Here is a 72,089-nt window from a genome sequence, read left to right as displayed (position 1 = left end):
AGTGAAATGGTGCCCTAATCTCTTCCTAAGGCTTAAACTTGAAGTAGGAATGCTTCTTGTGATCTTTAAGGCTTCAAAACACAAAATGTTCAAGAAACATGAGTTTACGGCCGTAAACTCATGGGTTTACGACCGTAAACTCAAGGAGTTATGGTCACAAAACCGTAAACTCCAAGGGAGTTTACCCTTGAACCCCAAACTCAATAGCAAGGTCCTACCACCCTTAGATGCAATCCTTATGACTTATAGCACTTAAATCAAGTGTTTTACATGTCTTAGGATGTCTTAAACTTGGTTAATTAGTTGTTTTATGACTAATTGGATACATATATGGGATTATATGTTAACTAGGATCATTGTGTGTGTACAAGTCTTCACTTGACACTTAGGATCCTACATCATTCAGTTCATCCACAACCACCCACTACAGGTGAGTTCATACCCCTTAATCAATCTTTTAAATAATTTTAAATGCTTTCATGGGGGGAATACAAGTAGAAAACATGAAGTTATAGAATCAATCACATGTGATTTATAACTGTGTTTTCAACCAACTGATTTCACATACTTCAAAATTTGATAAATACAATAGTTTTCGGCTGTTTTATACTTTGTTATCAAATGATTTACTTTTGAATCTTTTTATAAACTGACATCAAGTCATCCTTATTTATTGTTCAAAACTCTTAAATGTTTTACAAAACCTCTTTCAACTTATTGTTAAAAACCATATCTATACACTTATGTTTCATATACATATTTATTGATATGAGAGCTTTCATTCTTTCTTCAGTTCCAACACTCTTGTGTAGCAAGGGTGTATAAACCTACTTGGACATTCAATTTACATTCCAGTAAACTATTATAGGTATAGTTTAGGGGATACAAATTACTATTCCTGTTACAAGGAATTACACAAGAGTCAGTTCATTCATGAGTCTATACTAATACATTTCATGCTATATGAAGAGATACTATTACATGGATACCATTATATGGATACTTTTAGATAGATTCTGTTACATAGATACTATATGATGAGATACTATTACATATTATATGTGTAGATACTATTATATATGTACGGGACTAACCATTCTACACCCAGCTGTTAGCTACAGAGGGAAAATGCACATCGACGGATGTCTACGGTTAATACTATTCGGCAATTACTATGCCGTGTTTATCCTAGTACCAAAGGATAATACTTAAATGATTATATAATTTCCCTTTTACTTTTATTTTGTGACACATTCACATAAACGATGAGGTAGACTATATATTTATAATAATAGTCACACAGGGGAAAAACTTTCATTTATACAGAAATGCATCTTTCAAAGCATTTAGGTCTTGGTAGAAGACTACCTTTTATACTAGTAGGAAATATGGGATTTTCTAGGGTTTTCACACTTATACTAAATGTTTTATTAAACATTTACAAGTCTTTCATAACAGCTTTTCAAATCAATGACACCATAATACTTATGAATTCACCAGCTTTATGCTGATCTACACTTTCAAAATAACTTGTATTCTCAGGTCACCAGTAGACAGGTACGATGACTAGGTTTTGAGAAGACGGAGCACAGACAAGACTCGTCTTTTATTTTGATTACATATTTGGGTGTCTTATTACTATGAAAGAACACTCATGTATTAAAACTTTACTTTTAATGCAATGGATGATGTTGTTGCTTGTTTACTACTTTGCACTGTTATGATACTTTACATGACGTCGTCCACCCCTGGACGTTTCCGCCGTTCTTGGTTTTGGCGTGTGACATACATGCCACGTATGATTGTGTTTGTTATACTAGCTTATAAAATAGTTTTTAACTTTAAACTATGATAAGTTATATTTATGGTCTTGTCATACGTTTGAAGTACAAAAAAAATTCTTATAATTTTGTTCATTTTTATCAGATTGTCTAATAACTAAAGCATATCTAGAGTTAAGATCATTTCTAATCATAAACTTATCCGATAACTAAAATGTTATTATCAACTCATCATTCAATTAATTTTAATTTTTACTTAAATAACATCTTTAAATTTTAAATGGTTAACAATGTCTTAAACAAATTATGAATTTAACTAATTTATCTTAATTATCTATCTAATATGTTAAAAAAAAAATAAAACCCTTCTTTTAATTAGTCAGTTTGTTAAATACATACATTTTAATACATATGTTATAGCTCACAATGTTAAACATATGCTATAAGTGAAATTGATATATATATATATATATATATATATATATATATATATATATATATATATATATATATATATATAGAGAGAGAGAGAGAGAGAGAGAGAGAGAGAGAGAGGAATGATCATTTGAGAACCTATACTTTTCCGAAAACCCGATAACCAAACAAGGAATGTTAGATCAAAATAATAGAGGGTCAAGATGATTTGTGGCATTTTTGTAAAAACTTAGAAATAAAAAACACGTCGGTATCTTATTTCAATTAGTTGGAGGGCATTTTAGGGATAGTAACTTAGACCTGATCCCATCAAACTCTTTCTTTATATTATTTCTATCTCTGTTCTTCATCAAATCTCTCTCCCTCTCACTTTCTTCATTGACGATAAAAATGACTGCCTCCTCCATCATCCGTCGTCGATCGCCTCCCTCCTCCCTTCACCGGCCACTTCTACCTCTGTCGACCGCCACACTCCTTGATCTCATGTTCTTCATAGAAAAAACTTCACTGAAGATGTTTTGACTTTGAATCGGTTTATACGCCATTATTGCACATCCGTTCTCCCTTGTTTCTCTATCATCATTGGACTACTCCACTATGATCGAGATCTATCATCTTCCTCTGGCGTTGCGCCTTCATCACCAGATATGTTTCTCTTACACATCGATCTGATTTGGTAAACGCCTTTATATTTATATCGATTTCTGATTTTTTGATTCAATTATTTTGGCTTCGATCTGACCTACTACCTTTACTTTATGCGTATTGTACAACATTTAAACAAGTAACAAGCATGAAATATAGAAAGCAAGGGAATTCAAAGATCCGTGGAGGATTATATACATTGATTAGAAGGCAGCAACAAAATGCTACTGTTTTCTGATTCGAGGTATATTTGCTCGGAGCACCTGCAAGCCGCTCACAAAGGCACCATCAAAATGCTACGAAGATTTATAGGACAAGCTTCTATAGCACAACGATGTCGATACCTCATCAGCCGGCAGTCGGCATGTGACACTTTCCATTGATGCTCCTCTTCGGCGACGGCGTCGTCTCAAGCTCCGGTGGGAACTTCCAACGAACAACCGGCGGACGCTTAGTTTTCCAATGATTACACTTCTCAACCCGCCACGAGGATTTCCGTAGACCGGTCGGGATTGAGCAACCCTCCTGGTTCAATCTCTGTTTACTTCTTTATTGTCATACGCATATTGCTTGAGATTTGTAATAACTTACATGTCTTTGTTGCACAGCATTCTCATGAAACATCGGCAGATTCTGAGCTTGTTAAGTATCTTAAAAGCATAATCAAGGTTTTACTTTCGCCTCTTTTCTCTATTTATGTCACACCTCCAAACCAGAACAGCAGAAACGTTCGGGGGCGGAGGACGTCATGTACAGTATCCTAACAATGCAAAATAGTAGAACAAGCAACAACATCATCCATTGCATTAATAATGTAATTTAATACAAGTGTGTTTTGTGTAAAGTTTGAAAGACACCAAAATATGAATCAAAATAAAAGACGAGTCTTGAACATGCTCCGTCTTCTCAAAACCTGGTCATCAATACCTGTCTACTGGTGACCTGAGAATACAAGTTATTTTGAAAGAATAGATCAGCATTTAAGCTGGTGAGTTCATAAGTATTTTAGTGTCAAATGTTTGTATAAGTTTGATGAAAGTGTTTGTAAGTGTTTTATGTAAATGTTTGTATAACTCCTAGAAAATCCTATATTTTCTACTTATAATGAAATGTAGCCTTCTACCAAAACCCGACTGTTCTGTATGTTTGTTCTTTTGTAAAAGTGAGTGTTTTTCCCAAGTATGACTATCATTACCAGAAAATAGTTTACATTACCGTTTATGTGAGAAGATCACTATATGAATGTAATGGAAAAATGAAGATGTACAGTAGTATTGTATAAAGTAACTACCAATGTACTAACTACCTTAAACCAATTGTTTAATTAAGGTAAAATGTGATGAGATTATAACCATACTTGATTGACTAGTAAAACACGACGATCAAAGACGTCGAAGTGGTATGACATTCATCACTCGTAGACCTGCAGGTCCCACTGTAGCTAGCAGCAAGGTGTAGGATTGTCAATCCCGTATAGATCTATACACAAATTCTGGCTCTCCTTCTAGAAGACTCTGGTTACAAAACATGACACAGCAGTATATTGTCATATCATGAAGTAATGGCTTACATTAATGTTATCTTTGTTATTGTATTTGTATAGTATGTTCCTTCTGTTCTAGTGAATAGTATGTTCCTTCTGTTCTAGTGTATAGTATGTTCTTTCTATTCTTGTTATAGTATGTTCTTTCTGTTCTTGTTATAGTATGTTTGAACTGACTCTTGTATGTTTCAATGTTCTAGAAATAGTAAGTAGTAATCCTCTAAACTATACCTATTATAGTTTACTAGTACTGTTGTTTGAATGACTGATCATGTTTGTACACCTTTGCTACCCAAAGGTATTGAACTGATTGGAAGAACTTTTATATCTACATACATATACATAATATATAACTAAGATTTAAACGACACTCGGACAAACAACCGATACCCTAAGTCCACAACCAAACAAGGAACAGGAAATAAAACGAGTTATCAGTCCTAAACCCTTTCAACCTTATTTATATAACTATATCTATATAGACATGATTTTGACAATATATAAGTTTAAAAGAGTTTTGTAAAACGATAAAAAGTTTATTATATAAAAGAGTTTTAACCATTTGAATGGTAATTGATGACTTGATGTCGGTTTATAAAATGATTTGAAATAGTTTGCTTGATAACACAGTTTTGAAGTATAAGAATTCCTCTTGTTTGACAGTTATAAATCACATGTGATTGATACTATAATTATATTGTTTTCTACTTGTATTCCCCCCCCCCCATAAAAGCATTTAAAATCATTAAAAGATAAGTTTAGGGGTATGAACTCACTTGTAGTGAGTCATTCGAATGTAAGATCGATTAGGATGCTAAGTATGCCAAGTGAAGTCTTGAGCACAAACGGAACCTATTAAGCATATAATGACACATATATGTACATAATTAGTGTATATAACAACTAATCATGTAATGGTACAACCTTAGGTACTAGGAAACACTTGAAATGAAGTGTTACAATCACATATGATTGTATAAAGGGGAGTTTACGGCCACACATGAAGTGTTTACGGCCACATCAAGATCCTATAAAGGGTTTACGGCCATGGGTTGAAGGGTTCACGACCACCTCATGAACTAAGAAGGGTTTACGGCCACATGAAGGGTTTACGGCCATAAACTCTTGAAGTTCATGCATAAAATGGTTGATTCTTGGTTGGAAATCAAGAGCTTCTAATGAATAACAAGTATATGGAAGAGATACTTACATTTTGGAAGCTTATAGGGTGATTACGGCCCAAAGAACAAGTGTGTGTTCTTGGTGTTCTTGGTGATTTTGAAGATCTAAACCTAAAAGAGATGAATTCATGGATGCAATCATAGGGTTTCACTTGAATATGAAGGTTATCAAGAAAGAATGGAAGAATCACTTACAACTTTGAAGGGAAATGGAAGTGTTCTTGATGATACTTGAGAGAGAAATGAATTTTCAGCCTTGAAGATGTGAGAAATGAGGAAGAAATGAAGGAATGCTATACTAGTAGGAAGGGGTTTACGGCCAAGCTTGGGTTTACGGTCGTAAAACCACCTTGGGCCGTAAAAATCCCTTGATGGATGTTCTTGGCTCAATTTGAAATCCATAAATTCCTTACTCACAATACATAGCATTAAGTCCTATGTGCACAAGGCTTAGAACTCACAAACCGACCCTTAACAATGCCAAAAGATAGAAGAAACAAGTCTGACTTTTGATTGAATTGAATGGATTTACAAGATAGATATTTCGGGTTGTCATATCATCCACCTGTTAAAGGGAATTTAGTCCCGAAATTAGAGTTTAAGCAAATACAGATAACTAATGGAAAAGATGAGGATATTTCAGTTTCATTTGATCCTCGCGCTCCCAAGTGAATTCAGGTCCCCGGTTGGCATTCCAGCGAACCTTCACTATCGGGATACGGCTTTGCTTCGTTTGTTTTTTACCTCACGGTCCATGATCTCTAATGGTTCTTCCATGAAGTTGAGGCTCTCGTTAATCTAAATTTCATCGAGTGGGATAACAAGTGTCTCGTCGGATAGACACTTTTTCAGGTTCGAAACGTGGAGAGTAGGTTGTACGTTACTGAGTTCTTGAGGTAGTTTGAGTTTGTAAGCTATAGGGCCGATTCTAGAGAGAATCTCAAAAGGCCCTATGTATCTTGGATTTAGCTTCCCAAGCTTTCCAAAGCGTATCAAGCCCTTCCAAGGTGAGACCTTCAATAGAACAAGGTCACCAACCTGGAATTCCAAAGGTTTCCTTCTCTTGTGTGCGTAGCTTTTCTGTCGGCCTCTAAAGGTTTTCAATCGTTCACGAATCTGAACAATCTTCTCTGTCATTTCCCGAATAATTTCTGGACCTGTGAGAGTGCTGTCAGAAAATCGTCCTTTAGCTAACTGTGTATCACCCACTTCAGCCCAGCATATAGGGGATCTGCACTTCCGGCCATAAAGGGCTTCAAATGGAGCTGCCTTTATGCTTGTGTGATAACTGTTATTGTAGGAGAACTCGAAAAGGGGTAAATGAGTATCCAATGCCTTCCCAAAGTCTGTCACACAGGCTCGCAACATATCTTCCAAAGTTTGAATAGTCCTCTCACTTTGCCCATCGGTTTGCGGATGGTAGGATGTACTCATATCCAGCCTAGTTCCTAGGGAACTTTGTAGCGACTGCCAGAACCTTGAAGTGAATCTACTATCTCTATCAGAGATAATGGATAATGGAACACCATTCATTCGTACGATCTCCCTAATGTAGGTTCTTGTTAGTTTCTCCATCTTGTCAGTCTCTTTGATAGGCAGGAAGTGTGCAGACTTTGTTAACCTATCTACGATCACTCATATGGTATCGAGACCACCCGATGTCTTGGGGAACTTGGTTATAAAGTCCATCGTGATCCACTCCCACTTCCATTCCGGTATCTCCGGTTGTTGAAGTAAACCGGAGGATTTCTGGTATTCGACCTTAACCTTTGCGCAAGTAAGACACTTACTCAAGAAGGTAGCAATCTCTGCTTTCATGTTAGGCCACCAGTATAACTTCTTGAGATCCAGATACATCTTATCTGAACCTGGGTGGACAGAATATCGAGTGTTGTGAGCTTCGGTCATCACGAAGTCTCTGAAACCACCGTGCCTTGGTGTCCATATTCGATCCATGCATGAGATATAAGGCTCTGCCACCCTTGACTTCCAAGTTTTTATCCATCCCTGTTGAAACATAAAAGTGACCCTCTTAAACTTGAATATATCTGAAGCCATCATAAGACCCGCAGTCAAGTTCCACACCGCAATCAAGAACCGCATGCACAGTCGAAGTCATCAATCTTAGCTTTTAGTTTTATATGTTATTATGTCTTTACACTTCTTTGTCTAGTATGCCTTGCATGGAAACCTTAGACAGATTTAACTTTGTAATCTTTGAGACTCTCTAAATAGAGCTCTCTTATTCTGAATGAATACACATCTCGATCAATTATCTCTATCTTGAAATATCGCATTCTCTCTTACTCTGTCATCTTAAAAGATCTTCAGAGTCAAATCTGAAATATTAAGTTCGTTATCTCTTCGGAGCAAGTCAGCCTTGACTTAATCACTAAGTTTGATCTCATTTACTAACTTGGGTTGACTGCAATCCTTGTTAAGAATCAGCTTATAGTGTCTTCTTGATATAATACTTATTGTCATTTATATTTCCTTATATTTCCGCATCTAATCATCTAACTATCTAACTCTAACTTATTATTATTGTTGAGCTTTGTGATCCACTGAGTTAAACTTCTTTCCGCATTATTACTTGTTCTAATGTTTGTTCAAGTGTGTTACTCAAGTTTTTCTCTCAACAATTGGTATCAGAGCCAAAGTGGTTGCTTTTTAAACAAAAACTCTGATTTTAAAAGGCCTTCTATACCACTGGAGCTCATTTCTTAAAAAAACAAAAAAAATCAAAATCTTTTCAAAAATAAGGAAATATGGCACAAGCATTATCTCTCAATGTTTCAAACAGTGTTGGAGGTTCGAATAGAGCTCCAATACTGGTGGCAAACGAATATCATCACTGGTCTCAAAGAATGGAGAGGTATCTACGAAGACTTGGAAGAGATGTATGGAGATCTGTGGAAGAAGGACCTCACGTCCCTGTTCTTACTCTAGTTCAGAACGATGGCACTCAAGCTAGACTGGGAGGAGGTTAACCAGCCATGAATCGTCCCACCAAAGATAATCTTGATAAGATGGAAAACAATGTTATTGCCTTTTATGAGATATCTTGTGGAGTTGCTCCTGACAACTTCGACATCATCATAAATTGCAAGTTAGCCAAAGAAATCTGGGATGTTCTCAAGAATTTGTATGAAGGTACAGAACAAGCTCAAGATAAGAAGCTTACAACCGCACTCAATGAATTCAACAATTTCAAAGCTCATGCTAGTGAAAGTCTGGAAGACTCCTTCAAGAGGTTCAATTTAATTGTCACAAAGCTATCAAATGTTGGCACTATCCGACATAACCATGAGACAAATCTTCAGTTTCTCAATGGTTTGGGTAGACATTGGACTACGGCTAAGATGATAGTCCAAGGAGATAGAAAAATTCATTTTTTATCTCTTTACAAACTGTATGGTGAACTACAAGCATAAGAATCAACCGTACTCAAAGATTATGCTGACTTCGGAGGACCACTTGCTCTCGTAGCACAAGCACCTCACACTCAATCTTATTCACCCTCGTATGATAACCCTCAGCAGTCATACGAAGCAGACTCAGAATACGATGATGAAAAAGAATTCTAAAATGCTATTGCTCTAGTTAGTCAACAATTCAACAGACTACCACCCTCATTTTTTTCGCAGAAATCAGCAGTTTACTAAATCTCCCTTCAACCGCAAATTCAATCCTTAGAACGCTCACTCACGATATCCCAAAAATCCTCACCCAGCACAGCAATCTCAAAACACTCAACCCAAAGAGGCACCGCAGTCTGTCAAGACAACTGACTCTGGTACCTCAGCAGAAGAAAATTCTGATGTTGTAATTTGTCACAGGTGCAACAAGGAAAACCACTTTGCTAAAGATTGCAAAGCAAATGTAGTAAAATACAGAGCATTCTATCTCAGAATGGCTCAAGAAATGGAAGAGAAAGAGAAAGAAATGGCATACGTAGCCCAAGTCAAGAGAGACCATCAAGTGTGGTCATCCGGAGATGAGGATGAAGATATCAACAACATCAAGGGTAAAGGAAAAATATGCATGATGGCAACTGCGGACGAAGATGGGTCAACCAAACTGGAGAATAATTACTGCTACATGGCAAAAGATGGAACTCTAAGCATCGTTGATCAGGTAAAATTTATGATCCAAACTCTTAATTATATCATGCAGGATTGTCAACCATTTCTGGACAACCTTAATGACACATGTGTTGCTGTCCTTTCAGACTATAACAAAGCCTTAGATGAGAAGAACATTGTGTCCCAAGAAATGTTTCATGTTAGAGGACGTCTAGAAGACAAAACACTCAAAGTTTCCATGCTAGAAAAAGACTTAGGATTAGAAAAGGATGCGAAAATGTTATGTGAAACTCAATTAGGCATAGCATTAGATCAGATAGATTTAGCTCAAACTGAAATTGTACATTTAAATCTTTTAATAAAAAAACTGTTCAATGAAAGTGAAGCTATTGAAAATCTTGTGAACAATGGAACCACAGATAACACCTATAATTGGGGTTGGTCCAATGGGTACTCCACCAAGGACTCATCACCCCGATTTAACAAAGATCGTCCCTATGTCCCTCCGGACCGAGAGTTCCATTTCCCAGTCAATGACAAAACCTTTCCCGAGGACATCAAAACTTATTTTGGTCGACTTCATAATCTGAGTAATAATTGTGTTATTGAGGAAATTCTTCCTGAATTATCGGGTCACTCAAGTGATCAAATTCCTATCTCTGGCATAATTTATCCTAACTCTCAGACTTCATCAGTTGCTGATGAAGAAATTCTTATGGAATCTGAAGTTCTCATGAACTTCCTATCTCTGCCTTCTTACTGCAGTACCGCTCACTACAATTCTGAACCGCAGTCTGACCAATTGCTACTGATCAAATGTCCCACAAATAAACCAACTCAAACTTATGTTGCGGTAGTCCAATCTTCCTTACCGCAGACCACAGTTAAAAGTTCCATGACCATTCAGCGAATTCATCATGAGTTGCCTATAGAAAATTTCGAGTATGGTCAATGGTCCCAGAATCCTGAACTTTCTAGTTCAGATGAATCAAGTCCTCGTGCTCAAAAGCAATCTAATGGATCTAAGAAACTACAGTTGAATCTCAATGATTGCGGTTCTCCAAAAACTCAGGCAAAAATGGCTTTCAAAGAGTAACTTCAATCTCGTGGTAAAAAGCGGGAAATCTTTTCAAAAAACAAAAGACAAACCAAAATTTCAAAATCAAAGAGTCCAGAAAAACTTATTTTCTCAAATTACTTTTCTAAAAACTCTTCAGTCAAGAAAACAAACAAAAAGGAATGTACAGTTTCTAACACCTTTTCAAACCCCTCTGACACAATCCAAAAGAAAATAAACTCTTTTCGAAGCAATGGTTTTCAGATCTATTCCTTAGATGATCCAAAATGGAAGGGATTTTACCAACTCCAACACACTTAAAGTCACCTCAGACCTTTAAGAAATCACATCCTAGGAAATCTACACGTGCTCATACACGCTCAAATTGTACTTTTTCAAATTCCAAGAGCACCACTGTCAGATCTCACTCTTCTCGGACTGGTCACAAAACTATTACCACACCCTTCAGACCGCTGACCAAGCAGAATGTCAGGGTAAATGACAAAAATTCTTCATGTAAATGTCATTGTCAAAAAGGATCACCTCAAGTCAAATCTCGCACTTTTCAAAAATCTCGTAACTTTTCTAAACCTCACAAAGCTTCAAAAGTTCTCAAACATCCAGGATTAGGTCTCAAGATTGACATAAAACCTGTCCCTACAGCCTCGGTTCATGCATCTTTGAAAACCCCACCAGTCGCCTCGGGCTCCAAACTTGTTTGGGTGCCCAAACTAACCGTGTAGTTTTTAGGCAATGTGCAAGGAGGATCAAGAAGAGGAGTGGTTAATAGATAGTGCCTGCTCCTTGCACATGACTGGATGGTTAGAATACCTTCGAGATTTTAGGCCTATTTGTAATGGTGGAAACCTCACATTCGGCAACAATGTGAATGGAATAATCTGAGGTTACGGTGTGCTTACTACAGGGAACTTCTCTATTCAAAAGGTAGCCTACGTGGAAGGTCTTAAACATAATCTCATCAGTGTAGGCCAACTGTGTAAAGCAGGCCACAAGGTTGAATTTGATAATGAATACTGCTACATAATGACAAGCGATAGAAGCACGTTTGATCAAATCCAACTCCGAAGGGACCACGTATCCTTTGGACGTCTCTCTGATCATTGGGAAACCGCAGTTGTGCTTTCTTTCCAAATCAGTATCTAAAGTCAGCTGGCTATGGAACCGAAAGCTAGCCCATCTTAACTTCAGATATATCAACAATCTGGTCACCGAAGAACTCGTCTGAGGTCTTCCCATTCTCAAATTCAACAACAATACTCTCTACTCAGCCTGTGAATGTGGCAAACAATCAAAAGCAACCCATCCTATGGTGATTAATTCTTCAATTTCTGACCACTGGAACTCTTACATATTGATCTCTACGGTCCATCTACCGTAGCCAGTCTCCACCACAAAAAATACATACTGGTTATAGTTGATGACTTCACTCGTTTCACTTGGGTCTTCTTCCTGAGACTCAAATCAGAAACTCTGCAGGTGCTGATCAATTTTATCAAAGAAATTGAACTTCAAATCAAATTACCAGTGCGCCGCATCCGAAGTGATAATGGAACCGAGTTCACTAATCATCTTCTGAACAGTTTCTTGGTTTCAAAAGGCATCAGTCACAATTTCTCAGCTCCTTACACCCCGCAGCAGAATGGAGTAGTAGAGAGAAAAACCAAACTCTGGTGGAAGCAGCCAGATATATGCTTAACTTCGCGAATCTTCCTCTCTATTTCTGGGCCGAAGTAGTGGCCACATCATGCTTTGCTCAAAACCGAAGCATTGTCTGCAAGCGTCTCAACAAAACTCTGTATAAGGGCCTTAACAACCGCAAGCCAAATGTCAGATTCTTTCACATCTTTGGGTGTAGATGTTTTGTGATCAATAACAAGGATCATCTTAACAAATTTGCACCGAATTCAGATGAAGGCATTTTCCTTGGCTACTCAACAAACAAAGTAGCCTATAGGGTTCTCATCAGACGCACGAGACTAATAATTGAAAGCTTCGACGTCAAATTCGATGACTATTACGTCTGCAACACTGCTCCTTCAAATGAAATGAAAGCAATCCTGGAAGGTGATATCCCAGCGTCCTCGGGTCCCCTAAACATAGTTGAAATAAACTCTGATGATCTCTTTGACCAGTAGAGACTGCTCAACTCTCCGAAGTTCTTGTGTCTCCGGAAGCTCAACAGCAGCATGCCGAAGTTTCTGGTCTTACTCTATCCGATGATGTGTCACTCAATACTTCCACCTCGCCGGTTGAGGGGGAAAGCTCCACTCCGGAACAAGTGACAACCATCGAGGTTCCAGTACTTGAGGAAGCAGCTCTGGTCCCTATCCGCAGAATTACTCTTCCATCAAATGTCTCCTTAGACTCAGACGATGAAGATATAGAGAACATTGACACGGAAACCGATCCAAGGGTTATCACTCTCTCAACAATCCAGGGGGAACCTTCTCAGGTTCAAGGGGAACTCCCATCCGCAATCCAGGGGGAACCTCTCTCACTTGCTCAAGAAAATAATGATCCCTCTTTCCCAGTCCAAGACAATTCAGCGGGATGCTCACAAGTCCAGGGGGAACTGCCTTCTTCTGCCACAGAGTCTTCAGATATTGAAGACATTCCATCCACCGCAGTCACTGATCATCTACAACCTTGATCCTCCAAAGATTTATCTGACCACTGTCACTATGCAGCGTTTATGTCTTCGGTCGAGCCCAAAACCATCAAAGAAGCTTTAATGGAGCCCGACTGGATATCCACAATGCAAGTGGAACTGGAAGAGTTTAAAAGAAATAAAGTGTGGCAACTCGTTCCGAAGCCAAAAGTTCACACTGTTGTTGGTACCAGATGGGTGTACAATAATAAATTAGATGAATCCGGTGCTGTCGTCAGAAACAAAGAGAGACTAGTCGCTAAGGGGTATAGTCAACTTGAAGGTGTTGATTATGATGAAACATTCGCTCCAGTAGCCAGGATGGAGGCCATACGCATCTTCTTAGCGTATGCTGCTCACAAGAATATCAATGTACATCAAATGGATGTAAAGAGTGCCTTCCTGAATGGTGAATTTAAAGAGTAGGTTTATCTTCAGCAACCTCCAGGCTTCGAATGTCTTGAATTCCCAGATCACCGTTACAAGCTTGTGAAAGCAGTTTATGGTCTAAAGCAAGCACCAAGAGAGTGGTATGAGACTCTCTCCAAATTTCTTGTCTCGTCCGGTTACAAAAGAGGAGTGATTGACCCCACTTTATTTAGAAAGGCAAACAGTAATCACCTTATGCTTGTACAAATCTATGTGGATGATATCATCTTCGGATCAACGGATCAGGGGATGGTGGATGAATTCGCAAAGCTCATGACAAACAAGTTCCAAATGAGCATGAATACGAAGATTAATTTCTTTCTAGGACTTCAAGTGAAACAAGTCCCTCAAGGGATACTCATTCATCAAGAGAAATACACTTTTGAACTACTGAAGAAATACTCAATGGACAACTGTTCCTTTGCCAAGGTCCCTATGGCCATCGGATATAAGATTTCTGCTGATTCCTTCGGAGAATCAGTAGACCACAAAACTTATAGAGGTATGATTGGCTCGTTGATGTACCTCACCACAAGCCGACCAGAAAGTATCTCACATGACCGCAGTTAAGCAAATTCTCAGATATTTAAAGGGCAGCAAGGCTCTAGGCCTCTGGTATCCCACAAGGAATGACTTCATCCTACAAGCCTTCACCGATGCGGATCATGCTGGATGTAGATTGGATAGAAAAAGCACTTCCGGTGGCTGTCAATTTCTTGGTGCAAGACTCGTCAGCTAGTCATCAAGGAAACAAAATTGTGTCTCATTGTCTACCGCAGAAGCTGAATATGTGGCCGCAGCCAGCTGTTGTTCACAAGTCTTGTGGATGAAAACGCAACTTATAGACTACGGATACAGGATGCTGCGGATACCAATTTACTGTGACTCAGAGAGTGCGATAGCGATTTCCCACAATCCTATTCATCACTCTAAGACAAAGCATATTGAATTACAATATCATTTCATCAAAGACCACATTCTAAAAGGTAACATTGAACTAATTTTTGTTAACACTCATGAAGAGATTGTTGATGTATTCACAAAAGCACTTGACTCTACAAAACTCAACAGCTTCTTACAAATGTTAGGAATGATGAATCCGGACCCGCAGTTCCTTTTGAATTGATAGGTACCGCAGACCATCTCTGGTCCCCGATGCGGTCCTAACAAAATATATCTATCATACATGGTTTCAGTATACTTTGTATACCACACTATACCTGGTGTACCGCAACCATATATCATACCTATATTTCTAAGGTCCTTATTGTTTGTTATTTCTGATCTTGTTCAAGTGTTTATCTAAGTTCCTTCTACCGCGGTCTTATAATCATCCACCGCAATGACAAATCTCTCAACATTAATGCATCAACCCGCAATGACTGACCAATCCGCAATCACATTGAATGAACCTTCAACTACTTCATAAATTCCAAAGAACGTTGTGTGCTATTTAATGATCCTTCATTAAATTAGAAAAACATTCTTTGTTTAGCACATCACCGTTTCAGTTCTTCTTTCTCAAATGATCCTTTTGTCAGACCTATTTTGGGTTTGAAATCAAATAAACAGTTTCCCAATAAAAGAAATCTTTAAGAAATCTTTTTCTTTAAACTGTCTAATCTGCCTTGCCCCAAGATGTCAAATCCGTTCAAATTCCACCTTTATTCAACGGACTTAAGCCCCTCACCACACGATTCTCAAACGTGTGATAATGGGCCTGACACTTCATTAAATGCTACATTTTTGGAAAATCAAAAACATTTAAACTTTTTTGTTTTCAATCGTTTTTGTGGCTGAAATTCACTTTTTCTTAAAAATAAAAACTCAAGGGTTTTTTTATCTTTAACCGCCACATATAGGGTAAAAACAATAAACTTTTGAAATCCGCCCCTATAAAACCTTTTTCTTTCCATCCAAGAAAGCTTTACGCTTTCTGAACCCTCTTAGACGATCTTCATCTTCTTCACCTTCTTGCACTCAAGTTTTCTGCAAGTTCTACAAAAAAAAAATTCAAAATGGTGAAGTCTGGCATCTCAAAGAAGCAATCCAAAGCTTCTGGTTCCGTTCAACCTGCTGGTTCTGATTCCGCCACAAGGAACCAATCGCAATCCATTGCCTCAAGCAACTTTAGGGCAATCTTTGAAGATTATTCCGCCTACAATGAGTCTATTCGACTCATGATCAAGTTCATCCCCAATCACCCACTGTTTGGACCATTTGATTCCTTCACTGATGTGGTTCCAATGTCCATACTCGTCAAATGTGCATTCTCGGCGTACCGTCCCCTCAACAATCTGCAAGAAGTTCATCTGAACTTAATGGATGGTTCCCTAGTAATCTTGACCAAAGACAAGTTTCTGAATGCAATCAATCTACTGGGTCATCCCACTACAAAGTTCATCTCTCCCAGCATGATGTATATCATCTCTTCACTCTACCAAATGGGTTACCAGAAGAAGCTCAATGGGATAGGAGAATTCAAGAAAAACCAACTCCCTGCGGTCTGGCAGTTCATCTGTCACTTTGTGATCCGCAATTTGTCAGGCAGAAACGGAGGCACGGATAACATGGGTCTCAAACTATTGGAACTCGTCTGGAGTATCTTCACAGGCCACGACGTCAACTACGGCCAAATCTTATGGGATGACTTCTTCCAGTACATCCCTAAAGAGACTCTGAGGGCAAATCCTACAGAACTCACTTTTGCAAGGTTTTGGTCCTTGTGTATTTCAGACCTCCACCGCGATGCAAAGATCAGCTTGGGCAGCGACATCAACTTCTTCGTCACTCGTGATCTCAAAAGGTACCCTCCATCTAAAGATCAATCTGTCTTTGGACCTTTAAGACACGTACCCATACATATCTTGACTACTGTTGGACTTGATACAAAAGAAGTCACTGATCACATTGAGGCTACGGAAGGTATTGACCCATACATTTCTACCCAGTCAGAATATACTAGCCTCTACCGCACCCCGTGATCCTGAACATACCGCAGCTCCATCTTCTACTACTCTCTCTAATCTTCCTTTAGCCCAAAGGCTTAAGAAACTTTCTTCAAGAAAAACCTTCCGAGGGAAGTCCAAGAAAGGCACCCCATCCAAAGGAGTCGAACCATCCAAGAAACGTAAACTCAGACATGTTGTCTCTTCAAATGAAGACTCTGATCCAGTTCAGACCCCTGCAGTCAATGTTGAAGATGAGTCTGATGATGACTCTGTCCCCATTCTCGTTCTCAAGAAACGCAAAACCAAACCAAGTTCTAGCCAAATGCGTGACCGAACTAATACTGAAGTCTCTCAAAAGACTCTTGCAATCCTTGGGGTTCCCGCATACCCATTTGTTTCAACCCTTCCCAGCCATTCAGACACAGTAAGTGTGTCTGCTTCATCGAAACATGGAGACTCTCCTCCAGCTAAATCCTAAGAGGATTTAATTGGTTCTTCTCGCCCTAAGGTCTCCAAGGCTTCCCGACTTCATTTCTTTCAGGAACAGGAGTTGCGCTCCATACTTGACTTTGTACTCCAAACACTTGATACACCTTCCCAACCGCAGGACAATTCTTCAGTCCTTGCCAGAACTGAGCCGAGGCCAAACTTGACTACGGGTCAAGGAGACCGAGGAAGCTCAGAAAATCCTACTCTGCTTACCTTACATATAGGTGGTTTAGGCACGGTGAGCACAAATGTGCAAGGATCCGTGAACCCGAGGGACACCTCGGTGCGTAATCAAGGTTTTGACGGCTATGACTCTGATGATACCTTCACTCGGGATCGTCCCACTACTGAGTCTGGTATCAAGAAATATGAAGCTTTTCGCAGGGCGTTTCAGGCTCGAAAAGATAGGCAAACTCAGCAGCTTCAACAAAATGAGAAATAAATTCAAATGGTGGCTAAGTACTGTGCAGATGCAATCAACAATGCCAACACCGTAGCCACTATTCTCAAAGTTCAAGAATGGATGACCGCAATGGCTGAGACCATCCGCAAAGCTCAGACCATTCCAGATGGTGCAGGTCCATCCCAACCCCCTCCAACTCAAACTGTTCAAGACTCTCAAGATGTTGGAACCGCAATCGAAGTCAGCTCCGGGCCTACATTTGGCTTTAATGACTTTGACATGAATGAAGTCACCCAACCGGAACGATCAGATGATATGGTGATGATCTTCGACGAAGAAAAAGAATCAAGCGGATCCCAGCACTCTACTTCAAAGCCCAAGGAAAAGAAGAAGAATAAGAAAATGGTTGTCTCCAGGAAAGAATTTTCAAGCCTGCAAAACAAGATCGATCAGATCTTAGCTGCAGTGAAATCCAGCCAACCGCAACCGGAAGATGTGCCTGGACCAAAATCCCTAATTGATAGGATAGAACGTTTGGAAGCAAGAGAACGACTTGCTACTGAGAGAATCTCTCTCAAGGTTGAAATAGGTATCTGAGCCCTGGATACAAGCCGGAAGGCAGATCATCAACAATTTACCACCACTGCGGAGAGACTCATCACTGAAGTGAACGCAATCAAAACTGAGCTTCAATCAGTCATTGCGGGTCACGATGCTCATTCAAAGAAGCTTGTTGAGGAAACTCACAATGCTTATGAGTCCGCTATGTCAGTCTTACAAACAACCATCAACAACCTCAGACGTTCCTTATCCTCAAACTTTCATGGCCAGGGGATTCTCAGATTCACCAAGGAGATCCACAAACTGCTATTCAATGCCGCAACCCCCACCAATCAGCAACTTAGTGAGGCTATCAAAGCTCAGTTCAATGAAGTTTGTGCCAAGATTGATAGTCTTAAGCAATGACTTGAGGAGGAACCCGGTGTTCCTTCCTCAAGAGGGGGAAATGAAGACCATGGCTCGGATCACATCTCACCTCAACATTCACATCCGCATCAACATTTACTCTCTCCCATCCGAATTGATCCCAGTCATCAGCAAAAGGTTCTTACTCCGCAACCTTCCCCGCAACCATCTCCACAAAAGAAAACTCATGTGCCCTCTCCTCAGAAAAGTCCAATTCAACCTCCTCATCAGTCTCCAGTTCAAAAAGTCCAAGATATTCAACATCCTACTTCCCAGCATCAGGAGACTCCCCCTCATCTCAGAAACTTAACCCCAGAAATGTCATCCGAAAACTCCTACGACTCTCCCAAAACCAAACAAAGGAAAGCTGACTGGAAAGAAGCTAAATTTGCAAAGTTGATATGGAGAGATCACGGATTCAACATCACTATGGATGAATCCCTTATCAATTCATGGGTTAATCCCATCCGAAGGTTACTTGATGACGACTACAAGCCATATCTCACCTTTGCGGAACCCCCTTCAGACGGTTATTGGGACATTCCCATCTCTCCTAACGCAAAGTTCTTTACCGTCTTTGAATCGTTTGACCGCAACCTTCCAGATGATCAGAGGTTGCTACTGGAGTTTGAAAGGCTTAACAGATTTTATGCCAAGCATGGATCTGCAATTGAGAAAATTTGGTCAAACAACAGACCCACCGCAGTCAAGAACTACAAGCCTAGAAAATTTATGAAAGCAGAATTCATCCAGTATACTCTCATAAGAAGAAATTCAGACTACATCCGAACCCAAGCTGATTTTCCTTGCATGAACCCAGAGGAAATCTTCCTGATTGCAAAGGTATTTCAGAACAAGTGTGAAAAGCATCCAAAGATGAAGACTTCATATGAAAGGGCTTGTACTTTTCTAAAAGAGACTGTTTGTGACTTTGCAAAGATTGACGCGGACATCCATCCAGCACTTGCTCAGAAGTTCAACCTTCCTCCTCTCGACCCAGCTCCGGTGCTGACTAAAGGTTTTCAAGAGCGATCCCTTGGAGCAACTAACTTCCCTGATCTCGGAGTAATATTCAAAAGGAAGAATGGTGAAACCAAGTATTTCATTCCAATGACTACCATGAATCGCTTGACCCGGAAGCAATTAGAGATCACTCAAACTGCAATCAACAGGTCAAAACACACAACTGCAGAAGTTAAGTTTGAAATCTCCAGGAGGATTGTGTGGCACAATGAAGTCAGGAAGTTTTGGTGGATTCTCATCAAATTTCTTAAACTCGACAAATGAAAGGAAAGCTGAAGCGGTCACTTAGGGGGGAATTGTTGAAACATAAAAGTGACCCTCTTAACCTTGAAGAGATCCGAAGCCATCATGAGACCCGCAGTCAAGTTCCACACCGCAATCAAGAACCGCATCCACAGTTGAAGTCATCAATCTTAGCCTTTAGTTTTATCTGTTATTATGTCTTTACACTTCTTTGTCCAGTGTGCCTTGCACGGCAACCTTAGACAGATTTAACTTTGTAATCTTCGAGACTCTATAAATAGAGCTCGCTTATTCTGAATGAATACACATCTCGATCAATTATCTCTATCTTGAAATATCGCATTCTCTCTTACTCTCTCATCTTAAAAGATCTTCAGAGTCTAATCTAAAATATTAAGTTCGTTATCTCTTCTGAGCAAGTCAGCCTTGACTTAATCACTAAGTTTGATCTCATTTACTAACTTGGGTTGACTGCAATCCTTGTTAAGAATCAGCTTATAGTGTCTTCTTGATATAATTATTATTTTCATTTATATTTCCTTATATTTCTGCATCTAATCATCTAACTATCTAACTCTAACTTATTATTATTGTTGAGCTTTATGATCCACTGAGTTAAACTTCTTTCCGCATTATTACTTGTTCTAACGTTTGTTCAAGTGTGTTACTCAAGTTTTTCTCTCAACAATCCCTCTCAGGGATTCTCCTGCCACATTTTCAGGTTTCAAGGCTTCTAGCTGAGCCTCCTTAATTTGTGTGGACAGATGCGAATGGATAGTCATAGTCAATGATTTGACTCTACGACCAGAGTATTCTTTACGACTTAGGGTGTCAGCTACTACGTTGGCTTTGTCGGGATGATAACGAATTTCTCATTCGTAGTCACTGAGTAGCTCGACCCACCATCGTTGTCTCATGTTGAGCTCCTTCTGTTCGAATATATGTTGAAGGCTTTTGGGGTCTATAAAGATAGTGCTTTTTGTACCATAAAGGTAGTGTCTCCAGATCTTCAGAGCAAATACCACTGCTCCTAACTCAAGATCATGTGTGGTGTAGTTGACTTCGTGTGTCTTTAGCTGTCTTGAGGCATAGGCGATGACCTTTCCCCGTTGCATAAGAACACAGCCAAGCCCCTAGTTGGATGCATCGTAATATACCACGAAGTCTTCTATTCCTTCTGGGAGGGATAGTATCCGTGCGCTGCATAAGGCTCGCTTCAGCGTTTGGAACGCCTTCTCTTGTTTCTCTTCCCAGTCAAAGGTCACACCTTTCTGGGTCAATGTAGTAAGCCGTTTCGAGATTCTCGAGAAGTTCTGAATGAACCTGCGATAGTAGCCAGCGAGGCCTAGAAATTGACGAATTTTTGTAGGCGTCTTCGGTGCTGACTAGTTCTTAATGGCCTTTATTTTGGAAGGGTCCACGTGAATTCCCTCTTCGCTAACCACGTGACCCAAAAATTCGACTTTTCGAATCCAAAATTCGCATTTAGAGAACTTCGCGTAGAGCTTCTCCGATCGTAGTGTTTCTAAGACCTGACGTAGATGTTGACTATGCTCCTCTTTACTTCGAGAGTAGATAAGTATGTCATCGATGAATACAATGACGAACTGATCCAAGTAAGGACGGCACACCCTATTCATTAAGTCCATGAATATTGCAGACGCATTGGTCAATCCGAATGGCATTACTACAATTTCGTAATGTCCATAACGAGTTCGGAAGGCTGTCTTGGGAACATCCTCCTCTAGCACTCGTAACTGGTGATACCCGGATCTCACATCAATCTTTGAAAAGTAATTCGCCCCTTGCAGTTGGTCGAACAAGTCGTCTATGCGAGGTAGAGGGTAGCGATTTTTTACGGTAAGCTTGTTTAGTTCCTGTAGTCGATGCACATACGGAACGATCCGTCTTTCTTCTTCACGAACAAGACCGGTGCTCCCCAGGGTGAGAAGCTTGGTCTAATAAAGCCCTTGCTGAGCAGTTAGTTCAGTTGACCGGATAGCTCCTGCATCTCAGTTGGTGCTAGACGATAAGGCGATTTGGCTACTGGGGTAGCCCCTGGAACTAAGTCGATTCTGAACTCGACTTGACGTTGTGGAGGTAATCCTGGTAGTTCTTCTGGAAAGATGTCGGGAAATTCGTGTACTTCTGGGATGTTCTCTATGTCTTTCGTCTCTTGGCTCATATCGACTACATGAGCAAGGAATGCATGATATTCCTTTCGTAAGTACTTCTGGGATTGTATGCTCGAGATGATACGAAGGTTCGTGCCTGGTTTGTTGCCATAGATAAATAGGGTTTCTTTAGACGGTAGATTAATACGAACGGCCTTCTCATAACACATGATGTCAGCACGATGAAGACTCAACCAATCCATGCCGATAATGACGTCAAAACTTTTAATTGAGACCATCAAGAGGTCGATTGGGAATGAATGGCTATCTAGAGTTAGAGTACAACCTATGTATATACAGCTAGTGCTCTCTATATTTCCGTTAGCCATTTCTACAGTGAACGGTTCTTTAAGTGCGCGTGATTGTTGTTTAAGTAAGTGTGCAAATTTCTGGTTCACGAAACTCCTCTCCGCTCCACTATCAAACAGTATGCATGCATAAGAGTCATCGAGGAGAAACGTACCAGTGACCACTGTAGGGTCTGCTACCGCTTCCTCGTGGCCTATAGCCAAAACTCTTCCCACTCCGCCCGCGTTCTCTGCCTTCGGGCAGTTCCTCTTGTAGTGACCCACCTCGCCAAATCCATAGCAAGCCTGGCCCAAACCTAACGTCGGGGACTTGGGTGATTGGCCTAGCCGGAGATTTGCAGAAACGGGCAGTGTGCCCCTTCCTGTTGCAGTTAGCGCACTGCATTTCCCGAAAGGGTCCATTGTGGTGGAAGCTGCACTTGTTGCACTTGAGCAAGCTTCCTGCATACTGCTTCATCGACGCAGTGGCAGTAGGTGCTATCGCGGCATGAACAGCCACGACCTGCTACTTTTTGACAGAGTTTTGCGTCTTCTTCTTATTCTTTTTGTCCCAAAACTTCCGCTTGTTGTCAGCGGCTTTGGATGGTTCTGGGATGGCAAGGGTTGTTGTCGTTGTCGGGGTGCGGACTACGTGATCGATGAGCCGCTGTGCCAGTCGCTTGGCACTGTCGAAGGTAGTGGGGTTTGAAGCTAAGACATTCCCCTGAAATTGAGGCACCAGCCCCCAGATATACCTCTCGACCTTCTTTCCCGTAGTAGGGACCATTCCTGGACATAGAGCCACCAGATCGCTGAACTGGGCGGTGTAGGCAACTATGTCGGAGCCCTTCATGGTTAGGCTTCAGAGTTCTTGTTTAAGTTTCTGAACCTCGCCCCTCGGGCACTACTCCTCAATCATGAGCTCCTTCAGATCTTCCCAGCCCATTGTATTTGCCACTATCAATGTAAGTGACTTGACATGGCTATTTCACCATGTCAGGGCTCTGTCCGCGAAGGTGCAGGCAGCAAATTTTACTTTGCTTCCTTCCGGACAGGAGCAGATCTCGAAGACCGACTCCGTCTTTTCGAACCATTGCGAGAAGGCAATGATTCCACCAGTCCCGTTAAAGGTCCTGGGCTTGCAGTTGGTGAAGTCCTTATACGAGCACTCTCTAGAGCGCACAGGAGCATCACCTTCAGTGGAATGCACAGTTGTTCCACTCCCGCTAGTACCGGTGGAGTTGAATTGAGCTAGGGTTGCCATAACAGCCGCATTCACTGCAGCTTGGATAGTTGTTGGATTGTATTGTGGAGGAGGTAGTGGTGGTTGAGAGAAGTTATCAGAGGATTGCGTCTTGTTGACCGACGTGGAGGCATCTTTCAACTAAAAGTTTACAAAGATTAAGATATTGGTAAGCATTCAATAGTGAGAATAAAGAGAGTGATCTATGGACTAACTCACCATAGCCCAACAAATAGATGAGAGTATGATTGTAATGAAAATCTAACAATAGAAGGATGAAAGCATTTGGATAAAGATTTCCCCAAAAGATTAGGTGTCTGTCAATAATATTGGCATTAAAGATGTAACAAGTTTGGGAAAAATGACCTTGAAGTAGGTCTTACATCAAACCATAAAGGGAAAATTTTGACAGCTTAAAGACCTAGTGAAACAGTACTTGCAGTACAGGAATATTTAAAGGGAACAGTGCTACTTAGAGCATAGATAAGAAGGCTATTCCTTAAACCAAAAGGAAGGATGAGTAGAGCATCTCCTACTGGCGACGGGCACCCCTCGGATGAACCCTTAATTCGGCCAGCTGACGGTCAACATCAAGAAGGTGTCGTTCATACATTCTATGGCGTGCTCGGAGCTCTATGAATTCAGCTCGGGTTATAGCTAGATCTTGCTGCAGAGCCTCATTGTCTCTCATAGCTCTCCCATGAGCAACTTCAAGAATGCGACTACGATCCGTATTGGCGTTTGTATCCGCATCGAGCTCCACGGTTTGTTGAATGGCTGTCATTCCTAGTTCAACATTACGAGCCACTCGGCGAACCAAGATGGGGAGAACTCTGTCTGTAGATCCTCCCTCACTTAGGTTGTAGAAACTTCGGTCTCCGTTGTAGGGTAAGGGTTGACCCTGTTCACGGCTCCACCTACCCAAGTTCTCAGCCCACAAAGGCGTCGGGCCTTGAAAAGCCGGACGAGGGTTAGGATTTGGGATTGGAGCCACTAGGGGTAGATCATTGACTTCTGGCTCGGAGTCAGAATCATCTGGGAAGTTTTCTGCGAAGTCATCATCCAAAGGAATTTCATGATTCTCTTATGGCTCTGCATCGAGCCATCCACCATTTCCTTGGTTGGGGAAGTACGGGTCGCCGGGGAGATGGAATCCAGCCATGTTATCTACGCGAGAATAGGGGTAAAAGAAATAGTTAATAGATGTACTACTTAAGATAATTATAGGATAATCCTTACCAGTTACTCCAATACTTACGTAGTGCATACCGGTCATATGTAACCAAAACATAATAGGCCTTCGAATAAGTGAACCTAACTCTAAGTCCACAACCACACAAGGAACAAGAAGTAAAGCAAAGATCACAGATTCTAAGTCTATGACACCTTAGTCACATATAACCTTAGCGTATCCACTCAGCAACTATTGACATACTAGTAAAGACCTTTTAGTTTGCACATAAGTAATTATAGTAACACAAAATACTCCAATAGTATTTTTGAAGTTTATGTTTTGTTCTAAAGTTTTCATTGTAGTAGTGTTGGTAAGTTTTTAGACTTGTTGCAACACCACAACCATTCCTAGGCACATGCTAATCACTTCTCGGAAAGATATAGTTGATCAGGCTATATCACTCCCAGATCTGATTATATGTCCCCAAGCCTACTTGTGTTGTCCAACAAACACAATACTTTTGTTCTGTTCTAGTATGACACTGATCCTAGTATGAATGCTTGTATGTATACTTTAGTTAAATATTTTATTATTTAAAAAGTATAAACTCTTGGTCAGAGTGTTTTAATCCCGATGTGCTTATAGTTGTATATCTTTTATGGGTTGATATACTCAATCCACTATAAACAAAGCTCTGATACCAATCTGTCACACCCCCAAACTAGAATGGTGGAAACGTTCTGGGGCGGAGGACATCATGTACAGTATCATTGTTAGATAAGGTGTCTAAGTCCATAACTATTTCTGGTATGTACTTGACCCGACCCGACATGGTCCATTTGGGTTGCATGGCACCATGCAATTGGATAAACTAAAATGAGAGAAATAACACTTATGGTTTATTAATATATTATAAGTTCTAATATATTAATAATATTATTTAATTAGTTTGATCAAGAATTAATTTAGAATTAATTAAGTGATCAAAAGATAACTAATTAAATATATGGGTAGATTATGTAAATCTTCCATATCTTATATAGTGGGCTAAGAGGCTCCATGGATTATCAAGTTGGGTTCCACCCATAGGATGCTCCATGGATGCTCCATGGGAGTTACAAACCCATGGGTCATGGAAATGAAGAGTCATGACACATTAGGGTTTACATGGTGTAACCCTAGATGTGTCAACACTATATAAGAAACCCATTCTCCACCAAAATAGGCTACACTAAGAAACAAGAGGGCTAGAGCCGATTTTGCAAGTGTAAGATTCTCTCAAAGTTTACTCCTTTGCATTTGGTGTTGTGTGAAGCATTTGAGGCATCACACTTGGGGTGCTAGGCTCACAAGGTTTCAAGGATCATAATCAACAACAAGGTAAGTTATTCTATCTTTCATTCAAGTTAAAAATGTTCCCCATGTATGCTAGATAGGAATATAACCTTGGAATTCAACTTTGCATGATTATTAGATAAACATAGATCCAAGGTTATTAGGGTTGCATGTACACTTAGGAAGTGTTAGAATGCTCAAAACCCATCAGTGGTATCAGAGCCTAGGTTTGTTTGTTGTTTTTTTTTTGTGTGCAAACAGCTTGAAAAAAAATCGTTTTTCTGTTTTCTGCTCATATGAAAGTTTGCACATTTGTTGCTGGAAATGGACTAGAAACATTACCCTAAACTGTTTTGATGTTTTAAAGCTTGTTTTAGATGGTGTAATGTTTATGCTAATCCATTTACAATGGCAATTATTAAAATTACAAGTTTTTTTTTTAAGTGTAATTTTTGATTCTTGAAAGTGTTCATATTCATGTTCTTGAACTTATGAAGATTAGATGATCATAGGAATTGTTTGTAACCTTCATGGTAGTTTAATTCATGATCATAATGTGTTTTAATGGAGTCCATAACTTGTCCTCAAGTTATGGAAAACCAAAAGTCTCACTTTTATTAAAGCCATTAAAAGAACACAAGAGTTATAAAAATGAAGAGTCTTCATTTTTATTACTCAATTAATTCATAAGTTATAAGAAATGAAAAGTTTTGGAAGTTTACAAAACTTGCCCTCAAGTTTTGGAACATGTAAAGTCTTGATTAAAACTTTAGTTCCAACCCTTAGAATTTTAAAAGTTAAAATTCAACCCTTATACTTTATAATATTATAAGTTACTAATATATATATGTATAACGTCAAGTCGTCTTACCGCTAGTACGCCTCATTCACGAAGCCGGTCTATAAGGGGGGTATAAGGTTGTTGCCTATAAAATGGCAACTTAATGGGTGTCCACTCTCACCCACCGCTTCCTTGATCGGTGGAGGGTCGTTAGCCGAACGGGTAAGACAAGGACTTATAAATTCTCATTAAAAGTATGATGAATATTATAAAGTAACTAAATGCTTTTATTAAATTCCCAATCTTAGTTACTTTAGGAAAATGTGAATAAGGTGCTAATCCATGAAATTACACTTTACACTTTGTTTAAGTCGTTGGTGGAGCGTGTGTGGTTAACCGGCACACTAACTTGGACTTAACAAGGTAGGTAAAGGGTGACTTAAGGTTTACCATAGCATCGGTGGAGCGTGTGTGGTTTACCGGCACATCGATTGAGTGATAAACCTTGAGGGTACCAAGTGATTTGCATGGTTACTTCACACCTCGTTTTGTGATCCTCGGTATCCCAGTCACAAAACTTGGAGGGCACACTCGAGATTGAAACATGCCTTTGAAAAGTTCATTGAATCTCAAAAGAATCTAGGAATTTCTAAGAACCAATTAAAAACCTAATATTTATATTTCGTTTTTCATGGTGGAAATTGGTGAATCGTCATTTACCTACCTTTCAAATATGTTATAGCTTGGATTACGGCATACCTCTTCTAAGTTATAATATATTGTGATTGGATCCTAGCCTTAATATTACATTTGGGTGTTTTATTAAGGACTCTCTTAATATCTAAACTAATCTTGTTGTCTTCTTTCAGATGTCTTCAAACAATGCTGCTTCTGGCTCTAATCCTAATGGCTCCTTTACCCTTATGAACTTGTGTGGGAAAGTCACTTTTGATGGATCCAACTTCAATGAATGGATCAGAAACATCAGGATGATTACCCGCTACGAGGACAAAGAATATGTCATTGACAAGGAGCTTAAGGAGATTGATGAGACCACTGCAACTCCCCAGGAGATCGCTGACTTCCGGGCACATGAAAGGGATGCTACAAAAGTGGCATGCATCATGTTGGCCACCATGACAGCGGAACTCTAAAAGTCCTATGAGGACTTCTACCCTTTTGAAATGCACCAAGATCTGATGGAAAGATACCATCAACGTGCACGACAAGAGAGGTATGAAATCATATGCTCTATCATAACAACCATGATGAAGGACGGGGAATCCGTCACGAGCCACATGCAGAAAATGCAAAGGTATGTGGATCGGTTGCTGAAGCTTAATGTGAACTTCCCTGAGGAGCTTGCAATAGATATCATTTTGCACTCCTTACCATCGTGCTATGATCAATTCCGCATGACATATCACATGAATAAGGAAGAGGTCACACTCAGCAAACTTCAGGGACTCCTCAAGACCGCAGAAACAGGTCTTAAGGGTAAGTTGGTTGTTAACACTCTTACTCCAAACTCCGCCCCGGTTTTGGCAATCGGGAAAGGTAGAGGGAAGAAGAGGAAGAGCTCTTCGAAGGGTACCAAGGCTAGGACCCTTGATGGCTCTTCTTCAAGTGGAACCAAGAAAGGTTTTGTCACTCCTTCTTCTGACCTTAAAGAGGCTGAATGCTTCTATTGCCATGAAAAGTCACATTGGAAGCGGAACTGCCCAAAGTACCAGCAAGATGTGAAGGATGGGAAAGTTAAACCCAACCATGCAGGTATTTACACTATCTTATCTAATAACTCACCCCATTCTAACTCTTGGGTCCTTGATACCGGTTGTGGTATTCATATCTGTTCTGATTTGCAGGGACTAAGAAGAAGTGAGAATGTGGAGCATGGAAGAATAAACTTAATCATGGGGAATAGGAAAGCTTTACCTGTCACCAAGATTGGAGTTTATACTTTATCGCTAAGTAGTGGGTTTAGTTTAGATTTGAATAAATGTTGTTATTCGCCAGAAATGGCAAGAAATATTATTTCCTTTCATGCATTGTATAAACAAGGTTTCACCTTTTCATTTGATAATGAAGTTGGTTCGATTAATGCTTTCTTTAATAATGTTCTTTATTTTAAATCATTACCTTGTGATGGTGTGTATGAAACTGTATCTGTGGTTGATAACTTAGGAAATAATGTATTGTGTATTGATTCTGTTAATGATAATAACTTGGATAAAGCATCATTATGGCATTGTCGTCTTGGACATATAAGCAAGAAACGCATAGGCCAACTCCAAAAGGATGGAGTATTGGAGTCATTTGACCTAAAGTCAGATGATAGTTGCGAATCATGCTTACTTGGAAAAATGACAAAGTCACCCTTCACAGGTTCTTGTGAGAGGGGTGAAGGTTTGTTGGATCTTATACACACGGATGTGTGTGGGCCCTTCAAACATGCCACAAGGGATGCTAATCGTTATTATTTGACTTTTACTGATGATTACAGTAGATATGGATATGTCTACTTAATCAAGCATAAGTTAGAGACTTTTGAGAGGTTTAAAGAGTTTAAACAGGAAGTCGAGAATCAATTGGGCAGGAACATTAAGATGCTTCGATCCGATCGAGGTGGTGAGTATCTTAGTTCAGAGTTCCTCGACTATCTTAGGGAATGTGGGATTGTCTCACAATTGACACCTCCCAGGACACCGCAGTTGAATGGTGTAGCTGAGAGGCGTAATCGAACCTTGTTGGATATGGTTCGTTCCATGATGAGTCGAGCTTCGCTACCAATCTCATTTTGGGGGTATGCCTTAGAGACTGCCGCCCATATCCTTAATCTAGTTCCCACAAAGAAAGTTGCCAAAACTCCTCATGAGATGTGGACTGGTAAAGTACCCAAACTAGACCACATTAAGATTTAGGGTTGCGAGGCTTTCGTGAGACGCGAGACTCATGATAAGCTCGAACCTCGAAGTGAGAGGTGTATTTTCATCGGCTACCCACAGAAATCCTTTGGTTACCTCTTCTACAGACCTAGTGAGAATGTGGTCTTTGTAGCTAGGAGGGCTTTCTTTCGAGAGAGAGAGTTCATAAGCCAAGGAGACAGTGGGAGGCAAGTTGACCTTGAAGAAATTCAAGAGTCAAGTGGTGAAGGAACTTCAAACCCTAGCACTCAACTTGAGGAGGAAACTTCTATTGAGCCAATTGACAAGTCTGTACCTCTGAGGCGTTCCACAAGGGTTAGGAATGCACCTGAGCATTACTATGGATTCCATATTACTGCGGAAGGTGATACACTTATCAGTGATGAGACACTGATAGGTCTGGATGAACCTAACAGTTACGCGGAAGCCATGGCAGGCCCTGAGTCAGCCAAGTGGAAAGAGGCAATGGACAGCGAGATACAGTCCATGTATGACAATCAAGTTTGGAACTTGGTTGAGAATGTACCAGGTCGTAAGACTGTAGGGTGCAAATGGATCTTCAAGAAGAAGATTGACATGGATGGTAATGTACACACTTATAAGGCACGACTGGTTGCAAAGGGTTTCTCACAAACTCCGGGAGTTGATTATGATGAGACCTTTTCTCCAGTGGCCAAGATTAAGTCTATTAGGGTTCTGTTAGCCATAGCCGTATTTCATGACTATGAAATATGGCAAATGGATGTCAAAACCGCTTTCCTTAATGGAGAGTTGGCTGAGGATGTTTACATGAGTCAGCCAGAGGGTTTTGTCAACACAGAGTACCCTAATAGAGTGTGTAAGCTTGAGAAATCCATTTATGGGTTAAAGCAAGCACCTCGCAGATGGAATATTTGCTTTGATGAGAAAGTCAAGGAATTTGGCTTTTCTAGGAGTGAAGATGAATCTTGTGTATATGTCAAGGCTAGTGGGAGTATAGTTAGCTTTTTGGTATTGTATGTGGATGACATACTACTCATAGGAAATGACATCCCAACTCTGCAGGAAGTTAAGTCCTGGCTTGGGAAGTGTTTCTCTATGAAGGACCTAGGAGAAGCTGCCTATATTCTAGGGATAAGGATCTTGAGAGACCGGAGTAAAAGACTAATTGGACTTAGTCAGAGTACTTACTTGGATAAGGTGTTGAAGAGATTCGGCATGCAGGACTCCAAGAAAGGAGAGTTACCCATCCAGAGTAACGCCAGATTGAGTAAGACACAAAGCCCTAGTACTGAGGCTGAGATAGCAGAAATGAGTCGAATACCTTATGCTTCGGCTGTAGGATCGATCATGTATGCTATGACGTGTACTCGACCTGATGTAGCCTTTTCTTTGAGCATGGTTAGCAGGTATCAGGGGAACCCTGGAAAGGCACACTAAGGATTGGGTCCTTACCCTCGGTGGGAGTGAAGACTTGAGAGTTGTAGGGTATAGTGATGCTAGCTTTCAGACTGATAGGGATAATTTCCGCTCTCAGTCAGGCTGGGTCTTTACCTTAAATGGAGGAGCAATTTCTTGGAAGAGTTCCAAGCAAGAGACAGTGGCTGATTCAACTTGCGAATCAGAGTATATAGCAGCTAGCGAGGCAGCAAAGGAGGCGATATGGCTGAAGAACTTCATTGGAGACCTTGGAGTTGTACCAGCTATTAAAGAGCCAATGGAAATTTTCTGTGATAGTGAAAGTGCAGTTGCCTTAGCCAAGGAACCAAGGGATCACGGGAGATCCAGACACATCGACAGAAAATACCATTTCATCAGACATCGAATAGAAGAAGGACTCCTCGTGGCAAAGAAGGTATCATCAGATGAGAATCCAGCAGATCCCCTCACGAAGGGACTGACTCGGGTTAAGCATCTCCAGCATGCTCGGAGCATAGGGCTGAAGGATGATATTAGATTTAGTAGTTAGATAACCTTGAAATTTGTAAAGTGTAATTGACATTAGATGATGAATAAAAGGTGTTTTATTTATGAGTAAAGTGTTGCTATCTCTTGTCGATCGTTTACTATATTTCTTTTGCATGTTTTGACTTCCAGAATAATTATGTTTGGTATATCATATTATTCGAACCTCCACAGTCGGTCATATGTCGGAAGTAGGTATGAATCAAGACTGTCATGATTGGTTGCAGAGGTCTAAGTTGTTGGACATGGCTACAACACTCATGAGTGCTCATAAGTTCTAAGCATTGGACTCAACCCACGCTCACTGGAATCACTTCATGGAATTTATCTCGAGTGATCGTGAGACGGTAATATCATATAAGTCTTCAAACCTAGAGATATGATTTGTTACTTATGAGTTGGTTATGCATTGATTGTACGTTAACGCATTGGTAACTCGATGTTATAAAACGTGCTTTTGTGTATAATTCAATGAGTGGTAGAACAAACATATGAGTCGAAGTTTATCTGTTCCTTCTTGGATTAGAAGCTGATATCTGGGCCCCTCGATGATTTTGTTTTGACCTATGTACCGGGCCCGGTCAGAACTAAGTTGATGTGTTCAATTAAGTTCTTTGTCAAACAAATCAGAAATCGGGAAACAAACTGCTGGACAATAAGTAAGACATTGTTCCATGTATTTGTCCGGCTGATATCTAGAACAGAGGATTATATGATCACTTATCTTAAATGGTGTATCATCATCTTCTCAGTTCCGAGAGACCTTGAAAGAGCTACGATTGCCGATCGGTTCCTGAAGTATTGCAGTTATAGTTATTAGACTTATCCAAGTGGGAGACTGTTGGATAAGGTGTCTAAGTCCATAACTATTTCTGGTATGTACTTGACCCGACCCGGCATGGTCCATTTGGGTTGCATGGAACCATGCAATTGGATAAACTAAAATGAGAGAAATAACACTTATGGTTTATTAATATATTATAAGTTCTAATATATTAATAATATTATTTAATTAGTTTGATCAAGAATTAATTTAGAATTAATTAAGTGATCAAAAGATAACTAATTAAATATATGGGTAGATTATGTAAATCTTTCATATCTTATATAGTGGGCTAAGAGGCTCCATGGATTATCAAGTTGGGTTCCACCCATAGGATGCTCCATGGATGCTCCATGGGAGTTACAAACCCATGGGTCATGGAAATGAAGAGTCATGACACATTAGGGTTTACATGGTGTAACCCTAGATGTGTCAACACTATATAAGAAACCCATTCTCCACCAAAATAGGCTACACTAAGAAACAAGAGGGCTAGAGCCGATTTTGCAAGTGTAAGATTCTATCAAAGTTTACTCCTTTGCATTTGGTGTTGTGTGAAGCATTTGAGGCATCACACTTGGGGTGCTAGGCTCACAAGGTTTCAAGGATCATAATCAACAACAAGGTAAGTTATTCTATCTTTCATTCAAGTTAAAAATGTTCCCCATGTATGCTAGATAGGAATATAACCTTGGAATTCAACTTTGCATGATTATTAGACAAACATAGATCCAAGGTTATTAGGGTTGCATGTACACTTAGGAAGTGTTAGAATGCTCAAAACCCATCAATCATAACAATGCAAAATAGTAGAACAAGCAACAACATCATCCATTGCATTAATAATATAATTTAATACAAGTTTGTTCTGTGTAAAGTTTGAAAGACACCAAAATATGAATCAAAATAAAAGATGAGCCTTGAACATGCTCCGTCTTCTCAAAACCTGGTCATCGGTACCTGTCTACTGGTGACCTGAGAATACAAGTTATTATGAAAGAGTAGATCAGCATTTAAGCTGGTGAGTTCATAAGTATTTTAGTGTCAAATGTTTGTATAAGTTTGATGAAAGTGTTTGTAAGTGTTTGATGTAAATGTTTGTATAACTCCTAGAAAATCCTATATTTTCTACTTATAATAAAATGTAGTCTTCTACCGAGACCCGACTGTTCTGTATGTTTGTTCTTTTGTAAGTTAGTGTTTTTCCCAAGTATGACTATCATTACCAGAAAATAGTTTACATTACCGTTTATGTGAGAAGATCACTATATGAATGTAATGAAAAAATGAAGATGTACAATAGTATGATATAAAGTAACTACCGATATACTAACTACCTTAAACCAATTGTTTAATTAAGGTAAAATGTGATGAGATTATAACCATACTTGATTGACTAGTAAAACACGACGATCAAAGATGTCGAAATGGTATGACATTCGTCACCCGTAGACCTGTAGGTCTCACTATAGCTAGCAGCAAGGTGTAGGATGGTCAATCCCGTATAGGTCTATACACAAATTCACGCTCTCTCCTTCCAGGAGACTCTGGTTACAAAACATGACACTACAGTATATTGCCATGTCATGAAGTAGTGGCTCACATTAATGTTATATTTGTTATTGTATTTGTATAGTATGTTCCTTCTGTTCTAATTAATAGTATGTTCCTTCTGTTCTAGTGTATAGTATGTTCTTTCTGTTCTTGTTATAGTATGTTCTTTCTGTTCTTGTTATAGTATGTTTGAACTGACTCATATATGAACTGACCCTTGTATGTTTCAATGTTCTAGAAATACTAAGTAGTAATCCTCTAAACTATACCTATTATATTTTACTAGTACTGTTGTTTGAATCACTGATCATGTTTGTACACTTTGCTACCCAAAGGTATTAAACTGATTGGAAGAACTTTTATATCTACATACATATACATAATACATAACTAAGATTTAAACGACACTCGGACAAACAACCGATACCCTAAGTCCACAACCAAACAAGAAACAGGAAATAAAGTGAGTTATCAGTCATAAGCCCTTTCAACCTTATTTATATAACTATATCTATATAGACATGATTTTGAAAATATATAAGTTTAAAAAAGTTTTGTAAAACGATAAAGAGTTTATTATATAAAAGAGTTTTAACCATTTGAATGGTTATTGATGACTAGATGTGCGTTTAGAAAATGATTTGAAATAGTTTGCTTGATAACACAGTTTTGAAGTATAAGAAATCCTCTTGTTTGACAGTTATAAATCACATGTGATTGATACTATAACTATATTGTTTTCTACTTGTATTCCCCCCCCCCCAATAAAAGCATTTAAAATCATTAAAAGATAAGTTTAGGGGTATGAACTCACCTGTAGTGAATGATTCGAATGTAAGATCGATTAGGATGCTAAGTATGCCAAGTGAAGTCTTGAGCACAAACGAAACCTATTAAGCATATAATGACACATATATGTAAATAATTAGTGTATATAACAACTAATCATGTAATGGTACAACCTTAGGTACTAGGAAACACTTGAAATGAAGTGTTACAATCACATATGATTGTATAAAGGGAGTTTACAGCCACACATGAAGTGTTTACGGCCACATCAAGATCCTATGAAGGGTTTACGGCCACATCAAGATCCTATGAAGGGTTTACGGCCATGCGTTGAAGGGTTCACGGCCACCTCATGAACTAAGAAGGGTTTACGGCCACATGAAGGGTTTACGGCCGTAAACTCTTGAAGTTCATGCATAAAATGGTTGATTCTTGGTTGGAAATCAAGAGCTTCTAATGAATAACAAGTATATGGAAGAGATACTTACGTTTTGGAAGCTTATAGGGTGATTACGGCCCAAAGAAAAAGTGTGTGTTCTTGGTGATTTTGAAGATCTAAACCCAAAAGAGATGAATTCATGGATGAAATCATAGGGTTTCACTTGAATATGAAGGTTATCAAGAAAGAATGGAAGAATCACTTACAACTTTGAATGGAAATGGAAGTGTTCTTGATGATACTTGATAGAGAAATGAATTTTCAGCCTTGAAGATGTGAGAAATGAGGAAGAAATGATGGAATGCTATACTAGTAGGAAGGGGTTTACGGCCAAGCTTGGGTTTACGGACATAAACCCACCTTGTGCCGTAAACATCCCTTCATGGATGTTCTTGGCTCAATTTGAAATCCATAAATTCCTTACTCACAATACATAGCATTAAGTCCTATGTGCACAAGGCTTAGAACTCACAAACCGACCCTTAACAATGCTAAAAGATAGAAGAAACAAGTCTGACTTTTGATTGAATTGAATGGATTTACAAGATAGATATTTCGGGTTATCATATCATCCACCCGTTAAAGGGAATTTAGTCCCAAAATTAGAGTTTAAGCAAATACAGATAACTAATGGAAAAGATGAGGATATTTCAGTTTCATTTGATCCTCGCGCTCCCAAGTGAATTCAGGTCCCCGGTTGGCATTCCAGCGAACCTTCACTATCGGGATACGGCTTTGCTTCGTTTGTTTTTTACCTCACGGTCCATGATCTCTACTGGTTCTTTCATGAAGTTGAGGCTCTCGTTGATCTAAATTTCATCGAGTGGGATAACAAGTGTCTCGTCGGATAGACACTTTTTCAGGTTCGAAACGTGGAGAGTAGGTTGTACGTTACTGAGTTCTTGAGGTAGTTTGAGTTTGTAAGCTATAGGGCCGATTCTAGAGAGAATCTCAAAAGGCCCTATGTATCTTGGATTTAGCTTTCCATGCTTTCCAAAGCGTATCAAGCCCTTCCAAGGTGAGACCTTCAATAGGACAAGGTCACCAACCTGGAATTCCAAAGGTTTCCTTCTCTTGTCTGCGTAGCTTTTCTGTCGGCCTCTAGAGGTTTTCAATCGTTCATGAATCTGAACAATCTTCTACGTCATTTCCCGAATGATTTCTGGACCCGTGAGAGTGCTGTCAGAAAATCGTCCTTTAGCTAACTGTGTATCACCCACTTCAGCCCAGCATATAGGGGATCTGCACTTCCGGCCATAAAGGGCTTCAAATGGAGCTGCCTTTATGCTTGTGTGATAACTGTTATTGTAGGAGAACTCGAAAAGGGGTAAATGAGTATCCAATGCCTTCCCAAAGTCTGTCACACAGGCTCGCAACATATCTTCCAAAGTTTGAATAGTCCTCTCACTTTGCCCATCGGTTTGCGGATGGTAGGATGTACTCATATCCAGCCTAGTTCCTAGGGAACTTTGTAGCGACTGCCAGAACCTTAAAGTGAATCTACTATCTCTATCAGAGATAATGGATAATGGAACACCATTCATTCGTACGATCTCCCTAATGTAGGTTCTTGTTAGTTTCTCCATCTTGTCAGTCTCTTTGATAGGCAGGAAGTGTGCAGACTTTGTTAACCTATCTACGATCACTCATATGGTATCGAGACCACCCGATGTCTTGGGGAACTTGGTTATGAAGTCCATCGTGATCCACTCCCACTTCCATTCCGGTATCTCCGGTTGTTGAAGTAAACCTGAGGATTTCTGGTATTCGACCTTAACCTTTGCGCAAGTAAGACACTTACTCAAGAAGGTAGCAATCTCTGCTTTCATGTTAGGCCACCAGTATAACTTCTTGAGATCCAGATACATCTTATCTGAACCTGGGTGGACGGAATATCGAGTGTTGTGAGCTTCGGTCATCACGAAGTCTCTGAAACCACCGTGCCTCGGTGTCCATATTCGATCCATGCATGAGATATAAGGCTCTGCCACCCTTGACTTCCAAGTTTTTATCCATCCCTGTTGAAACATAAAAGTGACCCTCTTAAACTTGAATATATCTGAAGCCATCATAAGACCCGCAGTCAAGTTCCACACCGCAATCAAGAACCGCATGCACAGTCGAAGTCATCAATCTTAGCTTTTAGTTTTATATGTTATTATGTCTTTACACTTCTTTGTCTAGTATGCCTTGCATGGAAACCTTAGACAGATTTAACTTTGTAATCTTTGAGACTCTATAAAAAGAGCTCTCTTATTCTGAATGAATACACATCTCGATCAATTATCTCTATCTTGAAATATCGCATTCTCTCTTACTCTGTCATCTTAAAAGATCTTCAGAGTCAAATCTGAAATATTAAGTTCGTTATCTCTTCGGAGCAAGTCAGCCTTGACTTAATCACTAAGTTTGATCTCATTTACTAACTTGGGTTGACTGCAATCCTTGTTAAGAATCAGCTTATAGTGTCTTCTTGATATAATACTTATTGTCATTTATATTTCCTTATATTTCCGCGTCTAATCATCTAACTATCTAACTCTAACTTATTATTATTGTTGAGCTTTGTGATCCACTGAGTTAAACTTCTTTCCGCATTATTACTTGTTCTAATGTTTGTTCAAGTGTGTTACTCAAGTTTTTCTCTCAACAATTGGTATCAGAGCCAAAGTGGTTGCTTTTTAAACAAAAACTCTGATTTTAAAAGGCCTTCTATACCACTGGAGCTCATTTCTTAAAAAAACAAAAAAAATCAAAATCTTTTCAAAAATAAGGAAATATGGCACAACCATTATCTCTCAATGTTTCAAACAGTGTTGGAGGTTCGAATAGAGCTCGAATACTGGTGGCAAACGAATATCATCACTGGTCTCAAAGAATGGAGAGGTATCTACGAAGACTTGGAAGAGATGTATGGAGATCTGTGGAAGAAGGACCTCACGTCCCTATTCTTACTCTAGTTCAGAACGATGGCACTCAAGCTAGACTGGGAGGAGGTTAACCAGCCATGAATCGTCCCACCAAAGATGATCTTGATAAGATGGAAAACGATGTTATTGCCTTTTATGAGATATCTTGTGGAGTTGCTCCTGACAACTTCGACATCATCATAAATTGCAAGTTAGCCAAAGAAATCTGGGATGTTCTCAAGAATTTGTATGAAGGTACAGAACAAGCTCAAGATAAGAAGCTTACAACCGCACTCAATGAATTCAACAATTTCAAAGCTCATGCTAGTGAAAGTCTGGAAGACTCCTTCAAGAGGTTCAATTTAATTGTCACAAAGCTATCAAATGTTGGCACTATCCGACATAACCATGAGACAAATCTTCAGTTTCTCAATGTTTTGGGTAGACATTGGACTACGGCTAAGATGATAGTCCAAGGAGATAGAAAAATTCATTTTTTATCTCTTTACAAACTGTATGGTGAACTACAAGCATAAGAATCAACCGTACTCAAAGATTGTGCTGACTTCGGAGGACCACTTGCTCTCGTAGCACAAGCACCTCACACTCAATCTTATTCACCCTCGTATGATAACCCTCAGCAGTCATACGAAGCAGACTCAGAATACGATGATGAAAAAGAATTCTAAAATGCTATTGCTCTAGTTAGTCAACAATTCAACAGACTACCACCCTCGTTTTTTTCGCAGAAATCAGCAGTTTACTAAACCTCTCTTCAACCGCAAATTCAATCCTTAGAACGCTCACTCACGATTTCCCAAAAATCCTCACCCAGCACAGCAATCTCAAAACACTCAACCCAAAGAGGCACCGCAGTCTGTCAAGACAACTGACTCTGGTACCTCAGCAGAAGAAAATTCTGATGTTGTAATTTGTCACAAGTGCAACAAGGAAAACCACTTTGCTAAAGATTGCAAAGCAAATGTAGTAAAATACAGAGCATTCTATCTCAGAATGGCTCAAGAAATGGAAGAGAAAGAGAAAGAAATGGCATACGTAGCCCAAGTCAAGAGAGACCATCAAGTGTGGTCATCCGGAGATGAGGATGAAGATATCAACAACATCAAGGGTAAAGGAAAAATATGCATGATGGCAACTGCGGACGAAGATGGGTCAACCAAACTGGAGAATAATTACTACTACATGGCAAAAGATGGAACTCTGAGCATCATTGATCAGGTAAAATTTATGATCCAAACTCTTAATTATCTCATGCAGGATTGTCAACCATTTCTGGACAACCTTAATGACACGTGTTGCTGTCCATTCAGACTATAACAAAGCCTTAGATGAGAAGAACATTGTGTCCCAAGAAATGTTTCATGTTAGAGGACGTCTAGAAGACAAAACACTCAAAGTTTCCATGCTAGAAAAAGACTTAGGATTAGAAAAGGATGCGAAAATGTTATGTGAAACTCAATTAGGCATAGCATTAGATCAGAGAGATTTAGCTCAAACTGAAATTGTACATTTAAATCTTTTAATAAAAAAACTGTTCAATGAAAGTGAAGCTATTGAAAATCTTGTGAACAATGGAACCACAGATAACACCTATAATTGGGGTTGGTCCAATGGGTACTCCACCAAGGACTCATCACCCCGATTTAACAAAGATCGTCCCTATGTCCCTCCGGACCGAGAGTTCCATTTCCCAGTCAATGACAAAAGCTTTCCCGAGGACATCAAAACTTATTTTGGTCGACTTCATAATCTGAGTAATAATTGTGTTATTGAGGAAATTCTTCCTGAATTATCGGGTCACTCAAGTGATCAAATTCCTATCTCTGGCATAATTTATCCTAACTCTCAGACTTCATCAGTTGCTGATGAAGAAATTCTTATGGAATCTGAAGTTCTCATGAACTTCCTATCTCTGCCTTCTTACTGCAGTACCGCTCACTACAATTCTGAACCGCAGTCTGACCAATTGCTACTGATCAAATGTCCCACAAATAAACCAACTCAAACTTATGTTGCGGTAGTCCAATCTTCCTTACCGCAGACCACAGTTAAGAGTTCCATGACCATTCAGCCAATTCATCATGAGTTGCCTATAGAAAATTTCGAGTATGGTCAATGGTCCCAGAATCCTGAACTTTCTAGTTCAGATGAATCAAGTCCTCATGCTCAAAAGCAATCTAATGGATCTAAGAAACTACAGTTGAATCTCAATGATTGCGGTTCTCCAAAAACTCAGGCAAAAATGGCTTTCAAAGAGTAACTTCAATCTCGTGGTAAAAAGCGGGAAATCTTTTCAAAAAACAAAAGACAAACCAAAATTTCAAAATCAAAGAGTCCAGAAAAACTTATTTTCTCAAATTACTTTTCTAAAAACTCTTCAGTCAAGAAAACAAACAAAAAGGAATGTACAGTTTCTAACACCTTTTCAAACCCCTCTGACACAATCCAAAAGAAAATAAACTCTTTTCGAAGCAATGGTTTTCAGATCTATTCCTTAGATGATCCAAAATGGAAGGGATTTTACCAACTCCAACACACTTAAAGTCACCTCAGACCTTTAAGAAATCACATCCTAGGAAATCTACACGTGCTCATACACGCTCAAATTGTACTTTTTCAAATTCCAAGAGCACCACTGTCAGATCTCACTCTTCTCGGACTGGTCACAAAACTATTACCACACCCTTCAGACCGCTGACCAAGCAGAATGTCAGGGTAAATGACAAAAAATCTTCATGTAAATGTCATTGTCAAAAAGGATCACCTCAAGTCAAATCTCGCACTTTTCAAAAATCTCGTAACTTTTCTAAACCTCACAAAGCTTCAAAAGTTCTCAAACATCCAGGATTAGGTCTCAAGATTGACATAAAACTTGTCCCTACAGCCTCGGTTCATGCATCTTTGAAAACCCCACCAGTCGCCTCGGGCTCCAAACTTGTTTGGGTGCCCAAACTAACCGTGTAGTTTTTAGGAAATGTGCAAGGAGGATCAAGAAGAGGAGTGGTTAATAGATAGTGCCTGCTCCTTGCACATGACTAGATGGTTAGAATACCTTCGAGATTTTAGGCCTATTTGTAATGGTGGAAACCTCACATTCGGCAACAATGTGAATGGAATAATCTGAGGTTACGGTGTGCTTACTACAGGGAACTTCTCTATTCAAAAGGTAGCCTACGTGGAAGGTCTTAAACATAATCTCATCAGTGTAGGCCAACTGTGTAAAGCAGGCCACAAGGTTGAATTTGATAATGAATACTGCTACATAATGACAAGCGATAGAAGCACGTTTGATCAAATCCAACTCCGAAGGGACCACGTATCCTTTGGACGTCTCTCTGATCATTGGGAAACCGCAGTTGTGCTTTCTTTCCAAATCAGTATCTAAAGTCAGCTGGCTATGGAACCGAAAGCTAACCCATCTTAACTTCAGATATATCAACAATCTGGTCACCGAAGAACTCGTCTGAGGTCTTCCCATTCTCAAATTCAACAACGATACTCTCTACTCAGCCTGTGAATGTGGAAAACAATCAAAAGCAACCCATCCTATGGTGATTAATTCTTCAATTTCTGAACCACTGGAACTCTTACATATTGATCTCTGCGGTCCATCTACCGTAGCCAGTCTCCACCACAAAAAATACATACTGGTTATAGTTGATGACTTCACTCGTTTCACTTGGGTCTTCTTCCTGAGACTCAAATCAGAAACTCTACAGGTGCTGATCAATTTTATCAAAGAAATTGAACTTCAAATCAAATTACCAGTGCGCCGCATCCGAAGTGATAATGGAACCGAGTTCACTAATCATCTTCTGAACAGTTTCTTGGTTTCAAAAGGCATCAGTCATAATTTCTCAGCTCCTTACACCCCGCAGCAGAATGGAGTAGTAGAGAGAAAAACCAAACTCTGGTGGAAGCAGCCAGATATATGCTTAACTTCGCGAATCTTCCTCTCTATTTCTGGGCCGAAGTAGTGGGCACAGCATGCTTTGTTCAACACCGAAGCATTGTCTGCAAGCGTCTCAACAAAACTCTGTATAAGGGCCTTAACAACCGCAAGCCAAATGTCAGATTCTTTCACATCTTTGGGTGTAGATGTTTTGTGATCAATAACAAGGATCATCTTAACAAATTTGCACCGAATTCAGATGAAGGCATTTTCCTTGGCTACTCAACAAACAAATTAGCCTATAGGGTTCTCATCAGACGTACGAGACTAATAGTTGAAAGCTTCGACGTCAAATTCGATGACTATTACGTCTGCAACACTGCTCCTTCAAATGAAATGAAAGCAATCCTGGAAGGTGATATCCCAGCGTCCTCGGGTCCCCTAAACATAGTTGAAATAAACTCTGATGATCTCTTTGACCAGTAGAGACTGCTCAACTCTCCGAAGTTCTTGTGTCTCCGGAAGCTCAACAGCAGCATGCCGAAGTTTCTGGTCTTACTCTATCCGATGATGTGTCACTCAATACTTCCACCTCGCCGGTTGAGGGGGAAAGCTCCACTCCGGAACAAAAGTAAAAGACGTGACTCCAAAACGCTCCGTCTTCTCCAAAAGTTGACAAGAGTACCTGTCTAATGTTGCCCTGAGAATACAAGCAGTTTTGAAAATATCAGCATAAAGCTGGTGAGTTCATAAGCGTTTAGTTCTGGTGAAAGAAATGTTCCTTTGATCCTTTGAAAAGTGTTTCCCAAGAAAATCCTATATTTTCTTATGAAACGATGTTTGATTATCCAATCGTTATTTGTTTAACAGCCTATTTATGAAAAGTTGAGTTGTCCCAGGAAAATCCTATATTTTCCTTAGAAGTTGATGGTTGATTATCGGTTCTTAAATGAAGTGTACAAGTATCTACCATACTTGTATCGTTAGATGTAGTTTCCTTGAAAAACCTTGTTTGCTCCCAATGAGATGCATTAGCCTTATTACATAAATAAAACTAATAAAATAAGTAGTGAACTAGATCCTAAGGGTATTACCAATACCCTCTAGTAATCAAATCGGTTATCACTTTGAGGTTAGTTCACTTGTTTCATTATTACAAAAGTAAATTCTCGTTATCTAGGTTGTGAGTGTCATAACCGTACTTAGACTGGATATGGCACGTACCGGGGGCCAGTATCTTTTTATGACTTTGTCACCCCTGAACCTAATGGTCCCGCTGTAGCTAGCAGCGAAGGTGCGGGATAGTCAGTCCCATATAGATCTATACACAATAGTCACGCTCTCCCTCCAAGAGATTCTGGTTACAAGGGTTAGTCCTACACTCTCGTATCCGGTGGAGTATTACCAAGGACGTGTCTCAAAACTTAGCCTAACAAATTTACAAGTAATAATACTGAAAATCTTGTTTATGTTTTATATGAATCCTTTGCAAAATATCACATTTTATGACAAGATTCACAAGTTCCTTGCTTTAGTTTTGAAAACTGTTTCTACGAGTTGATTTCTTAATCGTTTGGTAAAACTGTTTTCTGTGTTAAAAGCATACTGAACATATAATTATTTTAGACAAAATAATATACTTGAGCACAAGTTTCCTTGTACTTTTGCTTGTATTTCCCTCTGAAAACATGAAAAACTCGGAAAAAGCGTAGGGGTATGAACTCACCGTTTGACGTAGGATCTGGGTGAATGATCGGTTACGAATGTTGAGTGTCAACCGATGTTTCGTACGCAAGTGGATCCTATTAACATGTGATAACACATATGTGTGTTAGAATTAGGGTGTTTCATGACTAAACATGACGGGAAACCACCCTATATGATCAAACAAGGGAGGTGTACGGCCAAAGGAGTGTGTGTGCGGCCAGGGTGTGCGGTCAGCCTGTGTGTGCGGTTGCACACAGGATTGTGCGGTCGTACAGGGGGCGTGTGCGGCCGTACATGGGAGTGTGCGGCCGTACATAGAGGGTGTGCGGCCGTACACAGGGGTGTGCGACCGTACACTCCTCATTTGTGCCCGAAAATGTCGATTTTGAGGTGTTCTAGTGCTAATACCAAGTCCAACTAGCAAATGGATGCCAAACTCTTCACTTTGGAGAGCCTTAAGGTGTGTGCGGCCACCTCATGAAGGTGTGCGGTCGTACACCTTCAAGGGATGAAGAACACGAAGAACACTATGAGTTTTAGGCTTAGATTCAAGTGTTTTACCAATATAACAAGCTGAATGATGAAGTAGTTCACGTTTTTGAGGCCTTTAGAGTGTTCTTGGATGAAGTTTTTAGAGAGAGAAAGTAACGTGCAGCCAAATGAAAGGAATGAGTGAAGGGGGTCACCTTATATATATAAGGGTGAGTATGCGGCTGGAGGGTGGGTGTGCGGCCGCACACTCCTCCTGATAGAGTGTATGGCTCGAATGTTGTACTACGACTTGGTATTACTCGACCTAGAACTCAACCTTTGATTGTACGAGGCTTAGAAAGTATCATTACACCCTTAAACGGTGTTAAATGACGATAAAATCGAGTTTAATATTGATAACATTAACTGATCTTACAAGTTAGAAGTTTCGGGCTGTCACATCATCCCCCCGTTAGAGGGAATTTCGTCCCGAAATTCGAATATACAATACAAATCATGAATTAGGGAAAGAGATGTGGATACTTCTGTTTCGCGCTCCCAAGTGAATTCAGGTCCCCGCTTGGCATTCCAGCGAACCTTCACTATCGGGATGCGACTTTGTTTTGTTCGTTTGACCTCACTATCCATGATTTCGATTGGTTCTTCCACAAAGTTTAGATTCTTGTTGATTTTGATCTCATCGAGAGGAATAGTAAGAGTCTCGTCGGATAAGCACTTTTTAAGGTTCGAGACGTGGAAGACGGGATGAATGTTACTAAGCTCTTGAGGTAAACAGAGTTTGTAGGCTACAGGACCGATCCTGGCGAGGATCTCGAACGGTCCTATGTATCTCGGATTCAGCTTTCCACGCTTTCCGAAGCGTATCATGCCTTTCCAGGGCGAGACCTTCAACAGAACACGGTCTCCAACCTGGAATTCTAAGGGTTTTCGTCGCTTATCTGCGTAGCTCTTTTGTCTATCTCGTGAGGCTTTCAGTCGTTCTCGGATTTGTACGATCTTTTCTGTGGTTTCGCGGATGATTTCTGGACCAGTGAGAGTGCTGTCAGGGACTTGTCCCTTGGCTAGCTGCGTGTCGCCCACCTCAGCCCAGCACAGAGGGGATCTGCACTTGCGGCCACAGAGAGCTTCAAAAGGCGCAGCCTTGATGCTTGTGTGGTAACTGTTGTTATAGGAAAACTCGACTAAGGGTAAATGGGTGTCCCACGACTCACCGAAGTCAATGACACATGCCCTCAACATGTCTTCCAAGGTTTGGATGGTTCTCTCACTCTGCCCATCTGTCTGAGGATGGTAAGTTGTGCTCATATCTAGCTTAGTTCCAAGAGCCTTCTGTAGTGACTGCCAGAACCTCGAAGTGAACCTGCTATCTCGATCGGAGATAATGGACACAGGCACACCATGCAGTTGAACTATCTCTCGGATGTAGATTCTCGTGAGTCTCTCCATTTTGAAGTTTTCCTTGATTGGCAGGAAGTGGGCGGATTTAGTCAAACAGTCGATAATTACCCAAATGGCGTCGTGCCCACTCGGAGACCTGGGTAATTTGGTGATAAAGTCCATAGTAATTCTCTCCCACTTCCACTCAGGTATCTCCGGCTGGTGGAGTAGACCTGAGGGTTTCTGATATTCGACCTTCATCTTGGCGCAAGTCAGGCACTTGCCCACGAAGGTAGCGATCTCTGCTTTCATGTTCGGCCACCAATATAGTTTCTTGAGATCGAGGTACATCTTGTCCGAACCTGGGTAAACAGAGTATCTAGTCTTTTGAGCTTCATTCATTACAACCTCTCTGTAACCACCGAACTTTGGGGTCCAGATCCGGTCCATGAAATAATAGACTCCGTCTCCCTTGATCTCTAGGTTCTTTTCCATTCCTCTCAGGGCTTCGCCCAGTATGATCTCTGGTTTCAAGGCTTCCAGCTGAGCCTCCTTGATTTGCGCGGATAAATAGGAATGGATAGTGATGGTTAGTGCCTTCACTCTACTACCTGAGTACTCCTTCCGGCTGAGGGCATCTGCCACCACATTGGCCTTGCCGGGATGGTAGCGGATTTCACACTCGTAATTGCTGAGTAGCTCAACCCATTGCCGTTGTCTCATGTTCAGCTCCTTCTGGTCGAAGATATGCTGCAGACTTTTATGGTCAGTGAAGATAGTGCACTTGGTTCCGTAGAGATAATGTCTCCATATCTTCAGTGCGAAGACCACTGCTCCCAATTCCAGGTCGTGCGTTGTGTAGTTGACTTCGTGTGTTTTCAGTTGTCTTGAGGCATAAGCAATAACTTTTCCCCGTTGCATGAGCACACAGCCTAGGCCCTGATTGGATGCATCACAGTAAACAACGAAGTCCTCTGTCCCTTCGGGTAGAGACAAGATAGGTGCGCTGCATAGGGCCCGCTTCAACGTTTGGAACGCAGTGTCTTGGTTCTCACTCCAACAAAAAGGTATGCCTTTCTGAGTCAGATTGGTTAAGGGTTTGGCAATTCTATAGAAATTCTGGATAAACCAGCGGTAGTAGCCAGCGAGACCCAAGAATTGACGGATTTCTGTGGGTATCTTCGGTGCTGACCAGTTCTCTATCGCTTTGATTTTGGAGGGGTCCACGTGTATGCCTTCCTCGCTTACCACGTGACCTAGGAAGGTTACTTTTCGAATCCATAATTCATACTTGGAGAATTTCGCGTACAACTTCTCCGTCCTTAAGGTTTCCAGCACCGATGTCAAGTGTTGTCGATGATCTTCCTCACTTCTGGAATAGACAAGTATATCGTCGATGAACACGATTACGAACTTGTCCAAGAAAGAACGGCACACCCGATTCATCAGGTCCATGAATACCGCCGGTTTGTTGGTTAGACCGAAGGGCATCACTACAAATTCGTAGTGACCATACCGAGTCCAAAATGTTGTCTTAGGAACATCACTCTCATGGACTCGCAGCTGATGGTACCCTGATCTTAGGTCTATTTTGGAAAAGTAACTGGCTCCTTGAAGTTGATCGAAGAGGTCGTCGATTCGAGGAAGTGGGTAACGGTTTTTGACTGTGAGCTTATTCAGCTCTCGATAATCGATGCACATTCGAAAGGATCCATCCTTCTTTTTCACAAATAAGATCGGGACTCCCCATGGTGAGGAACTCGGTCTGATGAATCCTTTGCTGAGCAGCTCATTGAGCTGACCGGATAACTCCTGCATTTCTGTCGGTGCTAGTCGGTATGGGGATTTAGCTACGGGGGTAGCTCCGGGGATTAAGTCGATGCGAAACTCGATTTGGCATTCGGGAGGGATTCCCGGGAGATCTTCGGGAAAAACATCGGGAAAGTTGCAGAATTCGGGGATGCTCTCGAGGTCTTTAACTTCCTGCTTCTCGTTAATGACGTGAGCTAGGAATGCATAACACTCCTTCCGCAAGAGTTTCTGGGCTTTGATGCACGAAATGATGCGAAGGTTTGAACTGAGTTTATCGCCGTAAATGACAAGAGTTTCATCAGAGGAAAGATTGAAACGGATAGCTTTTTCATAACAAAGGATATCAGAATGATTGGGGCTCAACCAATCCATGTCGATGATGACATCGAAGCTTTTTATGGAAACTGGCATAAGGTCGGTAGGAAAAGAATGATCGTTCAAGGTAAGGGTACAGCCTACGTATATATCATTAGTGCTCTCTTTCTTACCGTTAGCCATCTCGACGGTAAATGTTTCAGTTAGTGATTGAGGTTTATGTTTGAAAAGATCTTTGAATGCATGACTAACAAAACTTCTCTCCGCACCAGAATCGAAAAGAATGCATGCATAAGAGTTGTCGAGGAGGAACGTACCCGAAACAACTGTGGGATCAGCGACTGCCTCCTCTTGCCCTATCGTTAGCACTCTCCCTGTGCCACCTGCTGTTGTTGCCTTGGGTCAGTTTCTCTTGTAGTGTCCGACTTCTCCACAACCATAACAGGCTTGACTGACGCCTGCTCCAGATGCCTGATTGGTTGGTTTTACTGGTGTTTTGCAAACTCGAGTTGTGTGCCCCTTTTTGCCACAGCTGGTGCATGACATTTCTCGGCATGGGCCGGGATTATGATGATAGTTGCACTTGTCGCACCGAGGAAGGGTACCAGCATATTTACTGGTAGGTGCTTGAGTGGCAGGAGCAGCGACAGGAGTAGTAGCAGTGTGGACTCCCACCGTTTGCTGTTTCTTTGAGGGCTCCTGCGAAGACTGGCCCTTGTGCTGCTTCCAGAACTTTCTTTTCTCACCACTCCCTTTTGCTGGCTCAGGAGCGGTTGCCACTTTATCATGATCAACTCCATGATCTATGAGAGTTTGCGCCAGGAACTTAGCGCTATCAAAGGTGTTTGGCCTAGCAGCCAGGACGTTTCCTTTGGTGGGTTGTGTCAGTCCCTAAATATATCTCTCTATCTTCTTGCTTTCTGGGGTGACCATTCCCGGACAAAGAAGCGCTAGGTCTTCAAACCTAGAAGTGTAGGCAGCAATGTCGGATTCCTTCATCCTTAGGTTCCAGAGTTCGTGCTCTAGTTTCTGCATTTCGCCTCGTGGGCAGTACTCAGCTAGCATGAGTTCCTTTAGGCTTTCCCAACCCATAGCATTTGCCACTGGCAGGGTTAGGGATTTGACCCGACCATTCCACCAGGTCAGTGCCCTGTTGGCGAAAGTACAAGCGGCGAATTTTACTTTGTTGGCCTCAGAACAGGAACAGATTTCAAAAATGGACTCGATTTTCTCGAACAATTGAGTCAGGGCAATGACACCTCCTTTGCCGTCGAAAGATGTGGGTTTCGCATTCATGAAGTCCTTATAAGAGCACTCCTTCTGGTGTCCCTGACCACCTTCTTGATTTTGGGGATGAGTACCACTTCCTTGCCCACTAGAACCGCCAGAATTCATCTGTGACATCGCGGCAGCCACAACAGCAGTAACAGCTGCCTGGAACATAACGGGATCGAACTGAGGGGGCGGTGGTGGTGATGGGGTGTCGTTATTTCTTATGATGGGTCTTTTTCGGGGAGGCATCTTGTTCTAAAAAGGATCAGGAGGAAGAGGGTGGTAAGTCCTCTGAATCGAATCGAGAGATATGAAGCAAGAATATATATCTCAATATGATAGCTAGAGTGTTCTACTAAGCGATAAGCAAGGAAAAGCTACCAATGCAAATAAGTTATCGCTAAAAGGAATGAGTAGCAACACTTGGAAGCAAATTTCTGCAATGAAATTGACTCTAGTAAAATACTCCTATAGTATTTTAAGTTTTGTTCTATCGACGTCTTGTTGTATGGATACTTGGTAAGTTTTAGGCCTGTTGCAACACCACAATCACTCCCAAGCACATGTTGGTCATGTCTCGAATGAATATAGTTGATCAGGCTATATTGACCCTAGACATGATTACATAACTGCCCAGGTTTAACCGTAGTGTTCAACATCCAAATACTTTTGTTTTGTTCTACTCATGAGACTGTTTTAGTACGTAGGTATACTTGTATACTTTTTGTAAAAATACTTATATTTTGAAAGTATACTTTTAGTTTAGAGCACTTAGGCCCCTTAATTTTTATAGTTGTATAACATGTAAGGTTCGGTATACTTAGTTCACTATAAACAATAGCTCTGATACCAATCTGTCACACCCCGAAACCGATGACGGAAACGTTCCGGGGCGGAGGACGTCATGTGTAGTATCACAACAGTTGTATCATAGTAAGCGAAGTAAACACAACCATTACATTATAATTGTTGGATTAATGTCTAAGTCCATAACTATAATTGGTAAGAGTTGACCCGACCCGACATGGTCCATTTGGTTTGCATGGCATCATGCATTTGGATAGACTATAATGAGAGAAATAACACTTAAGGTTGGTTAATATATTATAAGTTCTAATATATTAATAAGGTTATTTAATTACTATTGATCAAGAATTAATTTGGAATTAATTAAGTGATCAAAAGGAGACTAATTAAATATATGGGTTGATTGTGTAAATCATTCATTCTTATATATGTGGGCTTGTGATCCAAGATTCCTTATGTTGGACTAAGTCCATGGGGTGACCCATGGATACTCCATGGAGGTTAAAATCCATGGAGCATAAGGAATTGGTAAAGTTATGAGTTACATGGTGTAACCCTAATAGCCACCATATAAAAGAATCTCATGGCTCAAGAAATCGTGCACTAATGTGTGAATATGAGGGCTAGACGATTTCAAGGAGTGTTCCATTTCTCTCAAGTCATTCCATGTGTATTTGGTGTTGTGTGAACCATTTGAGGTGTCACACTTGGGGCACTAGGCACTCAAGCTTCATGGAGACAAGCTACATCAAACAAAGGTATGTATTCTATCCATTTGATTACCCAAGTATCAAGTATTGTATGCTAGATAGGGTAATACCTTGGAAAGTTCATAATTGCATGTATAATAGAGAAAACATAGATCCAAGGTATTTAGGGTTGCATGTACACTTAGGAGTGTTAGAATGCTCAAAACCCTTCAGTGGTATCAGAGCCAAGGCTTGTTTTCTTGTTATACTTGCAAAATTAGCTGAAAAATCGAATTTTGGAACCCCTGACAGCATATATTCGACTGTTTTGGCTAGAAATGGACTAGGAACATTACCCTTAGATGTTTTTGGACTTATAAACTTGTGTTTGATGTGGTAATGTTCATGCTAATCCAATTTCAAAGATAATTGTCAATAGATTCATGTTTTGTATTAGTTTAAAAAGTTATGCTAATTACTTGAAAAAAAAATTTGATGTGAATTATCTTTGTTCATATGAGTTTATTAGATTAATAGAAAAGTTAATTGATTATGTGTTTTCAATCCATTTTAATCTAAGAGTTGATTCTAAAATGTGTTTTTGTAACTTGTCCTCAAGTTATATGAAAAGTCACATTTAAGTTTCATAAAACTCATAAAAAGTTGGCAATGGTTACAAAAATGAAGAGTCTTGTCCTCATTAAATGGTTTTATGACTCCATAACTTGTCCTCAAGTTATGGAGGTTCAAGAGTCACTTCATTAAATGATAAAATGTGTAACCTTAATTAGTTCCATAAGTTACAAAAATAAAGAAAAGTTACATTCTTTTATTAGTTTAAAGTCTTCCATAACTTGTCCTCAAGTTATGGAACTTGAAGAGTTTTTTTAATTAAAACCACTTTAAACACATAAGTTATGGAATTAATTAGTTTTGAATATTTTCAAAACTTGCCCTCAAGTTTTGGAATTTGTAAAGTTTTCCCCATGAATACTTTAATTCCAAGTTAGACCTTAGAATTTTAAAAGTTAAAATTCAACCCTTATACTTTATAGTATTATAAGTTAATAATAAATATATGTATAAGAGCAAGTCAGTCTTACCGTTAGTAGGCCTCATTCACGAAGCCGGTCTATAAGGGGGGGTATAAGGTTACTGCCTATAAAATGGCAGTTTAATGGGTGTCCACTCTCACCCACCGCTTCCTTGACTGGTGGAGGGTCGTTAGCCGAACGGGTAGGACAAGGACTATAATTCTCCCTTCATTAAAAGTATTAATGATAAATACTAAGTAACTAAACACTTATAAATTCCCAATCTTAGTTACTTAGGAAAATGTGAATAAGGTGCTAATCCATGAAATTACACTTTGCACTTTGTTTAAACCGTTAGTGGAGCGTGTGTGGTTAACCGGCACACTAACCTGGATTTAACAAAGTAGGCAAAGGGTAACTTAATATTTATCATAGTATCGGTGGAGCTTGTGTGGTTAACCGGCACATCGATTGAGGGGTAAATATTAAGGGTACCAAGTATATTTGCATGGTTACTTCACACCTTGTTTTGTGATCCTCGGCATCCCAGTCACAAAACCTGAAGGGCACACTCGAGATTGAAACATGCCATTGAAAAGTTCAATGAATCTCAAAAGATCTAGGAGTTTCAAGTCCAAGTAAAAGCCTAATTAAATTATTTCGTTTTTCATGGTGGAAATTGGTAAATCGTCATTTACCTACCTTCAACTATTTTATAACTCGGATTACGGCATCCTTCTTCCAGTTATAAATAGGTTGTTGGATCCTAGCTTTAATAGTTCATATTGGGTGTTATATTAAGGACTTTAGATCAACTATCTTGAATATCTCCCAAAAGATGTCGAGTTCAGACATCTATGATCTTCCCAAATCTCTTGGAACTTTAGTTCCTCCACCTCCTCCAATTATTCTCCCTAACCCACAAGTTCAAGGTCACTCAAGCCTTAATGGCAAGCAAGGTCTATGTGTGATCACATCTTAGAGATGAAGTCACATATTGACAAGCCGGGAGAGTTGGGTTTCAAAGTCTTGAGAAAGTTGGATGTTCAATCACTTTCTAAGTCACATAGTGAGTTCCTTTGGGACTACTATGATACAGACTATGACATGAACCTTAATGATCATATCTATTTGCTTGGTACTGCTGAATCAGCAATGATTTGGAACGATAGTGAAGCAAATTTGATTAGAAGATCAACTTCCCAAAAACTTTATGGACAGTGACAATGGTGACACTGGAAATCCAGAAAAAGCATTCTCTTCCCAATGGAAAGGGATTGGCCATAGTCAACCCGGTTGACCAAATGGTAAAGAGAAAGGCTAAGTCTGAGATAGTCCCATTACCAAAGGGTCCATATGTTTATTTTGCCAAAGGAAGGGGCGTTGATTGCAAAGCTGCCAAATTTACCTAAGGATGTTAAAGTCAATAAGTTTGACTCTACATCAGGTAGAGCCCATTATCTAACTCTGTTAATCTCTATTCTGAGATCCTCATTACATGATGTGACTGGGTCACATGTTGATGTTTTAAGAATCAAAAAATAGAGAGAAATATTAAAGGAAGTATATGCTGATTCTGATCGCGAAGGTGGATTTCGATCGCATCAGAATTTTGAGCAGTTGCTTAAGAAGTTATGATATATTGCTAAGGAATAGATAACAACAATTTTCCATGTGGATTGTAAGGATAAGTTTTTCCGCAAAGTTTTAAAATAAAAGAAAATTGTTTAATTTTGTTTATTTGAAGTATCCTTACAATGGCATTTGTGGAAAATTGTTGCTTATATGATTCCACTGACAGCAATATTGGAAAATGGATTTGATTCTTTCATTTGTGGTAGTGTCTAAATTTACCAAATCAGGAAAGTTCCTCATCGCCCAAGTTTCAATTCGACTGAAACTTGGAATCATGCAAGTTGAATAGTATGATGAATGAGAACTTTCAAGCATTGGAAAATCAAGACTAATTACTTGTTCACATGGATGTGTGAGTCAAGTGAAGGACTAAAGGGATCGAGTACACATTCTTGTGCACTGGTCATGTCCACCACAAAGCTCGTTAAGACTATTTTGATTTACTAAAGTTTAGTAAATATGGTTATACTTACAAGTTTAAGTATAATTCTGAAGCATTGGAAAAGTCTCGATGTATGGCAGAACGAATGGGAAGAATCAAATTAGGCAGAAAGATAAAAGTTTCTAAAATCTGAAAAGATGGGAGAGTACTTTAGTATCATGTTTGTGATCATCTTAATGATTTAGAAATCATATCACAATTAGTCCTCTAAAGGTCTTCTTAGTGCATTCTTATGACTAAGAAGAGGAGTCATGAATTGTTGAAATGGTTAGATCAGGAAGATGAGCCATACTTCGTTCCAAAACAATTCTTAGAGTCATACTCCAAGATTGTAACTTGAGTGACATATCTTAAAGAAAGGTTTAAAACACTTGTCAAATGTAAGAGTAAAAGTGTCCTACTCTTGTACATTTAAAATTGGTAAGTTGTGATGTTTTGGATAAAACAAAGACCAACTAAGGCCAATTGTGTGAATTGTTTGTCTTGATAAAGAATCCGCACTATCTCTTGAATATTTGGCAAGATAGTCTTATATGTCAAGAGGATAGTGGGAGTCTTAAAGATCCTAAAAAGAATTTCAAGAACTAATCAAGAATAAAACCTGAGGTTCTTCACTAGCACACGACTTGAGGTTTATAACCTATTGTGTTGACATATTCTGTGCCCATTCCAGTTAAAGTTGGCTTTGCATAGGAGTTCTGAAAGTTCTCAATTGGTTGCATAACAACTTGGAAGCAATGGCAGGCCCTGTACTGCCAGGTGGCAAGAAGTTAAGATTGCATAAGTTCAGTCCATATGAGTTTGGATTTGTCATTATCCTTGTCTTGTGACTATGGTTTTGACGATTCACATGGATAAGAACACATACATCATAAAATCTAAGGGTCATAAGGTTTCTCTCCGATTCATGAAAATGATGGTGAGCAAACACTTCCACCAAGTAGATTTGAAGCAGATGGCAAAAGGTCTAAACAATTGAGACTATGATTACGGCATCCCTTTTCATAGTTCTGAAATTGTTTAGACACACATGCATGCTATCTAAGGAAAGGTGTATGATTTTGATAAAGTTTTATCAAAGCATCTCGTATCAGAAATCTGAACTTTGGTAAGAAAGTCAATAAAGTACTGATTTCTAGAAGTCCAGCTGATTTCTGAGTACATGTCAAAGCTAGTGGGAGCATAAGTGTTATGCTAATAATCATCATGTTAGTGGGAGCATGATAATTATTGTTAATGTTGCAAGTTAGCAATGTTAATTATAGAAAACAAAAGTTTCAATTCGTGAGGCTGCAGGGATTGAAAAAGTTGTTTTGCTATAATTAAGGGAGAGGATATACTTCATTTCAGTTCTAAAGGCTTAGATTGAGACCTTAATCATCTTTAGTCAAGAATATATATATGAATTTCAGGTTGGATTGGTTCAACTTAAGGCAATTCTATATATTGCGTTCTCAAAATTCGATTATGATTACGACATCCCTCTTCATAGTCAAATTTTGAAAACATGGCAAATAAAAAATATTGTAGCAAAAGACTGGTCTAGAATCATGTCTTTATGTGAGACATCATGAATCGTGTACCATTTGCTTTGGGTACAGGATCGATTGCATGTGCTATAATATTTGTCATTTCTAAATTTTTCCAAATGCCCAGAGGCATTAAGAAGGGAAAAGGTCTAGAATTGGATATGACTAAAATGATTAAGCAATTGTCGAGGACAATCTGAGGTTTACCAAAGATTGGTTGCTCAGGGACAGTTGGAAGTATAGTGCTAATTTTGGAAGGACCATATTGACATATTCTGAAAAGAGGCATCTCTTATTCAGAAGTGATAGTCAAAATGAGAATATGGAGTTGTCTCCATAGGTGGAAGTTATCTGTGTAAGATTAGAAAACTTAATGCAAGAAGCATGTCCAAAGCAATGTACTTTGAATATGAGACTTAGTTTCCATGGAGTTGATCTCCATTGGAATACCTTATAATGACTGTTGACAAGTCTTTGTGACTTTGTACATATTCATTACAGGAGGGTCAGTGCATATAAGTTTAAAATCTAAACAGATTTCGATAAATGATAGGAATTTGAAATTCTCACATTTTTCGATAAGGATTTAGGAGTGTGAAATTAGAATCATTGAAATTATGTTCAATTGGTTTATTTCACAAAGTAAGGATCATAGACAAACATAGAGTGCATACTTGGTGTATGGCAAAGCTATTGTTTAAGAAAAACATAGTGTACATGCTTCGAGCATGGGACAACTAGTGTTTTTAATTCAAGTATAAAGTTGATAAAACCGAAACAATGAATAATGAGTAATCAGTATGGTGATAAATAAAAGTGTTTATTTATATTCATAGGGTTTGATACCATATTTGATTCATTTATTCTTGTGTTTCACTTTGCATGTTTTGACTTCCAGAATAACTAAGTCGCTCTTCCTGAATGATTAAGTTATTCCAACCATCCACAGTCGGTCATATGTTGGAAGTAGATATGAATCAAGACTGTCATGGGTTGGTTTGTAGAGGTCCAAGTTGGTGAACAAAGTGGTGCTACAACACTCATGAGTGCTCATAAGTTCTGAGTATTGGATTCAACCCGCGCTCATTTGAATCACTTCATGGATTTTATCACGAGTGATCATGAGACGATAATATCTTATATTCTTCAAACCTAGAGATATGAGTTGTTACTATGAGTTGGTTGTACATTGATTGCACGAAAACACATTCGGTAACTCGATGTTATAAAACGTGCCTTTGTGTATGATTCAACAAGTAGTAGAACAAGCCATATGAGTCGAAGTTTATCCATTCCTTTTACCTTTGGGATAAAAGCGATATCTGTGGGCCCCTCGATGATTTAAAGATGATACATGTGAGTGCTTGGCCAAGCCAGGACTGATTTTATTTGTTCAATCAGTCAGTCATCATGAATCGGAAATCGGGAAACAACAAATGGACAGAGAGAATGATTGATAATCCATGTCTCAGTCCATATGATATCTAGAATGGAGGAATATATGATCCCTTATCTAATGGACAAGTCATTGACAAAGGTCAGAGTTCATCGACAAGGTCAGAGTTCGACAGAAGCTTTTGAGAGCTACGATTGCTGGTCGGTTCCTGAAGTCCTACGCAATAATAGTTTTAGACTTATCCAAGTGGGAGACTGTTGGATTAATGTCTAAATCCATAACTATAATTGGTAAGACTTGACCCGACCCGGCATGGTCCATTTGGGTTGCATGGCATCATGCATTTGGATAGACTATAATGAGAGAAATAACACTTAAGGTTGGTTAATATATTATAAGTTCTAATATATTAATAAGGTTATTTAATTAGTATTGATCAAGAATTAATTTGGAATTAATTAAGTGATCAAAAGGAGACTAATTAAATATATGGGTTGATTGTGTAAATCATTCATTCTTATATATGTGGGCTTGTGATCCAAGATTCCTTATGTTGGACTAAGTCCATGGGGTGACCCATGGATACTCCATGGAGGTTAAAATCCATGGAGCATAAGGAATGGGTAAAGTTATGAGTTACATGGTGTAACCCTAATAGCCACCATATAAAAGAATCCCATGGCTCAAGAAATCGTGCACTAATGTGTGAATATGAGGGCTAGACGATTTCAAGGAGTGTTCCATTTCTCTCAAGTCATTCCATGTGCATTTGGTGTTGTGTGAACCATTTGAGGTGTCACACTTGGGGCACTAGGCACTCAAGCTTCATGGAGACAAGCTACATCAAACAAAGGTATGTATTCTATCCATTTGATTACCCAAGTATCAAGTATTGTATGCTAGATAGGGTAATACCTTGGAAAGTTCATAATTGCATGTATAATAGAGAAAACATAGATCCAAGGTATTTAGGGTTGCATGTACACTTAGGAGTGTTAGAATACTCAAAACCCTTCAATAATATGAGTATTTACATTGTTCAAAACGTGGTTTATACATAAAAGTATATGACAAAAGTAAAAGACGTGACTCCAAAACGCTCCGTCTTCTCCAAAAGTTGACAAGAGTACCTGTCTAATGTTGCCCTGAGAATACAAGCAGTTTTGAAAATATCAGCATAAAGCTGGTGAGTTCATAAGCGTTTAGTTCTGGTGAAAGAAATGTTCCTTTGATCCTTTGAAAAGTGTTTCCCAAGAAAATCCTATATTTTCTTATGAAACGATGTTTGATTATCCAATCGTTATTTGTTTAACAGCCTATTTATGAAAAGTTGAGTTGTCCCAGGAAAATCCTATATTTTCCTTAGAAGTTGATGGTTGATTATCGGTTCTTAAATGAAGTGTACAAGTATCTACCATACTTGTATCGTTAGATGTAGTTTCCTTGAAAAACCTTGTTTGCTCCCAATGAGATGCATTAGCCTTATTACATAAATAAAACTAATAAAATAAGTAGTGAACTAGATCCTAAGGGTATTACCAATACCCTCTAGTAATCAAATCGGTTATCACTTTGAGGTTAGTTCACTTGTTTCATTATTACAAAAGTAAATTCTCGTTATCTAGGTTGTGAGTGTCATAACCGTACTTAGACTGGATATGGCACGTACCGGGGGCCAGTATCTTTTTATGACTTTGTCACCCCTGAACCTAATGGTCCCGCTGTAGCTAGCAGCGAAGGTGCGGGATAGTCAGTCCCATATAGATCTATACACAATAGTCACGCTCTCCCTCCAAGAGATTCTGGTTACAAGGGTTAGTCCTACACTCTCGTATCCGGTGGAGTGTTACCAAGGACGTGTCTCAAAACTTAGCCTAACAAATTTACAAGTAATAATACTGAAAATCTTGTTTATGTTTTATATGAATCCTTTGCAAAATATCACATTTTATGACAAGATTCACAAGTTCCTTGCTTTAGTTTTGAAAACTGTTTCTACGAGTTGATTTCTTAATCGTTTGGTAAAACTGTTTTCTGTGTTAAAAGCATACTGAACATATAATTATTTTAGACAAAATAATATACTTGAGCACAAGTTTCCTTGTACTTTTGCTTGTATTTCCCTCTGAAAACATGAAAAACTCGGAAAAAGCGCAGGGGTATGAACTCACCGTTTGATGTAGGATCTGGGTGAATGATCGGTTACGAATGCTGAGTGTCAACCGATGTTTCGTACGCAAGTGGATCCTATTAACATGTGATAACACATATGTGTGTTAGAATTAGGGTGTTTCATGACTAAACATGACGGGAAACCACCCTAAAGACTTGGAAATGCTTGTCGGGACCCTATATGATCAAACAAGGGAGGTGTACGGCCAAAGGAGTGTGTGTGCGGCCAGGGTGTGCGATCAGCCTGTGTGTGCGGTTGCACACAGGAGTGTGCGGCCGTACAGGGGGTGTGTGCGGCCGTACATGGGAGTGTGCGGTCGTACAGAGAGGGTGTGCGGCCGTACACAGGGGTGTGCGACCGTACACTCCTCATTTGTGCCCGAAAATGTCGATTTTGAGGTGTTCTAGTGCTAATACCAAGTCCAACTAGCAAATGGAGGCCAAACTCTTCACTTTGGAGAGTCTTAAGGTGTGTGCGGCCACCTCCTGAAGGTGTGCGGCCGTACACCTTCAAGGGATGAAGAACACGAAGAACACTATGAGTTTTAGGCTTAGATTCAAGTGTTTTACCAAAATAACAAGCTGAATGATGAAGTAGTTCACGTTTTTGAGGCCTTTAGAGTGTTCTTGGATGAAGTTTTTAGAGAGAGAAAGTAGAGAGAGAAAGTAAAGTGCAGCCAAATGAAAGGAATGAGTGAAAGGGGTCACCTTATATATATAAGGGTGAGTGTGCGGCTGGAGGGTGGGTGTGCGGCCGCACACGCCTCCTGATAGAGTGTATGGCCCGAATGTTGTACTACGATTTGGTATTACTCGACCTAGAACTCAACCTTTGATTGGACGAGGCTTAGAAAGTATCATCACACCCTTAAACGGTGTTAAATGACGATAAAATCGAGTTTAATATTGATAACATTAACTGATCTTACAAGTTAGAAATTTCGGGTTGTCACAACATTGAATATGTGTTTTGTTTGTTTTTCTATTGGTTTGAGTTGAATTGAAGACTGAAACATTTGTTGTCTTTCTACTGTTACCTAATTTGTTGCCATATGAATAAATTAGAAAATTACAACAGATCCTATAACAAAAAACACTTGAAAAGAAGAAAAAAGAAAAGGAATCCACCATGTGACTGCATATATTAAGTATTTACTAGTTTTACATACATTCTACTTCACTATTTAAGATATCAAATAACCACTTGAAAATTTTCACTAACAGGAGGGTTACTAGGTGATTTTGCATGTCTATGATTTAAGTGGAGGCCTAGCTCGTCAACTCTCCATGTCATTCTTAGGGAAAGCCATTGAAGCCATATGGTAAGTGTAACGTCCGCATATTCGGACTAGTCAATTTAGAGGCAATAAACGTGAAAATATGACTTTTGATGCAAGATTATTTAGAATGAATAATCTTAACCAAGTTATAGTATATGTTACAAGGGTTCCGTACATAAAAAGAACGCTGAAATCCGAGTTATAACGAAGAAGTAATGGCCCGTCGAAGTTTTACGGCTAAACCGGCACGACACCGTGTAACGTAAAAAGTGAATTTTTGATAAATTACTTTTTAGCCTTAGAGATCAAAATGAAAGTTGTAGTATACGTTAAACCGAGAGCGTGCATAAAAACAACGCCCAGATCTGACTTCGTATAAGGAAATTATGATTTTTCTAATATTTGGCATAGCAGTGCACAGCCCGGAATTTGAATTTTAGATCGATCAATTTTTGGCCAACGCAACCTAAATTAGAATTGAAGATCTCATTAATAGGAGCTCAACAATAAAAAGACAGACGAAAACGGAGTCCGTATGTAAAAGTTATGAATTTTACACGGTTGTTTAACAGTATAATCTTCTCATACTGTTAAAATTAAAATCGGTCAAGAATTAGCCGATGGAGTCAAAAGGATAGTTGTAGATCTTGTCAATACCTACGCATGGATATAAAGAACGTCGAAAACAGAGCTCGTATGCGAAAGTTACGGGGTTTAGAAGCTGGCAGGGTGCTGCTGAAAAAGGGGTGACGTGGCACAATATAGTCCACCCACGTTTCGCCACCAGAATGGTGACATGTGGCACCAACTCGACGAGTTGGAGGCCCAACTCGATGAGATGAGCCATATTTCAGCTATAAATAGAGGTACGAAGGTGCCTTCATTCCTCACACCTTTACCCTCTTCTTTCTCTCTCTACACACTCTCTAACCCCCCCCCCCCCCCTAAAGCCCTAGGAAACTCCCCTAGAGCTATAAGAAAGCTCCGGAGCACCCGAAGGCTCCGAGAAAAAGAGCTTTTCGGCTCAGAAGCTATGCTCCAGCGGAGCCCGGTTTTTAGCAAAACTCGCTGTAAGTGAGATACGCCTACCCTACTTTAAATATAGCTTATGTTTAGATATAATATCGTTATTATGAACCTATGAATAAGATTTATCAATGATTCAAAGTCGTTATACTGATTGATCTAGTTACGGGAATGATGTCTAGGTTGTGATTTAGTGAGGTGTTTAAAGTGGGATTTCCAAACAGTATACTTCGTATACCAAACGGACCCTACCTCCGATATGATCCTACCTGGTTGTTTCTTACTTGATAGATCATGAAAGTAGACTTTGAGTTAATGATGAATCTAGACTAATAATTAGTCGCAATAAAGAATAGACTAAAACTTAGCGATAATAATGCTAGGTTTCGTCGAAGGAAAATAGAATCGTTAGAAGCGAAGCGCTGCCCGAGTTTGGAATCATCACTTTGACAAGTGAGTGCATAGTTACTTTCATCTTACACATAGATATGAAGTATTTTATATAAATTGTGTGCTATGTGTGCATATTATTTGAATACTTGTTGTCTATGCTGAATGAACGATTTTATACATGTTTTAAATGAGTTAAATTGTATATGTACTTTATATCTACGAATATGTTGGGTAAAACATGGGTAGATGAATGAGGAGGGATGAAAGAGAATATAAGTAAACACTGGCGACTATGGACTTAGTGCCTATTGTATAAACCCTGCGAATATGGACTTGGTGCCTATTGTATAAACTCTGACGACTATGGACTTAGTGCCTATTGTATAAACCCTGGCGACTATGGACTTAGTGTCTATTGTATAAACCCTGGCGACTATGGACTTAGTGCCTATTATATAAATCCTGGCGACTATGGACTTAGTGCCTATTGTATAAACCCTGGCGACTATGGACTTAGTGTCTATTGTATAAACCCTGGCGACGATGGACTTCGTGCCTATTCATTAGGATAATCCGTGGGAATGAATGAACGAAGAATAGCCGATTCTCAGGGTAGAACCTTAAGAGTAAAGAAGATAATGAGGATGGGTAATTGGGTTGATTGTTTGATGTTTAAACATAATAACTATATTATTGTGGGTTGAAAACCCTATGTGCTCACCAGGTTTCCGAACCTGACCCACTCAAATTATTTGTATCACAGGTTTCGATACGAGGCTATATTACACAGAGAGATTAAATAAGATGCGAATCACTAGTGTAAAAGAACGTAAGGTCTGTTTATGCTTATGTTTCTGTATTGACAATGACATCCCAATGCTTTAAAATGAATAAAATACATTTATTCGGAAATGCTTTGATACGTATTTATCATGTTTTTCTGGGAACAAATTCCGCAACATTTTTCTTTTAAAAGGATACTCTGATTTTCAAAATAAAGCATTAACAAATCGGTCTTTTCTGGCCGTGAAAATGGGGATGTCACAGTAAGCATCATGTGTACCCTATTATCATAACCAAAAACTACCATGGGGACAATTATGCATCTGTTTATATAAAAACAGGCATACAGGTGTGGTGGTATATGGTACTAGTACTTTTTTGGGGCTGGTATCCAACAAACTCCAGCTGGAACAACACCATATGGTACTCCACACAAAGTCATTGATCTTGGTGTCACCCATGTCCCAAAAGATCTCTTTCATATGTATCTAGATGAGATTCTCCCCCGATACACACAAGAAACCTATAGTTTATTGTCACGTAACTGTAAAAACTTTAGCAGTGAAGTCGCACAGTTTCTGGTGGGTGTCTCCATACCAGATTACATCCTCAATCTCCCTAACGAAGTCATGAGTAGCCCAATGGGTGCACTTATATGTAAGTTCCTCATCCTTTTTATCTTTTTAACTTTTCATGTTAAAGATGCATTCGAGCTTTTATGGATTCTTATCTTACACATGACATTTTGTATGAATCATAATGCCTATGATACAGAATTTGGAGACCACATTGAGGGAGGTGATGTCCCATAAGCACCTCAGTTTAAACCATCTCCAGTGAACACAATTCCTCAGGTGTGATAGAAAGTTGATAAACCATCAGAAACCAGCAGCCAAAAAAATGTAAATGTGGCCCCACCCCCACCCCCACCTGTAGTTGTGCCAGTTGGCACATCACAAGAGAAACCAGTTATTGTTGATCCTCTTGGTGATGCAAGGATTAAAGTGCAAGAAGAGATTGGTAAGGAGTTTGCTGCAATGATGTCTAGTTGGACCCTTCGTGCAAGTGAGGCTGCTGCACTTGTAACCAAAAAAGTGATGCAGAAATATGGGCACATGAATGCTGCACAAAACTGAAACAGGTTTTGTGCTTTTTTTTCTTACTTCATATTTGTTGAACATAAAAATTGTGACAATTTATACCATTCAAGAAAAACGTGTTAAATACTCTTTTTTGTTGAATGATGAACTACTTCTATTAAATCCTCTATTTCTTGAAAACTAAAATACGCATTCCATGGGGGCGGGTGTTCTTTTCCATTCCTTGATGAAATGGAATGATATATTATAATTAGAAATTATTTTTAATATATAATTTTCAATAAGAGATATGTTTAAAAAAATCAAAACTTTAGTTAAACAATTTTCATAATTTCCCAATAGTTGACTAAAAATACTTCTTGATTTTATTTCTATTCTAAGATTTTACATGGTATTTAATTTATCAACTTATGTTTGACTATTTAAAATGCATATATAATATATATTTCAAATGACATGAAACACGTTGATATGTGGTTTATTTAGCAATATATCCTTATTTGATTAAGAAGTGTAGGGAGACTGAGTTGCTACTCTGACTCATCTTGATTTGATCTTCTTTCGCTTACATCATCAATTCGATTTCCATCTATCAACAATATGTAATTTTTACTTCATTAAAACAATATATGTATATATAGAAAATGTATTTATTATTTACAAAATGAGTAAAAATATTTGTTACCTTTGCTAAGACAGAATATTGATGATTGAGATGGACTTGTTGTATGAATCACAGGTGAATCACATGTAATTCACATGTGATTCATTTGTAAATCACATGTAATTCACATGTGAATCACATATGAATTACATGTGATTCACATGTAAATCACAACTGAATCGCATATGAATTACATGTGATTCACATGTAAATCACATGTAATTCACAGGTGAATCACATATGAATTACATGTGATTCACATGTAATCACAAGTGACTCATATATGAATTACATTTGATTCACATGTAAATCACAACTGAATCACATATGAATTACATGTAATTCACATGTAAATCACATGTGAATCACATGTAAATCACAAGTGAATCACAAATGAATTACATGTGATTCATATGTAAATAACATGTAATTCACATATAAATTACATGTGATTCACATGTAATTCACATATCAATCACATGTGAATCTTACATGATATATACATGTGCATTTTTGTGAGTGTTCTTGCATTACTTTTTAATTTTCTTATAGATTTTGAAGAATTTGTGGAAAATGTTGACGAGTTGAAAAGTGATAAATTGAAAAAATATGGAAATCTTGATATGAAGAAATGATAACATTGGGAATCTTTCTAGCTTTTTTTTATATATTTTATTTTGTATCGAATAAAATACTTGTATTATTATATTTATATATTGATTAATAAAATGAGATTTTTTATGACTTACTTACGAATATTATAGTATAAAAAATACGCATATATGCATTTGAAAAAAAATATGCATAGATGCACCTAAAACGTTGATTTATTTTTTGTTAAAAAAAATTAGAGTTTTTTTTTTAAATATTCTAGTTTTTTTTTTCTAATTTATTGATTTTTGAAAATTTGCTTTTTAAAAAAATGCAATTTTAAAAAAATTTTGTAGTTTTTTTTTAAATACATTTTTTTTAAGAAAAAAAATTGTAGTTTTTTTTTTCTTGAAAAAAATGCAGTTTTTTAAAAATAATTCTAGTTTTTTTTTTAAATGCAGTTTTTTTAAAAAGATTTTAGTTTTTGTTTGAAAAAAATGCAGTTTTTTAAAAATAATTGCAGTTTTATTTTAAAATGCAGTTTTTTTTTAAAAAAAGTTGCAGTTTTTTTGGAAAAATGCAGTTTTTTTGAAAAAATTGCAATTTTTTAAAAAAAATTGCAATTTTTTAAAAAAAATTGCAGTTTTTTTGAAAATTTTGCAATTTTTTTAAAAAAAATATTTTTTTTTCATTTTTATTTAAAAATTCACATTTTCTGAATAAAAAACCTCCGTTTTTTTTTTAAAATCGAAAATGATTATTATTTTTTTTTAAATATGAAATTTTATTAATTAATAAGAAAAAGTTATAATCTAAATATAATTAAGAAATAAAAGGGAAGGCCATTGAAGTTATCAATTGAAAAAACAAAATGACCAAAGGGCTTCTAGTCATCGTTATCAAGTGGTGTTTTTCCTTTTTAAGGTCGATGGTTCATGTCTCGTTGTGGACATAGATGAAATTATGTGTTAGCTTAAGAGTATATTAGATTTACCGGTTCAAAAATAATAATAATAATAATAATAATAATAAATTTACATCTTCAATGCTATTAAGTGGTGATAAGTGGTTAACATAGTAAAAAAGCAATATAAAAAAACTTGTACAGAAGATGCTCTAAGACTAGTCGGTATGTGTCTCAACGCACATGTGTCTCTCAACTGCATTGAGAGGCCTATGTATAGCTCCTTAACGCCATTATGGCTAAATGAATACCGCCCCGCCACTATGTGGTGTTAAACCCCTTTGCCCTTTCAACATTGCTCCACGTCGTTTAACACAGAAGAAACGAATCAATGTTTTTATTCTTTTTTTTAAGTGGTGTGATGTGGTATTTCCTATAAAAAATAGAATGGTGTGGAAAAAAATATGACAGGTGTGTCAAAAAGATGATATGGAGAGGGAGACACATACCCACCACCCTAATATGACAGAGGGTACACTTATTTTTTACCTTTTATTTTATTCCGTGTCAAATCAATACCAACTCATTTTTCCCTCACTTTCTAAACACCCTTCAAAACCCAAAAAATAGTTGTCTTTCGCTTCCCGTTATATTTTATTTTTTATTTTAAATGTATATAAAAATATTATATTCTATTTGTAGAGATCTAAAAACCATAAATTTAAATATAGTTTTTATAATTTTTTAGTATATATATATATATATATATAATAACATTTATATAAAAAAATAAATAAATAAAATAGGAGAGAGAAGGCGGAAACACAACCCGCACAAAAAAATCTTCCACATAAACCGCACCCAGATTGTAATGTTCTCGGATGCGATTCCAGTCATCAAACCATTATGTGCGGATGTATGTATACCGTGAAGCATGAGGCTATAGCTAAATTGCCAACTATATTTACTACCAAGAAGTAGATGTGCACACACTACAATAAACATAACTTTTGGAGAGGACACAAGTCGTCTCTAAAAGTGAATATGTTGTCTTTAAAAGTCTACGGCAGAAACAATTGTTGTTGAAATTTTCCTCGTTATAGGCATGTCGCTAAAAGTTTCTATTGCTACGACATCGTTATTCTCACTAAAATAATTACTTTCATAGAAAACATGTTTGTCTCTAAAATTATGAAATTATTTAATTTATTAAATACTTTTAAAGACCACATGTAGTCTTTAAAAGTAACTAAACAATTCAAAAAATAGAAATGTTTTAATCCAAAGTAATCCAAATACCCTCCATGGTGACCAAATAAAACACCAATTAACTAATGGTTTTGTTCAGCCTCGTCTAATTATAATTATACAAACATTTTAGTGTGTTTTATCAATTATAATGAACAAAGCAGTATTAAGTGCATTTCATGCACTTAATTTGCATATTTATCTCATCTTTACCATTGTATTTAGAAGTTAAAATCATGTATTTTTAAATGTTTTCGGTTATTTCTTGTCTATCGGTGGAACACCTTTACTTGTGTATTTTATGGTGGTTTTCAGGAAGAATGGGATGCACTTTAGGGATTTTATAAAAGCTCAAGACAAAATTCGGAAGTAAACGGATAGGAAACGAAAAAGTTAGAAAATTCAAGGAGGATCCAAATAGGAGGTTTCACACCGGACTTTTGAAAATAGGCATAAAAGAGCACACGAGGCGTGTTGGAATCCAGGAGTTGACTTTAATGCACACGGGGCGTGTGGAAGCTTACATAGAGCGTGTGGATTCAGTATAAATCCACTCGAGGCGTGTGAAATCCAAAATAGGCCAAATTCAGCATTCTACTTTAGAAGAATTTCCGATTATGGCACCCTACTTTCCCTTCCACATGGGCATGTGGAATCAATGTAAATCCACATGGGGAGTGTGGATCCCAAAAACTACCTTTTGGCCGTTTTTCCTGATGATCTATTTCGGTATTTTTAAGGTCTTTCACACTCTCTCTCATTTCATACGACTTGAAGGTAATTTTTATCATCATTGTACTCGTGAGTCGAAGACACCAATGCCGGCCCACTAGATTATGTATTCTGGTTATAGGATAGTACTATGCTACTATATGATTGATTAGCAGATATATATATATATATATATATATATATATATATATATATATATATATATATATATATATATATATATATATGAATATTTGTATCTGTTGGTTCTGTGTTTATGTTTATCTGTTACATATGCCGACATATTATGGTTGGGTTGAGGTGGTCCTGCTTTGTGTTGAAGGCCAAGACACCTGGGGCGGTTCGGATAGGTTGTAGGCCCTGCGAGGCGGTCCAGTCAGGCCGAAGGCCCATAGAGCGGTCCAGATAAGCTGTATGCCCTGCGAGGCGGTCCAGTCAGGCTGAAGGCTCATATTTTCATGCTTTGCTTGTTATGTTGTGTGTTGGTACTTTGGCGGAACTCACTAAAACTTGGCTTACATTTTTTAGTTTATTGTTTCAGGTACTTTTGAGAATCGTGGAAAAGCGAAGGTCTGATCGTGCACATCTTCCTATTTTCATGATATTGATTTTTGGGACACTCTTATATGACTTTTCTTTTGAAACAATAGTTCTTTTTGTAAACAATGAGGGTTAATGGTTGTTTTTGAAAGTTTTAAATTTTTGAGATTTTTGGAGTGTTACGTATCGAAAAAGAATATTACAGATCCCTTTTGGATCCCTTTCAAAACCGTCCAACCTAATGAAAGGTTCTGGAATTACCTTTTGTTCACTATTGAACAATTACAACTTGGTCATTGTACTAATAATTAATTTAATTAATCCCAGAATTAATTCCAATTAATTCCTGATTAATTCTCAATTAATTACTGCTATTTGAAATTAATATATTAATCATATAATATATTAGCAAATCATTTATTATAATTTATTAATCATATAATAAACTAATAAATCAAATTCTCTTTCCAAATGTCATTATATTCGGTTACTAGTTGTGAGGGTAACCAAAAAGGACTCTACTTCTAATTCAAATATATATATATATATATATATATATATATATATATATATATATCGATTTAGTTATGGGCTTAGACACCTTAATACAATAATATTATGCCCTGCAAATCCTGTCAATCTTCCTACTGTTGGGTGGAGGTTTGCCCTCAATTCTTCACGTAGTTGTGCAAAGCAATGTTCGTAAATTATGTTGATCGAGCTTTCTGCGTCAACCTATACTCTGTGGATTACTGAGTTACAAATGTGTTCTTGAATAACTAATGGTTCGCTCCTGCACCATTTCGCCGACCATGGATCTTTTACTGAGAAACTAAGATTTGTCATGTTTATGATTAGATCTTCTGTATCATAGTCATTTATGCCCCTTTATTGTTGCGTTCTGATTTGTCATTTGCTTGCTGCCGACGTGCGTTCCTTTGTTCCTCCCACTCAAGTCTGATATTGTGCGCTATTTCTTTTAAATCCCATTTTAAGTTTTTCTCCTCCATTTCTCGTTGTAGCGAGGTACAGTCACTTATGTCATCTTCTGTAGTTCGATGGTATTCACAATATTTTGATTTTCGCCTGCTGCTCTTCTCTTTCCGTTTATCGGCTACTACATATACGTCTGATCGTCTTGCCCTTCTATCATCCCGATGGTATGGCTTGTACCTTCTCGACTGTTTGGCTGACTGGTAGGGGTGTTTTGTGTGCCACGTGGGGTGGTAATTTCTATGACGCTTACATTGTCCTGATTTTTTGGTGGTCAAGGTGTTGACGTATGCCTATTTTTCTGCCATGCCTTATTCTTGTTGTATGTAATTTTCGACCCTCTCTTTGAGTTCATGCCTGGTCTGGCGTGTTCTCCCCAGGAACTTTTTTGACAGTTGACCTGGGACTAATCCCCATATGAATGCACCAGTGGCCATTGTTTCGTCTTATCCTGTTGTATCTAAGGTTGCCTTAGTGAGCCTCTCGAAATACTCATTTACTGTCTCACCCTCTTTTTGTATGCACCCTATGATGGCGTGGGTGTCTCCTTTGTATCGTTGTAATTTCATGAAGTTCATTAGGAAGGCATACTTTAGTTGCGCAAACTTACTAATGCTTCCAGGAACCAATGTTTTGAACCATGTTCTCGTATTCCCATCAAGTGTAGTGGGGAAGAATGTACACCAGAATCGTTCGTCTAGCTTCAGAGACATCATAGTCCACTCGTACGTGTCGATGTGGCGATCTAGATCTACCGTGCCGTTATAGATTTTTAGCGTAGGCAGTTTGGACATATTTGGGATGTCATAGTTCAAGAGATCTATCGTGAAGGGTAAGACGACACTTCGCCCCATCATAAATTTGATGGGTTTTAGGTAAAACAAATAAACTAGTAAACAATTCCTAAGTTCACATGCAACCTACTTTGGATCTATGTTTTAACTATTGAACATACAACTTTGAATTGCAAAACAAGAACCCTAGAGGAGAGAGGCTAATTTCGAAATTAACAAACTAGGGTTTAGGGTTTACATACCTTTCAATTGTTATAGCAAACAATTGATATTCCCTTGATCTTGATCTTGATCTTCTTGGAAGCTTTAGCACCACAAGTGTAATGCCTCTAATGGAATCACACCCAATGACTAGCAAGAAGGAAAGTAGAAGAAGAGAGAGGAGAGGGAGTATGCAATTTCGGCCAAGGTATTCTTCCAAAGAATCAGTACACTAAAATGTGAGCCAGGAGGCTCCTTAAATAGTTGAGGGAACTAGGGTTTAGGGAAAACCCTAGTTATCCTTTGCTTAGGGCCTAAGCAAGACCCAAGGCCTTATCTTGGACCCCTTGGACGAATTCTCTAGGGTTTCCCCTAGGGTTTTCGTCCACCCCCTTCCAAGGGAGTTCTGGATCCTTCCATTCAACTATCAGTTAATTGCAAACTAGTCCCTACACTTTATAATTACTTCTTTTAACCCCAAAATCAATTCTGATTAATTTCTGGCTAACAATTAATTAAACATAATGATTTCTAATTAATATATTAATCCATTAACATATTAATAAATCATTTATATATATATTAATTTATTAATCTTATAAATTAATATCTCTCCTTTCATAATTTCCTTGTCCAGTTGCTAGGTTGAGGGCAACCCAAAAGGACTGTGCTGCTATCAATTCAAGTACATACCAATTATAGTTATGGGCTTAAACACCTAATCCAACAGTCTCCCACTTGGATAAGTCTGTAACTATAATTGCTAGTATGCCATCTAAATTTGACCAGCAAATTGTAGCTTCCAAAAAGCTGCTGCCGAACTCTGACCCAGTCAGTTATGTGTCCTAAGATAAGTGATCATATAACCCTTCGTTCTGCTTGATATCCCCAGACAAAAGACATGGAATGTAATCAATCTCTTTGTCCAGAATCTATGTTTCCCGATTCCTGATTTGTGATGATGAAGGACTTCTAATCGAACACATCAATTCAGTCCTGGCTGGGCCCAACACATAAGTCAACACCAAATCATCGAGGGGCCCACAGATATCGCTTTTCCTGTTAGGGCAAAAGGAACGAATAAACGTTGACTCATATGCTTGTATCTTTTACTCATCAAATTATACATGACAATACGTTTTATAACACCAAGTTACTGATGTGTTTTCGTATCACCAATGCATGACCGACTTGTAAATTGCAACTCATATATCTTCGTTTCAAGATTATAAGATATTATCGTCTCAGTATTACTCGTGATGAATTCCATGAAGTAATACTCTGAGCGAGGGTTTATCCAATACTCAAATCTCAATTTCTGAGTACTCATGAACGTTGCAGCAATTCTATTGCCATGTCTATCCTTAGACAATCTGCAATCCAATTCATGACAGTCTTAATTCACTACTTACTTCCAAGAGTACGAGCGACTGTGGAGTTTGAATAATCTCATTATTCAGGAAGTAAAACATGCAAAAATGAAACACAATAATAAACAATCGACAAAAGGTAGTAGCCAAACTTATAAATAATACTTTATTATTTAATCACCAAAGGTCAATTACATTTACTTTGTTACAAGTTTCAAAAACTAATCTAACTACTAAAACTAATATCATCTTTCAGTCCTATGCTCCGAGCATGCTGAATATGCTTAGCCCTACTCAGACCCTTTGTGAGGGGATCTGCTGGGTTATCTTCAGATGACACCCTCTTTACTATAAGATGGCCTTCTTCAACTCTATGTCTGATGAAATGGTACTTTCTGTCGATATGTCTGGTCTTACCATGATCTCTCGGTTCCTTTGTCAAGGCAACCGCTCCTTCATTATCGCAGAACAGTTCCATAGGCTCCTGGATGGTTGGAACAACTCCGAGATCCCCGATGAAGTTCCTCAACCAAGCTGCTTCTTTCGACGCTTCACTTGCTGCTATGTACTCTGATTCACAAGTAGAATCAGCCACCGTATTTT

General features: G+C 38.8%; 1 pseudogene; it reads left to right on the top strand.

The window, feature by feature from the left end:
- Window positions 1-39,424: 39,424 nt before the first annotated feature.
- On the top strand, window positions 39,425-63,485 carry LOC145105179 (uncharacterized; annotated as a pseudogene).
- Window positions 63,486-72,089: the final 8,604 nt, after the last annotated feature.

This window comes from Lactuca virosa, chromosome 4, assembly GCF_052849685.1.
Source record: "Lactuca virosa cultivar CGN04683 chromosome 4, Lactuca_virosa_CGN04683_v6, whole genome shotgun sequence".
NCBI lineage: Eukaryota > Viridiplantae > Streptophyta > Magnoliopsida > Asterales > Asteraceae > Lactuca > Lactuca virosa.
The sequence above is the reverse complement of the archived record's forward strand: the minus strand, read 5'-3'. Positions and strand labels throughout refer to the sequence as shown.